Source organism: Carassius gibelio, chromosome A3, assembly GCF_023724105.1.
Source record: "Carassius gibelio isolate Cgi1373 ecotype wild population from Czech Republic chromosome A3, carGib1.2-hapl.c, whole genome shotgun sequence".
Classification (NCBI taxonomy): Eukaryota; Metazoa; Chordata; class Actinopteri; order Cypriniformes; family Cyprinidae; genus Carassius; species Carassius gibelio.
In genome coordinates, this window is record NC_068373.1 from 12,461,513 (window position 1) to 12,533,601 (window position 72,089).

General features: G+C 38.6%; 1 protein-coding gene across 1 annotated transcript; it reads right to left on the bottom strand.

The window, feature by feature from the left end:
- Positions 1-29,008: 29,008 nt before the first annotated feature.
- On the bottom strand, positions 29,009-51,768 carry LOC127947062 (neurexophilin-1). The gene is made up of 2 exons (XM_052543981.1): positions 51,254-51,768; positions 29,009-29,851 (listed from the first exon to the last, which is right to left on the bottom strand). Exons 1-2 carry the CDS (start codon positions 51,305-51,307, stop codon positions 29,054-29,056), a joined length of 852 nt encoding a protein of 283 aa, XP_052399941.1. The 5' UTR covers positions 51,308-51,768; the 3' UTR covers positions 29,009-29,053.
- Positions 51,769-72,089: the final 20,321 nt, after the last annotated feature.

Genomic DNA, 72,089 nt, shown 5'->3' on the forward strand with positions numbered 1-72,089 from the left:
AACCATGAATCTCCCCGTAGCAAGAGCTTGACTATCTGCTTCAGGGCCAAAACATTCTTGTCCCAGTAAGCCATGGCAAGAGTTATAATATGTGACAGAGAGGAGGGGAGAATGGTATTAAGCATTGAATATTTTGGCAGGTCATCTAGCGGTGGAATGGATGATTCTGCTCATGTACATTTCTCTCTCTTATCCCTCACTCCAAGCCTCATTCCTACCCTTTGCAGTCTCACCCTGGCCTGTCCATCACCATGTTGCTGTGGCGATGGGTGGTGATAAACATTTTTGGGTTTCTTCCATGCTCAGGCAATAAAACAACATTAAAATATTACATCTTTTCATCAATCCCCCTCATAAATAAACCCATAAATTACCACTCGTCTCATAAATGAAGGAGAGACAGAAGATAGAGGTTTATGGGGAGGTGGTGCCGATGTGGCAGTTTCACACTCTGATGGCCATCATTCCTTTCTACATATCCTTTTTATTTCTCCAGCGACACTTGGCAGACAAGATGCTAATGTGTGAAGGTCATAGTGCTCTGTTGTATGCATTATTAACAGTCTGTGCTTGTTTTAACTGTGGCTGTATGATCTATTTGATTTGCTGTTCTATAAACATTGTTGTTCTCAATTAGATATTTTTTTGTTTTACACCGTTGTAAAATTTAAACGATTCTTCTGTCATCTCTAGTGCAACCAATTCAAATGGGAAGACATAGAAATTGTTAAATTGGTGTATGTTGTGGATTGAAACCTATTGGGATGGTTCTAGTATAAAGGAAAAATCTGGATGATCCAGCTTCTGTTCAGTCAATATTATGGCATAGAAGTAAAATGAAAGCTTCAAGCAACACAGTGAAAAAATGTACTGTAAATAAAAATATTTTATTTAATCCATAATTAAGACATGAAAAGAGTGCAGCACAGCTGTAAATAGTGTTGTGAGGGTAGAAATTAAAATGAGTTTGGAAGTACTGGAGGGAAACCTGATATCCTTGGGTAAAGAACAGCGTCTGTTCAACCCGTGGTATCGTCTAATAGCCAAGCTCACTCATCCCTGCCACATTGCCGTAGTGATCAGAAGCAGGAATGAAGAGGTAGGATGAGAAGAGCTTTGCCCATGATTAACACACCTCGGTGTGCAAATCGGGGAAAAAAGGCAGCCTGCTGCCATCCACCAGAATGAGGAGGAGCAGGGAACGTGGGGACTCCTGTCGGCTGCCCAAACACGGAGGAGCTGTCGCGTCCACCGGGCGGCGGAGGGGTGTCGTGCCATCCACTGTGGGCCATCCAGTGCTGCCACCAGGCGGAGTTTATGATTATGAAGTGCCAACTGTTCTGTCTACACAGCCATAATGCTCGTTGCTCTATATATTCCTCCCAGCTCTTTAACAGGAACTAGGAACTAAATGAACTGTACAAGCACATCAGTGAGCAGCAGACAGCCCACCCTGATGCTTTTCTTATCCTATTTGTGGGATTTCAACCACTCAGACTTAAAGCGTGTGTTCCCAAAAATACACCAACACATTGACTTTCCAACACGGGGGAACAACACTCTGGACTTTGTTTACACTAGGGCTGTCACCTTTAGTTCGAAAATCGTTTGCACAATCGATCGGACTGTAACAAGGTTCAATGATCAAAGAGGAAGGAGACTGGGATCGGCGTTCTGAGGCTCGTGGGTATTTATTGAATAATTTAAAAAGAAACAGAAAATAAAGTCACGCCACATGCGCACACGTTTAACGTCTTTTCACTCTATGTGACTGCTGTCTGCTTTGAGGCTTCTCCAGCTCGCCTCTGCTCGGATTCCCCACGAGTCCTCAGCTCTCTCGCTCTTTTCTGGATGTCGTGCGGCTTAAATACCGGTTCCCCATGCCAATCACTGCAATGAGATCCAGCTGTTAATCGTTTCTCACCTGAACCACTTACCACCGCTCGTCTCTTCATTTGCTCTCCCGTTGCAGACTTCGCTAAACCACGCCTCTGCCGCCACATACCCCCACTGCCCAACTCAGGCCGGGGAGCCATCTGGCCTGCAGCCCCCACCCCCCCATCAAATTTAGATTGCATTCACCGTGCGATAGTCTACACAAAACCGCACCGAGCCGTCCGTTTTAGGTACCAAAACTATCGGGCTCGCCCAATCACTGTGTGACTCCTCGATTACTCCCATCCCCAGCATGGCCTCTAATTCAGTCTGAACTACTTTTTTATTGTGTTCAGGTAACCTATATGGCCGGCTGCGAACTATGACACCCGGCTCTGTCTCAATGTGGTGCTGAATCAGGTCAGACCGACCCGTTAGGGGCAAAAACACGTGCGCAAATTCTACCTGCAAACGCGCAATGTCAGTGAGCTGCGAGGGCAAGAGGTGATCTCCCCCTAGGGCCAGTGCGAGGGATTTCTTTTTAGTAACCGCCTCTGGTCCGAGATCCTCCTCCCCACTCACTGCTAATAGCCACTTGTCTAATAATTTGGAGCTAGAGGTTGGCAGTAATATGAGCACTTTATCTCCCGGTGCAAATTCTCGCAGCTTAGTCCCCCGGTTATACAGCTGGTTTTGTCTGTCCTGGGCCTGAAGCAAATTCTCCATAGATAGCCGCCCCAGTGTATGGAGTTTTGCTCGCAGGTCTAGGACGTATTGAATTTCATTTTTGCTATCCGAGCGTCCGTCCTCCCAAGTTTCATTCAGGACGTCCAACACCCCCCGGGCTGACGTCCGTAAAGAAGCTCGAAGGAGGAAACCCCGTGGAGGCTTGGGGGATTAAGCGAAACAGGGCGTCCGCCACATTCTTCGCCGAGATGTTGCGGAGCGCCACTGCTTCAGGATATCGTGTCGCGTAATCCACTAAGACCAACACGAAACGATGTCCCCTTGCCGATCGTTCTAACGGCCCGATGAGGTCCATACCAATTTGTTCGAAGGGGACCTGCACTAGCAGAATAGGGCGCAATGGCACTTTTGGGGTGGCCGGTGGGTTTACCAGCTGACATTCCCGACAAGTCGCGCACCACCTGCGCACGTTCTCATGAATGCCCAGCCAAAAGAGTCAGGTCGTTAGACGATTTAGTGTCGCCGTTACTCCTAAGTGCCCTGCCATAGGATTACAGTGCGCCGTCTGGAAAAGCATTTCCCGACGGCTCCGAGGTACTAACAATTGGGTTGTATCTTCTTTTGTCTGTACGTCGCGGGTCACTCGATACAACCGATCTTTGATAATGGCAAAATACGGATGGGCTAGCGGATGCTCAGGATGGAGGACCTGCCCATCGATAGAACGGACCTGCTCGAACGCATGTTTGAGAGAGTCTCGTCTTGGGATTGTTCCAGGGGAAAGTCATCGCGACTGGAAAGGTTTAGCCTCACCACGCCGCTCGGATCCCCTGAGACCACCCCGCTAGGTCCTGGTACAGATTCTCCCACCTGAGCGCTCGCCCTGCCCCCCAGCCGGTTCTTCCCCCCCAACGGCATCCACTGTTAAACACCCCAATAATTGCTGAAACGCTGGCCAATTAGTTCCCAAGATTAACGGATTATGCTTTTGGCCCCTAAATTTAATGGCTATGGCCTTTACGGGGTATTCCACTATATCCCCGTGCACACACCTTACCTTAACCATGCAGCCCGTATCCAATGCCCCAGATTGTATCAGGCTTTGATGGATGGAGGTTTGGTTACAACCTGAATCCACCAGAGCCTGATAGGAACCCCCCTTAATACTCACAGGTATTTGGTATAGCCCGGCTTGATCGGGGGCAGCCTGCGGGTCGTCCAGAATCCGGACCAGCGTCCCCACCTCCATGACCGGGCACCTATCCACAAAGTGGCCCGGATCCCAGGCCTCCCCGCCGCCCTAGTGGCCAGAAGTGGGTCGGGGAATTGGCGTGGGGAAGCAGCAGAGGGCTCCTCCGTCACCCTTCGTTGGGGCGTGGCCATCGTGCCCCGGCTGTGGGCTCCATCTCCAGCCTCCAGCGGGTGCCGGACCTCGGTGGCCCCACCCAATGGGACCTAGGTAGAGGGACAGATTTCGGGGTGGGGGGGAGGGGGAGACAGGGGAAGAGAGAGAGGGAGAGAGAGACAGCAGGAAGGGCCTCGCCGACCCCGGAACACACTGCCAGCTGGTCTTCTGCCAGTTGGATGGCCAGATCCAACGACGCCGGGCGGTGGCACTGGACCCACTGGGCGGTCTTCTTTGGAAGGCGGGAGATGAACTGCTCCAGCACCACCGCGTTGATGATGGACTCGGCGTCGCTGCCTCCGGCCAACAGCCACTTGCGGCACGAGTCCCAGAGCTGCTGTGCCAATACAAAGGACCGGCCCGCTTCGCTCAGCTCCAGCGACCTGAAGCGCTGCCTGTGTTGTTCGGGGCTGAGGCCGACCCTCTGGAGGATGGCTCTTTTCAGGTTGGCATAGACCAGGAGGTTCGGGACGGGCAGTTGTTGTGCTGCCTTCTGGGCCTCCCCCGACAGCAGTGGGATCACCCGGACTGGCCAGCTGTCCATCGGCCACCCACATGCCTCGGCCATCCTCTCAAATAGGTCCAGGAATGCCTCTGGGTCATCTGTGGGCCTCATTTTCGCGAGCGCCATGTGGGGGGCGGGGCCAGCGCTGGGGGAGGCCACACCCATCCGACCCTCCTGGGCCAGCAAGCTCCGGAACAGATCGCGGTCCTCCTGTTGGACCTGCATCATGGCCTGGAAGCAATGGTCATGGTCGGCTCGCAGATCCAGCAGGGCCTGATTATGTTCCTGTTGCAGGCCCGCGAGCGATGTTATAATGTCCGCAAATGGCGTAGGCGATGGTCCTGACGGAGACTGCATGGTGGGAGTGTTCTCCTTCCTCCCGGGTTTCGGCACCAGTGTAACAAGGTTCAATGATCAAAGAGGAAGGAGACCGGGATCGGCGTTCTGAGGCTCGTGGGTATTTATTGAATAATTAAAAAAAAACAGAAAATAAAGTTGCGCCACATGCACACAAGTTTAACGTGTTTTCACTCTATGAGACTGCTGTCTGCTTTGAGGCTTCTCCAGCTCGCCTCCGCTCGGATTCCCCACGAGTCCTCAGCTCTCTCGCTCTTCTCGGGATGTCGTGCAGCTTAAATACCAGTTCCCCACGCCAATCACTGCAATGAGATCCAGCTGTTAATCGTTTCTCACCTGAACCACTTACCACCGCTCGTCTCTTCATTTGCTCTCCTGTTGCAGACTTTGCTAAACCACGCCTCCGCCGCCACACGGACCAACCAAAAAAAGTTTCAAAAATGAAAATAGGGAATTGATTTTAACCAAATATGTACTCTATTAATTTTGAAATAATAAAAAATATAGATGCAACAAAACTCACAAACAAGCAGAAAAAGAAAACAAAGAATTCCGAAAGTGCGAAAAAGTGCTTGCGAAAGCTAGTCAGAAAATACCAGCAATTTTAAGCGCCTATAAGACCCAGTGATGTCGAAAGTGACCTTTTATGCTGTGTTCACAGCAAATGCGAATGATTAAGTCAATGTAAAACGCGTTTACGCGCATTTGGAGGTCTCACAGTGTGGGGGACGCGAATTCGCCTCATTTGCGCATCTAGTTACAGGAGATAGGCTGCGGGTTTCGTATGAGATCTTGAAAGACAGCTTGTTTAAATATCAAAAAAATGTAAAAATGGAAAAGTCAAGTTATTTCTCAAATGTCATCGCAAATAATTCTCATAAACCTTGTGTTCTGTTCAACAGAACAGTTAATTAATTCTGTTTTAAATACATCTCAACAAACGAGTTTGGAATTTTCCAAAGAAACATGTGAAAACTTTTTGCAGTTTTTTAATGACAAGATTGTGACTGTTAGAGCCAATATTGTTCACCCTTCTTCTTTCTCTGTGTGCTCCTTTGTATTCAATCAGTTTGAGCCAGTGTCTCTTGCTTGTTTAAAAGACATCACTGACAAAATTAATCCATCTGTTTGTCCCACAGACATTATTTCCCCAGATTTCCGAAAAAAGGTTTTTGAAACCCTTGGCCCTAAAATACTAATGGTTGTAAATAGTAGTCTCATTCATGGAGTTGTACCCCTACATTTTAAACACACAATAGTGGAACCACTGATGAAAAAACCCAACCTGGATTAATCAGTTCTTGCTAATTTTAGGCCCATTTCGAAACTCCTGTTTCTTTCCAAAATATTGGAAAAAGTTGTTTTTAAATTAATTACTTTCCTTTCTAGACTTGCATCATTTGCAAGAAATTTATCAATCTGGTTTTAAATCACTTCACAGCACAGAAACGGCCCTGTTAAAAGTTAATAATGATTTATTATTGGCCACTGACACAGGTAACTATGCTGTTCTTATGCTGTTAGATCTTAATGCTGCTTTTGACACCATAGATCACAATATACTGATCTCTCGTCTTGAGCATTGTGTTGGTGTAAAGGGTGCCGCGTTACAATGGTTTAGATCTTATCTGGGTGAAAGAACTTTCTTGGTACCTCTTGGGGAATTTGTGTCTTCTACTGCATCTCTTGTATGTGGAGTCCCTTAGGGTTCCATTCTTGGACCCATTTTATTTTCTTTATATATATATTACCTTAAGGGTCCATATTTAGGAAACATGGCATCTCGTTTCACTGTAATGCAGATGACTCGCAACTCTATCTGCCTTTGAAACGTAACAATGCAAACTCTATAACTCCTTTGTTGAGATGTCTTTGGGATATTAAAGCCTGGATGGACTCCAATTTCTTAAAGTTCAATGAAGATAAAACTGAAATCATTTTGTTTCAACCTGGTGGTACCATCAATACCCCTGATGTAGATCTTGGCGACCTAAAGTCATATGTGAAGCCCGTTGTAAAAAACCTAGGTGTTTTAATGGACGGTGACTTTAAACTAGATAAACAGATTAATTTGGTGGTTAAATCATGTTTTTATCAGTTAAGACAATTATCTAAAGTCAAGTCATTTGTATCTTTTACTGATTTTGAGAAGGTCATCCATGCTTTTATATCATCCCGTCTGGACTATTGTAATAGTCCCTATGTTGGCATTGGTAAGGCATCTTTAACACGTTTGCAGAGGGTACAAAACGCGGCTGCACGTTTATTAACAGGGACACGCGAACAAGACCACATTACACCTATATTAGCTTCCCTTCACTGGTTGCCAGTTCGTTTTAGAATTGATTTCAAGATTTTACTTTTAGTTTTTAAATCATTAAATAACACTGCTCCTAAATACCTCTCAGATCTATTACAGCCATATGCTCCATCCAGAGCACTTAGGTCTGCTGGGTAACTGCTTTTAGTCTCCCCCAATGCAAGATTAAAGAGCAGAGGTGACCGTGCCTTTGCAGTAGCGGCCCGAAACCGAATAATTTACCTTTGTACATTAGGCAGGCACCTTCACTTGCTGTTTTTAAATTACATTTAAAAACATATTTATATAGTACTGCATATAACACAGTATGAGAGTTACCTGTTAGTAGTTCTTTTTAAGTGTTTGTTATAAATCATTATTGTATGTATTGCATATTTTATTGTGTTTTTATTTATTTTATTTTTATTCTTTTTAGTTTTACTGTTTATTTTATATTGTATATACAGCACTTTGGTTAACACCTGCTGTTTTAAAAAGGTGCTCTATAAATAAAATTTGTATTGAACTTTGAATTGAATTGAGATTCTGAGTTATGAAAAGGACCATTGCAAGCTGACAGCCTTTGTGATGGAAAATTAGCAGTAATATCCCCACCTTGCGCAGCTGTACGTGAGTGTCCCTGGAACATCAGTGCTGTTGAAGCACATCTTCTCAACAGCTGGACATAAGTTGAATTTTTTTGAACAGTTGTGTGAAATGGATTGAATCATTATTTAAAATAATCTTGGAGATTTTTGAATTGCCTAAATCATAAATGCAGCCGGGTTGAAGCCTGCAGTGATGTTTTTCTTTTGTTATGGCAGCCGTCCTCTCTGCATATATATTTTTTCGAGAAAGTTGCACTCCTGTTGCTGTTTGTTATTCTGCACGAAACTTCATGCCAATAAATAAGAAATATTGCTGATTTGTGCGTTTCCAGCACTCTCTTTACGTTCTTCATTTATTTGACGTTGAAAAAGGAAACATCTTTTTGTACTTTTTTTTTTTTACAATCGAGTCAATGAACACTTATGTCTTAAAAATCGAAAATGATTTTTTTCACAAAAGTGACAGCCCTAGTTTACACCACACAGAAAGCAGCCTACAAAGCCCTCCCCCACCTTGGTACCTAAGACCACATCACTGTTATGCTAATGCCTCCATCCAGACCGCTCATTAAAGTCACCAAACCAGTCCACAAACAAATACAAGGAAGGGTCGTCAGAGGCTCTTCGAAGCTGCTTTGACACCACTGACTGAAATATGTTTAAGCAGGCTGCCACATACAATAACACCACAGACCTCCAAGAGTACTCTGAGACTGTCACTGCCTACATGTGTATTGATGATGTAACAGTCACAAAGACCATCACTGTCCGGACCAACCAGAAGCCGTGGATGACAGGGGAGGTCTACAGACTCCTGAAGGCTCTGAATGCTGCCTTACTACACAGAAGACTCCACCTCCTCCCAGTGACCAGGTGATGACACTTGTCCCCAGACAACGTGAGGAGATCCCGCAGCAGGATCAAAGCTGAAAAAGCTCCGGGTCCTGACAAAATTCCTGGGCGTGTACTGAGAGACTTCACAGACATTTTCTACATCTTGCTGAGTCAGGCATGTTGTCCCCACATGCTTCAAAGCTACCACCATCATGCCAGACCGGAAGAAGCCATCACCATCCATCCATCCACCATCCAGCTTCAATGACTACCATCCAGTTGCACTTACTCCTACTCTCATGAAGTGCTTTGAGTGGCTAGTCAGGCACCATATCAGGTCATCCCCCCCATCCCTGCCATCCACTCAGCACTCACACATCTAGAGAAAAAAGACTCATGTCAGAATGCTGTTCATAGACTTCAGTCAGCATCCAACACAATCATCCCTCAACAGCTCATTCACAAACTGGTCCAACTGGGGCTCAACACTTTGCTCTGCAACTGGCTGTTGGACTTTCTGACTGGAAGACCTCAGGCAGTATGAATTGGCAGTAACACATCCAGCACCATCACTCTGAACTCCAGGCCAGGACCAGCTGAACTCCCTCCAAACCTTGCCTCTCCTCCACTCTTTTGCCCCAGTCACCACTGAACTCTGAACCCCACCCCAGCTCCCACATTCCCAGGTCCTTCCACACCAACAAACTCTGACATGCACCGATCACTTTGTGCAGCATTGGTCTGCTCACTACCTCATTCAACTACCTCTTCATTTTAGTTTAAATAAAGAACTGCTCTCTGAGCTTTTTGTCACTTTATATCACTCTGAATAAGCTCTTTGCGCAACAATCATTTTATATGCACTGTTTGTTTACTTCACTGCTTTGCACTCTATCTGCCATGTGCCTTGTGCTGCTTTATTTAACTGTATTGTATTTTTATTATTATTTTTTGAACATGACCTTATTTGTATAGTTGTATTTTATGCTCTGCTGTTAGTGTTATCTGTATGTACCAAGGGTCTGAGAGTAACGCAATTTAAATTCTCTGTATGTATGTATGTGCTGTACATGTGGAAGAATTGACAATAAAAGCAGGCTTGACTTGACTTGATTTTACCTTATCATCATCTCGGATGTCTTTATTTGTCATTGACCCTCAGCTGAAATATTCACTCCCCCCGACACCATCAGCATTTCTGCAAAGGCGACAGCGCAAACACACACACACACACACACACACACACACACACACACACGCACACACACACACGCACACACACACACACACTGTCTGTTTAGTATGCTTGATAGTCTGCCATTGGTGAAAGTGTCTTGTTCCTATGAGACCAGCGGAGGGTGGCAGCCCCTCTAAATCTTCCCGTCCACTGGTGCTCCTGTCATTTTTCTCCTTCTCTTTCTGTTTCATCTCTCCTTCGAATTACTTGCTCCCCAGCCTGCATCTTTCCTTCCCTCTCCCACTGACGATCTGTCCATCCTATCTCTCTCTCTTTGGTTAATTAGAATAGGGGGCAGAGGCACACTTGAGTAAGCTCACTATCAGATGATTAATTGCTGGGGATAAAGGGATGGAGCAGAGGGACTCAGTGCTGAAGAGAACACAAGGTTACTTATTCACGATCTCCCTCTCTTTTTCCCTCTCTCTGTCTCTCGCTCAATGAGTCTTTTTCAATGCATTTCATTATAGATTTATTTGTGGAGTTGTCGACATAACAGCATTCGCAAAACAATTAACAAGAGAGGTGTGCACGTGAATAATAAGCTCAAGAAAATGAACTGATAAATTTGCACTTGTTTTGTTGCTGTTGTAAAAGTTGAAGAATTCAAATATCATTTTCCTGTTATTGTGTGTTTTGTTTCTTCCTGCTGATTTCTCCCCAGTAACAGTCAGTTTTTGCTCTATCATCTTCATGTTGTTCCTGTTGTGTTGAATGTCATGAGGCCCAGTAATGCATTTTGCTGCCGATGTTTATGTTATGATTTATGACATTTAAAGTTGCACTAAGCAAATTTGCCAAACAGTGTTAATATTTGAAGGAAAAAAACAACAACAGGACATCAACCCCCTATTTTGATAACTCCGCCCCACATTTACATGCTTGGAGGAATCTGCTATGCCTGCCGGCTGAGGGTATGTTGTCATCCATCAAGGGAAGTGATGTGTGTTTCAATGGTAATTCAGGTTGAATGTGTTTGGTAGTAGTGTGTGCTGAATGATTTAGCTCCGTTTCATGTGGAAAATTTCCATTCATCATTTCATTATTTACGCGGGTCCTACCTCTTGCCTGATCGTAACCCTTCATTTTAATGTTTTGTTTCTCCAAAATTTTCCTCTTTTTTTTTTAAATTTGCCATATCTCGCTATCTATAGTTGATCTACTAATATCCATTCTGTGTAATATACAACAAGTGGTGTGAATTTTGGGCAATTCTACCTGTTTTAAGTAGTGGCAAATGGGTGTGTTTGAAACTTTGAAAATGGTCATTATTTTGCAGTTATTCAAGTTGCCTCTAGTTGTGGAAAAAGTATACACTACCATTTAAAAGTTTGGGGGTCCCTTATGCTCACCAAGGCTGACTTTTTCATAATAATACAGTAAAAAATATTGATATATTGAGAAATATTATTAGAATTTAAGATAACTGTATTCTGTTTGTCACATGATCCTTCAGAAATGACTTTAATATGCTTATTTGTTTCTCGAGAAACATTTATCATAAGTGAAAATAGTTGTGCAGTATTTTCTTTTTTTTTTTTTGGAAACCATTATACATTTTTTCAGAATGCTTTGATGAATAGCAAGTTCAAAAGAACAACATTTATTTGAAATGTGTGTGTTTGTGTGTAACAAAATATTCACTGTCATTTCCAAGAATGTAATGCATCCTTGCTGAATAAAGATTTTTTTTTTAATGAAGAAAAAAAGGTCATGTTGTGATAAGTATTTTTGTTTACCTTTGGCATGTCTCATTGCAATCCCACAATAACAGTTAGCAACAAAATATCCTTCTTTCATATTCCATATTAGCATTTCTCTGCCCATCTGCTTTTTTCTTTTCCGAAAAGTAGATTGGTGTTATTTGTCCTTGACATTTCAGGCTAATTTTGTTGTCCGTCTCTTTGTGGCATTCGCTATGCCTCAGTTTCTCCTTGTTTGGAGAGTGTTTTGACCGCTTTTTGGTCATTCATTTTCACAGAACTCAGCCACACTGCTTTTATATATATATGTATATAAAAATGTCTGTTTGCAAACATGCTCAAAATTTGTTTTGACAACCTGAAAAACACAAGTGAACAAACTTTTGTCTGTTATTGCTCCTCATTTTTACTCTGTAGTGCTGTTAATTTTATTCATTCCCACTTGTCCTTTTTGTTATATTTCTGTTCTGTAATTTTTCACCAATCTTTTATTTGTGCAGGACTCTCCTGTCCCTCTCTCCTTCGCCTGTCACCCCTCTCCCCATCGCTCTCGCTTTATTATTTGATGGATGATCTGTGTGTAGGAGGACATTCTGGCTGTAATAGACAGACACGGACAGCTAAATGTTAAGGGCCTCATAAAATGTGCTTGGCCTCCCCAATGTTCTCCATCCTTTAACCTGCTCCTAGCGTCCCTCCATAACTCGTTTTCTCAATTTCACGTCCCCTATTCCTCCTCGTCATCTCTCTTTTGCTTGTCCATTCTTTTGCAACCTTATTTTTGGATGTGAGTGTTCATTGCAGATGATATTGATTGTCATTGATTTCAGGAATTACAACTACATTAGAATATGGGAATGAATCCCCTAAATTATCGCACTAAAAGGTGAATTGACAACCGAATTTCGCCGCATGAGAAAAAATGCTTTGTTTTGGATTTTTAGTATAAATTAAAATGTACCACAATATTTGTTGTTACAAATTGCAGTATATCATAAGTACAACAGAGTGACAAGCTGTACTGAAAAATAAACACCAATTTCAGAAAATCCTGCAATTTAGTTTTGTCTCTCTTTTGCTTAAGAATCCATAAACTCTATAAGTTTGTGTAAAATCTGATGATTTGATGTTCTAAGAGCAGCTTAAGCTTCAGTCGAAGCAATAATATTGGACTTTTTCAAATATTCAGTCATTTTATTCAAGACAGAGCCTTGAAGAATATGAAGAATTGTAAACAATATGCGTATTATACCATATAATATTACACACATACCGGTATACATGTTATATTAATAAATATAGATTTTATAGCATTATTTTTTAGGGTTTGTTCTGGGATTTTTAACTTTCAATGTAACATTTATATGCAAAAGTGACACAGTAATGCAAAATATATGGTAGGTGTGTGCTTTCAAAGTGTTTGTGTGTGTTTGTGTGTGTATGTGTACATATACTGTATAAATGCTTTTATAGCCGGTGGGGACTTGTTGCTTTTCTATCTCATGACTTGTGTCACCTTTAAATTGAGGTCCTCATGGAGAAACAAGCTTATAATTCATACAGAATGGGTTTTTTTAAAATGTAAAAATACCTGTAGTTTGTGTGAGAGGAAGGTTGGTTTAGGGTTAGTGTAAAGGGATAGAAAATACAGTTTATAAAGTATAAAAACTATTACGTCTATGGAGAGTCCCTAAGGATAGTGAACCAAACATGTGTGTGTTTGCATGTACTGTGAAGAAGTGTATTATTTGATGTGAATCAGTGATCTCACTATTAATCCCTCAAACTGGAGCGTTTCTGTTTCAGATCACCAGTCTGTGGAGTGTATGAGGGATTTATAATGTAAATGTGTGTATGCTTCATATCACTGTGAATACAATTACACTCAACCCTTCTTCACTTATTTTACTCTGCCCCTGTTGCATTTCTCTCTAATGTCTTCAGTTACCTTTGGTTCGTTTCGATTTTCAAATCGTTTTAGACCTGTATTTTTATTTCTATGGGATTCATTTTTTCCCTTATTGGCTAGAGGAAGAGCTGTCAGTCTAGAACTAGTGGACCAATGATGATGCTTAAGCCCATATATATATATATGTATGTATATATATATATATATATATATATATATATATATATATATATATATATATATATATATATATATATATATATATACAGAAAAGAACAAGGACATTTTTACTTTGTGTGTGAGTCGGATAAGTTTGCATTAATATTTCATTTTTGTGCAATATGATTTTAAATGTTTAAATGATTCATGCTTATTATTTTGAATGTGTTATTAAATGTGTACATAACAATTAAATAATAATGACTGCATGCTAAAGCCTGATGCCGATAAGAGCTATGACTTATGGGATTGTGTGCAGTGAGGACGATGGAATGGAGGCATGAACCAGGTTTATTTTAGTGAATCATAAAAAATGATTGTGGTGTTGTGCATTAGGGGTATTATATGACTAGTATCTCCCTCTCTGTGTTGTCTTTGGGTTTTTAACATACTTCATCATTATTCTGACAAAATTCTATGGTTTAGTGATAATTCAAACCAGGAACAAAACAGATGCCATGCAACAACACTCATTAAAACATTCTAATCTGAAGAAAAGATCTCAACCATTTGCTCAACTGTCCCTTCACCTGCCCCTTCCATCCTGGGGTGCTATTATGCTTTTTCACTTTTCAACATTAGTTAGTCTTTATTGTTTCTGTTTGAGCATAAAAAATATCTGCAAAGTTGCAAAGCTCAAAACCCAATTCAAAAGAAATCAGAAATCACTTTCCAAAAACTACAACGCACGGCTCGTTTGCACTACAATGTATATTTTCCGGGATTTGTAATATCACAAATACTGATGAATGGGATGAAGCTGCATGAAGACAATGAGTGTTATCACTATGTCAAAAAAAGAATCAAGAATCAATAGAAACAGAAGAGCATAATGAGAAGAATTGGTGTAGCTGCTGTTCATAGATTTTCAGGAAAAATATGATGTGTATTTGGTTTAATTTCATCAGATATAAATACAGTACAAGTTCATGAGAATCATTATCTATTATCTATAAAGACTTTAGCATCTCGTCGTCTCTGTGTCAGGGGTGTGAGTCAACATTGCCTGAGTTAATATAAAACATTAACACTCAATTTCTCGCAAGCATCTCTCAGAGCTCGAAAGAAAGCGAGCGACAGTGTGAAAAAACCTTTAATGTGCTCTTTGATTCTTTTCTGCTGTGCCAAATGTTCTCTGTTTCTCTCTATTATTCACACGCATCTCTCCTCGTCCATGGGATTTCACACCTTCACATGAAGCCTATGACAACTCACCTTATTCTCAAAATGAGTCATGTCACTTTCAGACTGTCAAGACATCTTGAACCACGCTGACAACACAGAGCTCAGCGTGTGCTGCAGTTTTTTGTGGCTGTCACAGGTGGTGACATTTGTGCAGACGGGCAGGTTGGTGGTTTCTTACGGCTTCATTAGAAGTTACAAGGATACATAAGACTGTCATGAGCATTTTACTTGTACATATCTTTTGTATGTATTTTCATATCCTTCCTTCTTTTCTCATTCTTGCACAGCACTTTGTTATTAAGACGGAGCTGGCCCTGCACCCCAAGGTGCCATGTGAGATTCTGTTTATTAGGAAAGAGGACCAATGGAGGGAATTGATGGGGAAAGACTAGAGAGATAAGACGAGGAGTGTTTTACTTGAGGGATTTTGACGGTCACCCATTAAAGAGAAGGAAAGATGGTGAGGGAGGATGGGATGTGCAGAGTGAGAGAAAATGAAGATTGATTGAGGGATGTAGAAGGAGGAGGGGAGAGAAACACACAGTGGATGCTGAGTTGGCATATCGAAGCAGCTATGAAGGAAATAACTGAGGTACTATTGTGTGCAGGAATAATAAAATAAACACAAACATTTTCTTGAGTCATAAAAAAGCACAAAAAGACACTTTTTCATTTCTTTATGCCTTCCTTTCTATTTTTGTTTTGTCCTGACGTTTTTGCTCTGCTCCTAAACTACAGAGGCAGCATTATAAGGTATCATGGGCATGTCCCTGACGTGATGGCTACGAGGCACGCAACTTAATTATTTTAGACAAATTCTATGTCAGCGCTGCTGCATCATTAGTGGACAAGCTGTTGAAAAATAAGTCCAAAATGAAGGATGAGGCGAGAGAAATCTCAATTATAAATGAACTTGCATTTCATTCAATTCTTTAAGGTATTGATGAACAAACAGTCCAGTGTAATTAAAAATTGATTATTTCACCCAATATGTGTGTGATATATTTTATGCTTATTGGAGAATTGTGCTGTAGGCTTAACAAGGTGTTAAAATCAGGTGCTTGTGAGGTTATGGTGCTGCCTGTGTAGTATGGTTTGGAACAATGCCTGTTTTCCTGCCTCAGTAGTTCTTGTAGGCAACATTTATACACACATTTTTATATACAGTAGTTGGATATACAGTACCTTGTATACAAGGTACAATATTGATGTGTTAACAGCATCAAAAACTTAAAAGCATGTGTATAGAAATCTTTTAATTATGTAGTTGTTTTGTTTTTGAGGCGCTGAGGCTCTAAACCTGATCACATCTCAACAATATAACAATATAATAGAAAGATAAATTTTTTTGTTAAACAATAATGTTATATGTCTGTTTAAATAATTATCATTCCTTAAATACAATAAATTCATCATATTCGTTCAATTTTCTATAAGCTTTAACACAGTTATAAACATTTTTTAAGTTGCTCAGATGTAAAATACGTATTATTTAGAAGCTAAAGTTGATCAGAAGAGACAGTAAAGACATTTATAATGTTGAGTAAGATTTTTTTTCCTAATAAATGCTGTTCTTTTGATCTTTCTATTCATCAAGGAATTCTAAAAAATTAATTGCAAAAAATATTAAGCAGCACAACTGTTATCAGCACTGATAATTATAAGAAAAATGCAGCAAATAAGCATATTAGAATGAATTCTGAAGGACCATGTGACGCTGAAGACTGGAGTTTATGATGCTGAAAATTTCTGTGACAACTTTGCTATCACAGGAAAAAAATACATTAAAATAGAAAACAGTTAATTTCATTTGTAATAATATTTCACAGCATTAGTGTTTTCTGATGTATTTTTGATTAAATAAACGCAGCCTGTGTGAGCATAAAAGAAAATAGAGAAAGAAAATTTTGACCACAAACTTTTGAATGTAAATGTATATGTACGTACTATACAGGGTATATTTATCTGACCTCTGACTTTACAGTACATACACAGTCAGTGTGTTCATACAGTATCAGTCGTAGTTGTATACTGTATATCACTACACACATATACAGTTGAGAAAGACAGCATGAGGAGCTAGAGAGAGACATGTGTGGAGGAAGTGGTGCCCTGAGGAACTGTCACGTGTGTGTCTGAAGCACGGCTTCCCAATAAATGTCACTTCCCATCAGGCAGTAGGGCTGTCACTGTTTCTGACTACTACTGAAACTATGCCACTTTATTTCATAAAAGAGAGAGAGAAATGAACTAAAGAGAGGTAAATAAAAAAGGGGTGTCCTGAGGAGGGTGGGGAGAAAAATAGCACAAAAGAAAACGAACGTGACTGACAGATAGAAGAGGATGAGAGAAAGAAAGAAGGGCCACTGTAAATGTGTGGTCATTCAGCAGATGTTTATTCAAAGAGACAGTGAGCTTACAAGATGGAGAGATGGATGGATTGATGATAAAAACGGGATGAGGAGGCAGATATTGTCTGACTTCAGGTATAGACTTTCTCTGTCTTCTGTATCTTTCCCTTAAAAAAAAAAAATATTTTTTTTCTGTATAGTGAATCATTTGTCTTTCATGTTCTTGACCTCTTCCTTCATCCTTGTGTCCTCCATACCTTCCTTCCTTCCCTACTTCCTCTCTTCCTTCCATTCACATTCCTTCCTTTTTTTGTTTAGCTCTGATCTCTAACACTCATTCTTTCTCTTTCCTTAGTGGATGTGTAGAGAGTTCCTAATGGGCCGGGACTCAAATGTAAAAAAAGGGCATATAAGTCCCTAGCATGTTTTTGAGCTTGAACTGCTTCCACTTCACATAATAGACCTGTTGATTGGTGGCATCTGTTAATCAACTATAGTTAGTTTTGAGCCATTCATTACTGTTTTCTACACACATTGTCATAATAATTATAATTCAAATGCATTTTGAGTTCACTCTTCATTCGCTCGCTATTAAATTGTTCTTCGCAAGTTTAGGGACAGTAAGGCTTTTTTTAACAATTCATACTCTTAATTTATCAAGGATGCATTAAATTAATTAAAATTGACAGTAAAGACATTTAGAAACATTTAGAAACATATTATAATGATTTCTGAAGGATCCTGTGACATCACTAAAATAAATTACATTGTAAAGTATATTAAAATAGAAAAATATAGGTTCTTTAAAATGTTTTAAATATTTCCCAATATTACTTTTTTTCTATATATTTTATAAAATAAATGCAGCCTTAGTGAGCATGAGAGCTTCTTTCAAAATATAAAAAAAATCTTCCTGAGCTCAAACGTCTTTTTATTTTTATAGTATGTTACAACATACTGTATACTGCAGAGGCTTCACAAACATTCATTAATTATGGAGCACTATATACTCACCTCTGCCTATAAACAAGCACACCCATAAACAAGTGCATACTCAAAAGAAATCCCATCCCTCAGATACAAAATTCATAGTATGTCTCTTTCCACGCACTCGCTCACGCACCTAGGCTTCTTTAGTCGAGTGAATAATTACTTTGCCAAAGGGCACAGCTATGATCCCCGGCTGGCATTTAAAGTCCTGTCAGTGCATTTAAATCACTTCCTCTGATTCACAGCACCTCACTCTGAAGTGGAGATGTCCTTTACAACTGTCCCACTGAGAGAGAGAAAGAGATCTGTACTGTTGTCACAATGATTGACTCACGATGCCTGTTTTAGCTTTGTATGTCTGGAGGCATGTAGGTGTGGGGTGCGAGATTGCAGCGCTGTCATAGGTTCTGTCTGACGCAATGTAAAGCTTGTCCAGGTGAGTATAAAGACGGGTTGCTTTAAAACGGATAATTCAATGTCAGGAGACACACTTAAAAATTGATCATTCCATTTCCGCAAAATCTACTTTAATTTACAACTTTCTATGTTGTAAAATCTTTTTTTTTTTTTTTTTTTTGGACTAACCTACATCTTTCAGCCAATATAATGCTAATAAATACATAATACAATCAAATTAGAATATTATTAAACACACTATTTCCTCAATGCATAAAAAATAATTTAACGTTAAAAATATTTAATTAATAAGGATGTTGGAAGAAATTATTATGTGCTGCTCTGAACCATCTGTTAAAATACTCGTGCCTTTTTAGGTTTAAAAAGGTTTCAGATCTTTTGACGGCAAGATTAAACTCTTCATTATTACAATTTAATTCATCCCATTATGTCCATTGATAGTTCGAGTTTTCAGAGCAATGGAATATTGCACTTGTACTGTATAATCCAGCCATTAATTTAATTTAGCAAGGTCTGTGGGAGATTTTTCTAATTAAATTAGAATGATTAGTTTATTCATGTCATCTTATTCTGGCCTCTGGAACTATTTCTCTTCCTTTATTCCTAACAGCCTCGCAGATGCTCTTTTATTTTGTTTTCTCACACCAGATCTCTCTCTCTCTCTCTCGGGCTCTCATATTTTTTCATTTAGTTTGTGGTCTTCCTCTCCATCCATTCCACTTTCTGGCCAACTAAAACATAGTGCTGTGCTTTCTCTCTCTCTCTCTCTCTCTCTCTCTCTCTATCTTCTGGTGTGTGTTTGAGTAAATATTGAGTATTGAGAAAGGGCTTCAAGTAGCAGTTGGATTCAGTGCTGGTGACTTTATCTTTGTAAGCCCAGGCTGTGCTAATCTCTGTTGTTGACGTCACAGTCACCTATCCCTGTTTTGACACTTTTCTGGCGTCATGTCGATCTGGAGAATCTATTAAAATGCCCATACATGGAAACCCTTCTGAAATGTTTGTGCTCAACGTTTTGTTTTCTGCTCACAATATTATTACTGATAGAACAAGAGAGAAAACAAATATTCACACATATTTGAATTTGATGAGCAGAGCTATGCTAATGACTAGCCTCTGGACTATTTTGGTTTCCAGGTAACTGTTCTCATAATTGGTTTCCATTGGCATGGAGGTCTTCGTCTTCCTACTCATTTTGCTCAGTCTCTCTTTCTTTCTTTTTTTTGGAATTGGACTGCTTTTCGTTTGATGCCTTTTTTCTTTGAGAATTTGTGAACCTTTTTGTGGATCCTTCAAGTTGGATCATAAACTAGAGAGAGCACATCAATATTGATGATTCGTTATGAAAATCAGGCCAACAACTCATTGCAAAGGAAAAATAGCACACACCACCAGATTCTGCGTTTTTATCATCTCTATTCCTGCAGGTCAAAATTCATAACAGACTAGACTAGTCTTTAGTTTCCATCTGAATACTTACAAATAATAACAATTATTAGCATCTTCTGCCATGGTCTTATATTAATGGGATAGTTTACCCTAATATCATTTCTTTTCTTTCTGCTGATGAATCTGTTTCTATTGTGTGCCCTGCTGTTTGAGTTTGGATCCCTTGGATCTTTGCAAGAGATTATTGGTCAAATGAAACCATCTTCTTGTAGCCTGGACATTATTCCTCCTTGGAAAAAAAAAAAAGCTTTTGAAACCAATTGGATTCAAAATTCAAACTTTTTTTAATAGTAGTCTTGCTTCGGGAGTGGTACCTCGTTTAAACATGCAGTTGTGGAACCAGTGATCAAAAACATAATTTGGATTCATTGGCCCTTGCTAAGTTTAGGGCCATTTTAAAACTTCTGTTTCTTCTCAAGATACTGGAGAAAGTTGTATTTACACAACTGTACTCATTTTTTAATTTACAAGGTCTCCATGATGTATTTCAGTCTGGTTTTAAATCCCTACACAGTACAGAGACAGCCCTATTGAAAGTTTTTAATGATCTGACTCGGGTGACTATGCTGTTCTTATGCTCTTAGATCTCACCGCTGCATTTAACACTGTAGACCATAACATCTCGTATGGAATACTGAGTCAACATTAAGGGTACTGTGTTAAAATGGTTTCGATCATATTTGTCTGGCAGAAGCTATTCTGTTCGCCTTGGGGATTTTATGTCCTGTTCTGTGTGTTTCTCCTGTGGGGTCCCCCATGGCTCCATTTTGGGGCCTGTTCTATTTTCTTTATATATACTTCCTCTAGGATCCATTCTCTGGAAGTATAATATTTTGTTTCATTGTTATGCAGATGATACACAATTATATCTGCCACTGAAACAAAAACATCCAAATTCTATTGCGCCACTTTTGTGTTGCCTTGAGGAAATTAAAGCCTAGATTTTTTAAAATGTTATGAGGAAAAGACGGAAGTTATATTGTTTACTTCAGGGGGTGTTTGTGGGTCTCCTGACCTGGATCTAGGTGTTTTAAAATAATTTGTGAAGCACTATGTAAAAAACTTGGGTGTTTCAATGGATAGTGCTTTTAAACTTGATAAATAGATTAATGGGGTAATTAAATCTAGTTTTTTTTTCTAGCTGAGGCAACTTTCTAAGCTTAATATTTTCTGAGTTTCAAAGATTTTGAAAGAATTATACACATTTTTATTTCATCCCGTCTTGACTACTGTAATGGACTTTATGTAGGCATTAGTCAGGCCTTTCTCACCAGACTGCAGATGGTTCAGAATGCTGCAGCTCGTTTGCTAACGGGAACACGAACGCAGGAACATATTACTCCAATACTGGCCTCTCTTCATTTGATTCCTGTGCATTTTAGAATTGATTTTAAGATTTTAATCTTAGTTTTTAAATCATTGAATGGTCTGGCACAAACATATCGCTCAGACTTAATACAGCCATATACTCAGTCGAGAGGACTTAGGTCCACTGACCCTTCATTGTTGGTTGTGCCTCATGCAAGGCTGAAGAGCAGGGGTGACGGTGCGTTTGCAGTGGTGGGCCCTAGACATTTGGAATAATTTGCCTTTACATGTTAGAAAAGCCCAAACACTTACTGTTTTTAAGTCTAGCTTAAAAACCTACAGTACTTTTATAATATGGCATTTAACACTGTGTGAGAGCTGCTATTTTATTTTATTTTATTCTATATTATTTTATTATTTTCTATAATATACAATTTTTTTTATTTTGGTATTCTATTTGTCAAAAAAAAAGTGCTTTATAAATAAACTTGATTTGAAAATGAAAATTCTGTGATCGTTTACTCACCCTCAAGTTGCCAAAAACATGTATGAGGTTTCACATGCATCCATTTAAAGTAATGTTCTGGATTGAATATAAGTTGGTTTTAAGCAACAGCATTTGTACCATAATGTCTATACCACAAGACATATTTTTAACATGTTCCAGATTGTAGACAGATCCGTACAGGCCAAAAAATTCTTACAATGAAAATGAACTGAGCCAGTGGTTCTAGAAGGTTTGAAAGGAGAAATGTGAAGCCCATATATTGGTACATCCTTCAGTGAATTATTCATTAAAACCAGTTTATTGTTTGAATTTATTTTTTCAGTCAAGCTTCTTTAGTTGGCAGCACTTTACACTTTTTGAGGTGGAATGAAAAATGTGGTTATGCATAGTGAAGATTTCATAGAGTTCTGCACATTCAAGGTCACAAAGCAATTCTGTTTCGTGCCAATGTGCATAATATTAATCTAGTGTTTATATTTTTCAAACTGTGTATTTATTGTTTATTGGTCTGTATACTTCCAAGTGACTTTAATTGTAATTTAACCATTCAGACCAGGGACAATAGCTATTTAGACAACAACAATGATAACTATTAACGTCCAAAATAATGCATGATAACATGCTGCTTATGATAAGTATACACTGACGTTTTGTCATCTGTCACTTTAAATGCTCAAGCTCTTTAAAGCACGATGAATTCTGATTAGCTGTCAATGTATTTTATCGTTCCTCAGCTAATATATATATATAAAGTTTCTGTGATTTAGTGGATGTAACAACCATTATCATCAGCCTGTGTAGTACCATCCAACAGATTTGTGCATAATAATGTGTACTAATGTTTTAGTTTACTGAGCATCTTTCTTATGATCGTCTGAAAGTGCTTCTCACAGATGCTTCAAGGCCTGCCTGTAATTGTTGTTGCGGGCTTCCTCTCGATGCGCTCTGCAGGATGTAGTGTTATTCCTGATTTCACACCTTTTTTTTTTGCTTCATGCTTTATGGACAGGTTTTATACTTTGTGAAATATATATTTATATGTCAAAGTTGTTAATGCTTTTAGATGAACTTCATAATTATAACCAGTTTATTAAATGCCTGGTACATTTCTCCAGTGGCACAGCTGACAGCTTTTTTTAAAATTGTAAAATATATGCATTATTATTATTTTATCTTTTTTTTCTTGTAATGTCAATGTAAAAAAAGATGTTTCTTGTGATCAGAATTGTATCATGATTTTCTTGATTTTCTTTAATTGACGCCTCAGTCTCTTGAGTTGACTAACAGTAAAACTCACCACTTGTTCAGGGTGCCTGTAGTGTCTACAATGGTAACGTTAAATTTGAAGTGGTTTATCACTTACAGACATGAGGCAGATTTTATATTACACTTAGTAATGGCTTTTGTGACCTCCAGAACAAGAGAAAACAAAATAGTAAGGAATAAAACTTATATAAAGGCATATTTCACTCAAAAATTTAGATTCTGTCATGTATTACTCACCCTCATGTCATTCCAAACCTGTAAGACCTTTGTTCGTCTTATTAAGACAAATTAAGATATTTTTATGAAATCCAAGAGCTTTCTGATCCTACATGAAGCTCTTAAATTTCATAAAACATATCTTAATTTGTGTTAAAAGGTCTTAAAGGTTTGGAATTACATTTTTGGTTGAACTAGGCTGAATCCAATTTTGCTTAGATCTGGGAAAAAAAGTATGTTATCTTACTTGTTTTTGAATCACTAAAAAATGAATAATAAGACCATAATAAATAATAAGAAACATCTCTGCATTATGAATTGTGTATGGCTGCTTTTAAACTTGAATGGTTGATGAATGATTGTATTCTTAAAACATACTGTAACATCTTATTGATCATGTTTCTTCAATAAATGTATATGAATGATGTCTGTCCCCAATTGGAAGTGACCAGAAACAAAATTGTATTACATCAAATTCAGTTTCTGAAGGCTGCTCATTTGTACAGTTGCTCTCTTATCATCAGATTGCTTCCAGATTCATTTAATGATCGTAGGCCTTGTCGTAAAACTGCTGGATTATGCAAAGGCAATAACCCAAAGTGGCAGTCTGATATTCTGTTATTTATTGATTGTGTAGATCTTTAAGAAATATTTCAACTATGTTCAATAGCCCACTGTCTTTCTTTGCTCACCTCCTGTATTTGTTGTACTCCTTCCCCTTTTAAACTTGTTTATCTCCCTCTTATCTTGTACTATTTTGTCAGTCTTTCTTCATCTGTTTTGTTCTTGCTTGCTTTGTGATGTGCTGTGGGGCGCCACTGCTGCTTTGTTTTGAATTATGTTATTAACGTTGGGTTGAGCGGGAACACACAGCCCAAATTAGAGCAGTTTCATCACTCTCTCCAAGGTTATCCTTAGGCAGGCTGTGCAAGAGACCGGATTGGGAGATGAGAGGAAAGATGAGAGACGAGAGAGCGGAGGACGTTTAGGGACATAACAACAAAACAACATATACAGTATAAAGACATAATGAACAGAAGGGGGAGCTGAAGCTGTTGTCATGTTGTAATGGATCTGCTTTACGACAACATTATTTAAGGTCATTTTCATGCTATGGAATGTCAAGTTTAATTGTGATCCTGGACACATTTGAAGCCAATTATGTCCAAGAACTAAAAGAAAGTAAGAAACTTTGTAGCAGTAGATGATTTGGGTTCATGGTGACACTAAGTGTAATTTTAGTTTCATTGTTTCAGTATTTCTGTCATCTCTTTTTCTCTCATTCCATCTCTTTCTCCATGTCCCTGTGGACTGTTGCCTCCTGTTTTCCCCGCTTCTTGCCATAGGCACTGAATACAAGTCATGCACATGACATCCCCTTTGTCAAACAGCAGTCAAAACAAGACGAGACCTGAGACGACAGTCACTTTAGCACTCTGAGCTCGGGAGCCAAACTCAGTGCTTTCCTTCTAATTTATTCTTTTTCTCTTTCTTTTTTTTTTGTCAGATGTCAGAAAACCACAATAAATGCCACCATTGTCATCCATACACTATATCAACATGACACGCACGTAAAATAAACAATGTAAAAATATAGAAATAAACTGTAAACCTCAAATGAACCAGAGAAAAGTCCACTGTATGTCTGACATGAAATACAGCTTCATCCAGTTCCAGGGAGTTAGATTATTGTATACATCTGTATTCATATATATAAATATTTCATATGTATATTTATAAATATTCATTTATTTATATATTTATGCGCAGTATATGTCTGTTCAGTATGTTGTACTGCATTTCATTATACAATTTGTTGCTTACAGAGGCTGCTAGCTCAGTTCTGGTTCTCCGGATTGACCAGGTGTCCGATGCTCCATCCAAACCCGACAGGCCAGCCAAAGATCCTGTCGCTATGACAACTGAAGAGTTCTTCCACTTCAACTTTTATCCTTGCCTTGGCAACGCCCAGCAGTGCGTGACAGTGTAGTCTCCTTATCCCTCTTCTGCAGTCAGAGGGAGATTCTGAGTTGTTTTGGAGACATTTTCCCAGGATATAATGGTATCTGTTCCTGTAGGGGACTGTGGTGTGTGTGGGTATTGACAGATTTGCAGCCAGCTTTGTGGGTAAGTAGCATTCAAAGTGCTACCAATTATACCTGAAAGCAATTATAGAAGCAAATTAGAATTGATTTCCAAACTGTACAGTTTAGTGCAGCCCTCTTGTGCTAATGTTCAGTGGTTTAATATAGACGCACAATAGTCAGCAAACTCTTGTATGAAATCACCACAGGAACACTTAATGTTATGTTGTTAGCTGAGTGTGAGAGCAGTATAGAGGAGGGCTCCAAAACATCCTGCGACCATGAGAAGAGTGAAGGGAACCACTAGGGGTTTGCTGAAGATGTTACTTGAGGATCAGACAGAAAGAGAGAGAGAGAAAGAGAAAGAGAGACAATGTGAATGGGAAAAAGAGAAAGAAGCAAATGAATGAGTGAATGAAGGAAATTGAAAAATGGAAGGAATGAAAGAAGAAGAATGACACAGAGAAAAAAGAACAAAATGTTAGCTCAGAAGAAACTGCAACAGGAAGTAAACAAAAAAAATATAAAGATTGAGCAAAAAAAGAAATTTTCTTTATATTTTAAATAGAAAAAGGGAGAGAAGGAAGGAAGGTTGAACTGAAGAAAGTGAAAGAAGGAAAGAGAAAAATGAAGGAAGATCAAATGATAGAAAAATTAATTTGAAGGGAAAAAAACAAATTTAAGTGAACAAATGAAAAGATACGAATGCAAAAGAAAGTGAATGAACAAACAAGAGAGAGGAAGAATAAACGTTAAAAGTCAACAAGTAAAATGACTGAAATAATGAACTAATGAATGAGAAACAATGGATTAAATGAAACTGAACAGACAAACAAAAATTTAAAAAAAGAGAATTATCAAAGGAAAGAATGAGGGAAAATGAGTTACACTGTTGAACGACTGAAAGAATACGAACAAAATGGAACCATTAAAAAAAGAATGAAAGATTCCTGCAAGTTGAGCAATTACACCATTATGCGTGTGTGTGTGTGTGTGTGTGTGTGCACTTGTGTGCAGGCAGTAGTGTAGTTAAGCTGCAGGAGATTAGGAAGCTCAGTCCAGACCAGCACCTGAGGGAGAAGAGAGCAGAGAGCTGTGAGCCCCAGCACTCAGTTCACCAGCAGGGCAGACGGGACATGCTGAACTGAGCAAAGCCTGGAGCACTGACAGACGGCTTTTATTTTCATGTGTCTGGCTGAGAATTAGACTGAGGCAAATTTGATATGTCCAGTCTGGCCAAACATTTCTAAACGGTTTAGGAAGCAACAGAGACAGATCAGAGCATCAAAGTGTGGATCAAACGTTCAGTTACACAGATCAGACGCAGACCTGTTAGGGCAGTCACAGGTGACTCTTCTTCTACCTTCTTTAGCGATTACAGGATACAAACACTGAGTCAGACTGTCAGAATGTTAGTCAGATATAAGTGATTTAAAATCAAATCATCTACTAAGCTGAATGGTGATAATGACTTTTCATCATCATACATGTAACTGTTTTATTTTTATTTATTGCTGTTTTACCAAGAGATGGAAACCAGCTTATATATGATACTCCAAGTTTCCAGATGACCTGCTGGTGATACTGTCGGGTAATTTTGCCCTTGTTATTAGAGTAAGGACCCTACACACAATGACAGTGGTACACAGGATATTGTCAAGGTATTGTGCAGCTTCGCCTGCATGTAAAACAATATATTTTAGGTCAGAGGGAGATGAAAACATGGATAAACTGATCTATCCAGAATGATATTTCTCTCTAAATTACGTGGAAACCCACAGGGACATTCACTATACTGAATTTAACTTCAGACAAAGATTTTTTTTTTTTACCTTACCTTTGTGGGTTCATAAACAACCCCCCCCCCCCCCCCTCCCCGCACCGAACTCTCTCAGTGAGTCAACACTTTGATGTTCCCTATTGTGCTTTTATGTTACTCTATTTAGCATCCTGAGTTTGTTTTTCAGTCTTTTCTATGATTCTCTCCTCTTCCTCTCCCCTGTACTCATTCTTCCCTTTCTCATCTGTTTGTTCCCAGGCCAAGGCCCCATATCCTCATTCATTCTCCTCTTCACTCTGTCTTGTTCACCTGCTCATCACTGCAGACGTCATAACTCCCACTGCTGTCTTTTACATTCCATCCTTCCTCTCTGTCTTTGCTCTTCCGTCATTTCTCCTCTGAACTCGGTCTTGATTTGGCTGGTAACATAAAAGGTTTGCCCATGTTTGATCTAAATCCACTTGAATTTTATATTACTGATTTCCCTTCACAATAATTATCAATAAACAGTGTCTTCAGTGAAGGTCAGGTTGAATGCTGTTCATCTAATGTGGTAAATTTTACATCCAGAGAAGTTATTAGCCAGGTAAATCTCAGAATGTTATGCAAGCTTTCCCAGTGTAGTATGAGTAAATTATGCAAAATTAACATAATTATATTTTTCTTTTTTCTCAATGATAAACCGGCTGACTGTTAGGGAATGTTCAAACAAGGATGAAGCAATTGTGCATTCAGCAGAACAGTTATCACAGCACAAAGTCAGGAATCCTGACCAAACAAAACATCTTTTCTGCTCTTCCCTAACAGTCAGAACAATAGAGAGATTGGGCTCAATGCAGACTCAACATCTCTTTTTTGGAGCTGTACTTTTAATTAAAGTGCTTTCTGTCCTGTTACATTCTTTCTCATTTATATTAGGGAGGGAAGGCTTTTATCTTTTTGTGAAATCTGGTAATTTTGCTCTTAGACTTTTGCATTTTGCATTTACAGCACTGGCTTTTTTGTGTCATCCTTTTTCTTTTTTTGTGCGTAATATACAAAGGTGAAAAAAAATGTCATCGAGGCATGCTGCTTTAATTTAGTGTGTTAGCTATTTGTTTTTGGAAAAACAAGCTACACTCTTAAAAGTAAAGGTTCATAAGGGGATTTGTAGCAATGCCATAGATCAACAGTTTTTGGTTCATCAAAGAACCTTCAAGTGATTTGTTCTTTTTTCTTTAATAATTTAAAGAACCCTTTTCCACTCTAAAGAACCAGTGCAATGGAAACGTTCATTGGATATTAAAGAACCACTGATGCCATAGAACCACAGGTGCTTAAAAAAATAACCATTATTTTTTAAGAGTGTACACCAAATCAGCAAGCTCTTCCACCTCTGCATAACAGCCTGTGGTGACCACCATATTTTCTTGTTCCAATGTGTTAATTAGAAGACCATAACACTGGCCACTGATAAGCACAGCCAATCAGGTACTCAGACTGATGTAGCCAACACTCCCACCCTGAGCACCTGGGCCTGACCATTTGGTTTTGCATAATTATGTTTTTGCAGGTCACATTTGCCAGGTTGCTTAAGAGGTTCTTCCAGACATCAACTGCAGCACATCGAATACTGTACATTCACCTTTTAGAGAACCAACTTTGATGTTCAGGTCATGAGGGGGGTGTTCCATATCAGCTCAATGATAAGTTTCTGAAGAGTCTTTAGTTAAGGACTTCTGCATCCTTCAAAAAAAAAACTCCTAAATCAGCATTTCGCATTCATCTTCACATCCATTATATATCTGTTCCTTTGTATACCACCCCCCCCCCCCCTCCCCCAACCAATCCTCCTTGCCCCAGTCCATTGCTCCACAAAGCTCTAGCCTGAGGGCAGGTAGGGCAACTCATTGTGGTAATTATAGTCTGGACAGACCTTCTGCACCAGACGGTAGTCTGTGCTGTAGAAGGAAATGTAGATACAAATGACCTTAAAGGGTTTGGAGCAGATCCAGGACACGTGGCTCTGTGTCTGCTCCTGGAAGCAGGTCTTGGAGGGGTCATAGTTGCAGAGCGATGTGCGTTTGCTACGGTCCACCTTCTCGTAGTCAACGCGGCAGTTGAAGATCTTTGAGTCTTTAGGATAGACCACACTCTGGCGCTCCAAGTCAAACTCCACTGCCTTCACTGGAGGTACCAGGCTCACTGAAATGTTCCCCTGACCGGTGGAATTGTGACGGAAGTAGACGCTGAAGGTGCCATTCCCGTGATCCACTATCTTACCCGTGATAAGCAGGTTGAGGCGCACCGTTTTGATGTTGGAGTAGAAGTCACCCCAGCCAAACATTTTCTTAAATTTGCCAGTTTTGACGATTGGTGGGTGCCGCTTGACACGCGGGTTCCCTGATGCATCCGTGTCAGATTTCAGGAGATCGCTGCCTAGCATTTCCCAAAATTCCTGTTTGGAAAAGGGCTCCGGCGATCGATAGGGGAGCTCCATTGTGGAAGTGTTGGCGGCACGGCTGCGGCTGTGCATCACCCAGCGACTCAGGGGTGAAATCGAGCCCTGAGATCCCAGAACCCCCAGAGTTTTTGAGGAGTCTGCTGAGGAGGAGGACTTAGACGTAGACGAGGAGAAGGTAGAAGATAACGAGTGGGTATCTTCCTGTCCTAGAGCCAACTGGAGGATAGAAAAACAGGAGCAAGAGTGAGCTGGTGACTGAAAGTATAATAGAGAAGATGAAAAATGTGACATTTAAAGAGAGAGGAGGTTACACAGACAGGAATTTGAATAGGATCTAGATTTGCATTTCCTAAAGGAAATACTGGTGTTTGCATAGCAGCAAAAGAAGAGTGTTTCCATTTAAATATAGGCTTAGGTTTTAGACTTTGTTTCTGCATAACTTTGATGTTGTCATGATGTTCAGCCTCTGCCTTGTTTTCTGTTGACTGGTTCAAGCTGAATTGATAGAATAAAATTGTAGAGAAATTTTAGAAAAATGTGTTTGAGGAATAGCAGTACAGGTCTGCCTTGTCATCACTACAATTAAAAGAAGACGAATATTAATTCAGTGCTCGCCTTGCGATACAGCATAATTTGAAGGACTAACTTAAAAGAGAAAAGAGAACAGCGATACATCCTCAGCACTTGAATCAACATTCATCCATGGCGAAGCATCATTGACACCTCACTAAATTGTCCAGGCCACATTAGACTGCCGTCAACAGGAATGAATCTCCATGGTCTGACCGGTACTCTACATTCATTGGTTTATGATATTGCTCTAGATATTGCATGGAAATTATTTGATCCCTTTATGGCTTATCTATCTTTTACAGGAGATCTCTAGGACTCCCAGAGCTAATCTAACTAAGTGAGAGTGAGAGAGATTGTGAGATTTGAACTCCTTCATTATCAAGAAACACATAAATCTTGTATTCAAATTAGCACTAATAAATTAATTTTAATGTATTTTAACAGTTTATTTATTAAGGACCTGCTAGACATAAACATACACAGAAAACATACAATAGAGAGAGGAAGAGCTCTGGAGTTGAATGGAGGTAGTGCAGAAAGCATGTAGTATGTTGTTAGATGATATAGTGTGTGTTTGTCTCATTGTTTGTACAGTATATATAGAGAGCTGTGGAGGTGGATGAGATGCCTCTCTACGTGGGCTCATGGATGGGCGAAGAGCCCCAGAGTAGGTGTAACTGGTAATTACTAAATGGTAATGATATATTTGAAACACCTCATACACAGATGATCCAACAAGAGCTCTTATACCTTGGATCAAACTGTTGGATGTGACTCTTCACAGGTTTGGTTTGTGTGTGTGTGTGTGTGTGTGTTGCAGAGTGTCAGAGAACAATGCTTTGATGTATTGTTTATTATCTGATGAGCTCTAAATTCTGTTTGGTCTGTTTCTCTGAGCCATGGGCCTGAGCTGCATTGTATCCGCACTGTCAGTTTCAAAGCTGAAACTCCCCCAAAAGACACATTCAATTCTAGGAAACCAGAGACAGAGACAGAACTCACTTCCTGGTTTATGGATTGCAGAGACCTTGCGTGTTGTGGTGGCCTGGACCACAACCAAGAAAATTAATTCCCACTTTCAATGGTATCCTAGTCAACTGATGCCATCTCACATAACCTATAGTCATGTGACCTTTCGTCTTCACCTCCATCTGTTCCAGGAAATAAAAATATAACTTAGACTTGCCTCTGGAGTGTGAAGTGTCTCTGAACCTGAGGTAGGTTCAAAGAGAGGACACAGATTTAGTAAGCCATTTTTATTTTATTTCTTTTGGATTCTCTAAGGTGAATTTGTTTTATGATGTTGACAAGTTTGATTCATTTTAGCAAAGCAATTTGTTTAGATGGTGAGTTTCAGTTGCTGAAAAATTATTCATCTATTTTACTGTCATTACTTGCTTTACATGCTTTTTTTTTTTTTTGTATTGAAAATAGTTAAAGGGGGGGTGAAATGCTATTTCATGCATACTGAGTTTTTTACACTGTTAAAGAGTTGGATTCCCATGCTAAACATGGACAAAGTTTCAAAAATTAAGTTGTATGTTTGAAGGAGTATTTCTGTTCCAAAAATACTCCTTCCGGTTTGTCACAAGTTTCGGAAAGTTTTTTTCGAGTATGGCTCTGTGTGACGTTAGATGGAGCGGAATTTCCTTATATGGGTCCTAAGGGCACTTCTCCCGGAAGAGCGCGCGCTCCAGTATAGTAGAGCAGTTTAACGCAGTAGGCCCAGTTTAACGCTGGATTTGCGTATCGTTTATTTCTTAAGGATGATGCAGTCCCAACGAAAAAGGGTCACGATCGTGTGTTGGAACCGCAGGCGGTGAGTAAAACTGCTTAAAATATCTCTGCCTCCTTGTTAGTGCGTCCCCTCCCATGCCGGAGACCCGGGTTCGAGCCCCGCTCGGAGCGAGTCGTTGCTGCTGCTGCTCTCGTTCAGTTTCAGCTTCTGGATCATAAATAAACGTCTGAATCTGACTGTTAGCCATGGTTTGTTTTGGATGATGGTTTTTTTCCTCACGGTAATGTCACAGCTTCCAAACGCTCTCAACGCAAAAGCCTACTGGCGCTCGTGATTCTTTAGCTCCGCCCACACGTCACGCCTCTAGACTATCTTTCTCTTATGAATATAATAAAACTAAAGACTTTTTGGAGTTATGAAGGATGCAGTACTACTCTATAGGTACTCAAGATTAACAGGAGATTAAGTGAAAACGACCATTTCACCCCCCTTTAAGTGCCAAAAGACTAAATTAGAATTTATGTTTTTAAAAAAGTTACATAATTTGTGTGAAGTGTTGTTTACGGTTCCATCAGGTCATACTGCAAAAATCCATAAGAAATTCACATGTTTACTTCTATTTTGAATTACACATTGCATTGTGTTGCCTTTTAGTTATCAGGGTTAGGGTTACAAAAATGTCTGTAAACTTTTCCTGTAATGGTGTGGAGGATGTTTTCTTGGCACACTTGTTGGCCATTGTTTAATTTCCACGGCCTACCTGAGCATTGTTTCTGACCATGTCCATCCCTTTATGACCACCATGTACCCATCCTCTGATGGCTACTTCCAGCAGGATAATGCACCACGTCACAAAGCTCGATCATTTCAAATTGGTTTCTTGAACATGACAATGAGTTCACTGTACTAAAATGGCCCCCACAGTCACCAGATCTCAACCCATTAGAGCATCTTTGGGATGTGGTGGAACGGGAGCTTTGTGCTCTGGATGTGCATCCCACAAATCTCCATCAACTGCAAGATGCTATCATATCAATATGAGCCAACATTTCTAAAGACTGAAAGCCAAAGGGGGTCAAACACAGTATTAGTATGGTGTTCCTAATAATCCTTTAGGTGAGTGTATATATATATATATATATATTGTTAATATTAATAATAATCCACATTGATCTATCATTGCTCACAAGACATAGGCATGAATGAGAACATTGATATATAGTGAGAGAGTGTAGAGCTGTAAAACTGTTGTGGGTAGCATACCTGGTTTGGTAAAACTTTGATGTGAAATGTTCATTTCAATTGCATTCTTTTAGCGAAACTGAGCACAGTTTGAGACATTGTTGAGATCCCTAGAGAAATTACTGGTGTGTTTTTCTCAGGTCTAATGTGTTATTACTATTATGCCCCCCCAGTTATTCTTGTTGTTTACTAAACACAATTGAGATATTAAAGATATATTAAAGAGATGTGTGATTTTCCTTTTATATGTAGATATGTGGTATGTTGGTTTTTTAAGTGTAGAGTGTGAAAAGGAAAATCATAAAAGAAAGAAGAGAATAAGGTAGTGCGTTAAGATACCTTATTTGAAACCTGTCTTTATCTCTCAGCATGTTGGACTTATATTCCAACCAGAATATATGCCAGTCCACCCTCAAAGTAAATGTATGCAGTCATAGTCAGTTTTTGAGGATTCTTTGTGTGTGTGTGTGTGTGTGTGTGTGTGTGAGAGAGAGAGATATCCCTGCCAGACTATATAACCATGTATATTCAGACAGTGTGTACGTGTATGTTGTGTGTGTATGTGTGTGTGTATGAGAGAGAGAGATCGCTGCCAGACTATATAAACATGTATATTCAGACAGTGTGTAAGTGTATGTTGTATGTGTGTGTGTATGAGAGAGAGAGATCGCTGCCAGACTATATAACCATGTATATTCAGACAGTGTGTAAGTGTATGTTGTGTGTGTGTGTGTGTGTGTGTATATGAGTCTGTTCTCACTGTCAGGACAGGCCTGATCCACTGAGCTTAAGAATCTCTCTCCTCCATAATGCATGCTGTCCTGTCTAAACCCTGATCTTTTAGCCCCCTCTGATGCTTCACGGCCATCTCATCTTGTCTTATGCAGGCTTATTCTGGCTTAATCAGGCTTACTCATGCCTGATACTCATTTTACTTTACTCTAAGTGCCTATCTCCAATCTTGGTAAGGCAGATTTTATACAGTGCGGATTAGCGCAACATGCTCTGGCTAATTCAGTCTTCCGTAGCCGTGCTCGTTTTGCTCTGGGCTCTCAGTCACTTTGCTTGGATCTTGTGTGGACTTCTTTGTGCCTCTATAAAAGAATGCGTGGATTAATAACTGTCCTTGACGAGCATACAACGCCTTTTCAGACTGAATAATTCTACATTAGCTCCGTTGCAGATCTGCTAATCTGCTCAGCAGCTATGCAGAGTGGGTCCTGCATGAATGTCATGCTGGCTAATTGGGAGTATAAATATTAAAATGCATTATTCTGCTTATAAATACCTGTCTCGACAAGCCTATCTATTTAGTGCACATACAGAATGGGCTAAAAGTTTGTCAAATTCTACCAAAACTTTACGAAAGAGTCTATCTTATTTATTTTCAATTTATTTTAGCACCTCCCAATTACACTGTCAGGGTTTATTTTGTTTTAATTTTAATTTATTTTAATGACCAGCTAACTGTACAGTTACTGTCAGTCTGAATTAAGGGTTTATGGTATTGATTGAATGCCATATGTGTGACTGCAGTGTGATGAGTCTATGTTACAGTCTATTTGGCAGCCTTCAGTTAATTTCAGATCTGTTTGTAAGAATTTCTTAAAAACACTCATTTCTTTTTATATCTAATATTGGGTTAAAAACAACTACTGCTTATAAATGGTTCACACACACACACACACGCACACACACACACACACACACACACACACGCTCTTTGCTGTATCCCTGTGCTGAATGACGCAATGTTGTTTTCACCAACTAAAAGCTTTGTTCTCCATCCCATCATCCTCTGAGGAGTAAACACTCTAGTCTGGATACACTATTCTGATCAGTCAAGTGTTGTCACTTTCTTCCAGAAGGCAGAAGTAATTCCATAATGTCCAGTAAGAGCAATTAATCAGTCAGTCCCAGTTCTTCATCTCTATGCATCCTTTTCTTTTTCTGTGCTTTTTTTCTTTTCTTTTTTCACTTGTTCTTCTAAAACCACCTTAAAAAAACGGCACACAGTAGGCCCAGCAAGTGAATCCCATTTCTCCCATATCTCCCTGGAGAAGCATCTCGGCCCCAGATTAATAAAGAACAAAAATCAAAAGCAGGTAGACATATTGATTTTAATCTATTCAGACTTCACTCTCATTTTTTTTCTCTCTTTTTTCCTCACAGAAGAGAGGATGAATGTGAGGCGGGTTCAAGAGAGGAAGGGTGAGGAGGACCAACCGTACCATTACCCCTTGTTCCTATAACCTGATCTCTGTCTCTCTCTCTCTCTTTCTATGTGTATGTCATTTACTCCCCATATGTTGAGCACTGCTAAATTTACTTATTCTCAAACTTACTGTATTTGCTGTACACAATGCTAGGTTTAGAAGATTAGATTAGTACACATGCTTGAGCAGAAAACATTTAATGCGAAAAAAACAAAAAACAAAGATAAGATTGTGTGGTTAATACTACACAAAAAAAGTGGTGCAACTGTTTAGTGAAGAGACAGGTGTAAAAAGTGCTTCCTGGGTCTTAAACAGAGACTTCCTTTTTCATTTTTGGTCACGGAAACTTTATTTCTAGGGCTCTGTTGACAAATTTCCAACCGTAAATAAATAACATGGAGGGGACTGAAGGGAATTGACAGGATATTATTATCCACACTATACTGTATATCAAGTAACCGAAGGAAAGCATCTCTGAATGAGATGAATTGGATTTTATAACTTCTTTGCCCTCCATGTGAAATTAATGACATGATTTATCCAGTCTTCTGCACCTCTTGACAGGGATGTTCCTCTGTCTTTCATTAATAAGATTTGTAACTACATCAACCATATCCTCTCCCTGCAGACTTGATGTGGTTTTAACTTCATTCCTTTCCTTGTACCATTTAAAGTTAATGGTGCATGGCAGCTGAGACATTCTAAACACTGCAGATAGAATAACACAGTATGTTTTTTGCCAAATGAAACACTCATGAGAGGGGAAGACCGCAGCTGGAGGCGTTGGTAGCATACACAGGACTGAAAGTGTAACGGCTGTCTAGACTGTCCAGCTCTCTAATCCTACACTCGACTTTCATGTGGATTATGGTGGGTCGAGAAAGAAAAAAATACTAGATGTGAAAAACAAAGGCAGGGAAAGACAAGACATCTTTAAATTATATCATACCGCTCATGTTAATACCGTTATAGATTTGTAAATGATAAAAAAAAAGATTAATATCATGATATCAATGTTATAGCGATGCAATGATGTATGGTGGATATACGTTCCCTAGCGCGCACAACAAAAACACCACAAACTCAATAGTGTGTTCGACTTGAAGCATCGCTTTGTTGTGCATGAAAACAAAGTATCGCGAGGGGGGTTCTAGAGTATATTTGAGCACACTCTTACCTTCACAAATAGGCGAGGAGCTTATATTTAGTAAAGCAGCGTGGAGAGAGGGGAGTTGGCCAATGACTTCAGCCGACTGCCTCAGGCCAGTGTTAAAAGACGGCCTGGCGCCATCACGAAAGCTTATCAATTGCACGTTTTAAGCTTTGCCAATTTAAATGTTCAAAACAAAATTCAAGAATTAAGAATTCAAACAGCAGACACGGAAAAACTCAACAGAGAGTTTGTTCCCCCGAGTTTGTTGTGCATACAGAGCGCCGCGCAAACACCAAACTGAGCTCTTCTTCGCTTCCTCACATGCCTGAATAAACGAATATACTTCGCCAGTTTAAACATACAACCACAACAAGACATGAAAAACTTAATTCAGCACCCGCGCGTTTTTCGGTGCGTACAGTGTTCATGCAGAGAGCTGCGGCTACAGCCATTAAACACCAAAATGTCTCTTCTTGCTCTTGAAATGACAAATACATACAAAATTGACAACTCGAAAGTAACCCGGAAAAAACAGTCAGTTATGTCTTGAGTGAAAGTAAACAGTTGCGAAAGAAATGGAATGTGTATAGACTATAAAATGCTATTTACATTGATTATTCAGTTTCTGTACCTGGACACCTATAAACTTGGAAAAACGTAAATGTTGTTTAAATTTTATATTTGTTTATTTGTGCTAGTTACACAATTTCAAACAGGACCACCGGTAAAACCTGTACCAGAGCCCCATAAACCCCAGCTACGGCCCTATACACTGATCAGTCTGCTTCAAGTCGAACACACAGCTGCTGCTGCCACCTTATGACAATAGATTTACACTTTAAATAAGGTAGTCTGTCATCGATGACAGTAGCTCATTGGGAAAGGATTGAACATACCCTTCATTTTGTTTGCACTAATACATGCTGCTGCCTGCCAGCTGCAATCACAAATAAAACATTGTTCCGTGTTTTTATGAAAAAAATGAAAATTTATTAAATTATGAAAATTTTGAGGCTATATCGCCCACCCCTACTTTAATATAACAACAATGTGTGGTAAAAGCACACTGTGCTGAGCGCAGTAAATCCCATTTATTCATAGAGTATTAATTTGTATGAGTTCTTTATGCACCAGTGACTTGCTTACGGGATCCCAAGTAAATTTGGACTTTAATGAGTATATGGCTATGATAGCTGGTTTGAGCTGCAGAACTTGTTTTCTAAGAACTTATGCACAAGAACTAATGGCACATACATTTTAACACAATTAGTCTTTTTTTTTTTTTGACACAATTTGTCTTTTTTTTTTCAGACAGGTAACGTTCTCCAGGTATATGCCAAACCCAGACTCAATTATACTGCTAAACAGACAAGCATGATTTGTCACTCCACAGAACAGGTTTCCACTTCTCCAGAGTCCAGTGTTAGCATGCTCTTTACGCAAACCTATTAAGAGGTGTGTCCAACTACTGTTGTCAATATAGTATAGATTGCAAAAGTACTGAAGAGGCAGTGATCGTGCAAAAGATAAAAGATTATAATGAATAAATGAAACTCACTTAAAGCGAGTAAATGAAACTGTGTTTATTAAGGGCTCCGGGTTTGGATGGTCAGCATGGTTCAATTAACCTCTGCTGGTACATTCTGTAACTACACCATAGTGTTTCTTTTGTGCTTTTAGCAATATAAGAGCCTCGCCAGTCTGTGTGTTTAAGGAGACCTAATGGATGATTCACTAGTTCACGCTTACATATAATTAGCTAAGGTGTGGTATGCGTGTTTGGCGTGCTGTCCGGGGAAGGGCTCTGAGCTCGGGAATGGCCCAAACCTAGAGTACCCCCCCTTTCCCATCTATTTATAAAGTGAACTCAAAGTGAGGAGATGGGGTGGAGGAGGGATGCTGATAAACTGTCAATGGATAGAGGTAAGTCAGCGATATTTATACTATGGGATTTATTACTTGATTATGGTCCACCTGTGTCGATTAGGCTAAGTATCTGACGCGCTCCTCCCGAATCTTGTTAATAAAAACATCATTTAGCAGGGTGATAAAACAAAAAAGGAAAAGAGCACCGCTTTAGGCAGCAGATGGCGAATAGCTGATCAGAAGAAGGAAAAAAAGAATGAAAGAAGGAACTTAGCAACTGAGTCATAGTGCTAAAGGTTGCATAAGGAAACATGGAGGGGGGGAAGAGAAGTAGAGAGTGAATACAAGCGCTTCTTTGGAGGTGAACTCATGTGGGCTTTGAGATTTGAAAAGATCTGCTATAATATTGACAAGTGCAAGGCTAGATCAGAACAGGTAACACCACAGAATCTCATTACACACAACAAATCCAAGCACAGTGCAGGATGTGATGTGTAACTTCAAAACAGAGGAAAAGATTAGACTTCACAAATCATTTACTTTTTTCATATATGCACTTTGTAGACACTTTTGTATACAAATAACAACTTAATTGCATTTAAAGTATGATTTTTTTAACCTCATACTCTGCTGTTTGAGCTACAGGAATGCTATATCTATATTAGTCTATGTCTATTAACAGTAAGGTCACTAACTGTATGTGGTACAGCGAAAAATAACTAGCCATAAATTACTGTAATAGAATGAGCATTTTTATTTGTCCCACTCCAAATTTCAGTTTCAATAGAAAATACATCTAGAAAGAAAAATGTAATTGTAAAGCAATTTTATGGGGCGTTTAGGGTACGCACAATACGAATAATCAAAAAACTGAGCCAGTTGGCTGAAAACGGGTTGTATTTTTGCCGTCTGGTGTGTATCGTGTGAGTCAGTCAGGATGGATGCAATGGGGGTGGGGGGTTATTGTGGTAATTGTGACTCATTTAGAGTTATTTACAACAAGCCTTAGGTGCTTCTCCAGGCGACAAAAAGAGAAGATGTTTTTTTATGGTTTCATACTTTGGATGCAGGGATGAAGGAGTTGTTGAAGGAAGTGAAGAACCAAAAAGATGATAAAGAGATTGGTATACAAAAGTATTGCACATTACAGTATGTACACTAGAGTTAAAAAATTGTGCCTGGTAAGTTTTTTTTTTACTCTTTTGAAATAAATTTCTTATGCTCACCAAGGCTGCATTTATTTGATAAAATACTGTAATTACGTGATTGGTTAAAAACAGCAAAAATAGTCATATTCTAAAATATCATTACAATTTTAAACAGCTGTTATGTATTTACAGCTCCAGAGGCAATCTATTGTAGGTTATTATTATTTTTTTTATTCCTGATGGCAAAGCTTAATGGATATTTGGTGATATTTTGGTGTTCATTTCTCTTCATTATCAATGTTGAATACATTGATAATGAAGAGAAATGAAAAATCACGAAAAATCACTTTTGTGAAAATCATGATATTTTTAAAAATGGAAATCTTTTTGTAACAATGGAAAAATCTTCACTGTCACTTATATAAATTGAACATATCTTTGCTCAATTCATTATTTGATCCCCTACCCCTCTAGCTTTCAGTTCCTAGGTTCTTCTGATAAAAAGTGGATGATTCTCTGTTGTATTTCCCATTTGTAAGTCACTCTGGATAAAAGCAGCTATTAAACAAATAAATGTACAATAAATGCAAATTTGAAAAAAATTCAACCAAAAATAATATAGTGCAGAAAAAGTAAGGCAATTGCAGTAGTGTACTCTACATTTATACTGCACAGTTTTCACATCAAAAAATGTGTATACTATGCACATACTGCAAAGACAGTATAGTGCGGCTTTCCAAACATAGCCAGAGGGAGTGAAAATAAAAAGTGGAGAGAAGGTGGGATGAGCTGGAGGTACAGCATCTCCGATAATGAAGAAGGCATCCGGAGAGCAGGCAGACGACATTCAAAGCCAGAATGAGACAGACAAGTGTAGAAGACAGAGTGGGAGCTGGGAGAAAGAGAACAATGCGAGCAGTTTACAGAAGAGTAGGGAGATGACCGGTGTGGCAATAAACAGGCATTTAAAGCGACAGATACACAGTTTCTACCCAGCCAATTAAAAACAGACTGGAACAACATTCTACCTGAGTCTCTTAAAGGGACAGCTACAGTGCTCTACTGAGGCCAATTAAAGAGACGACAGCACCATTTTACTCAGCAGAGCTCAAGTGACTGCATATGGGAATATATCACTGATTCTGCTGATTTATCCTTTAGGAGAATCTGTTACTGTTCTCAGTGCCATGAGGATCTGTATTCAATGGGCTCTTGTCTGAAAAGGTAGAATAACAGCTTTTCCGAATCACTTTACAATTGAGTAATGGGGTTTATTGTAGCTCTCTTATTGAATGTATGTCACAGATTAGGGTGTCATAAAAAAATACAAAAATAAAAATCAGATCAGCCATGAAAAAAGAAATTGTGTGTAAATTGCAGAAAAAAACTTAACTAAAATTAGTTTTTTGGTTAAACAGTTTCAAACGGTTTTTCATTAAATGTGTATGCTTATTTTCATATTGTTATGAGAAATGATTGTTTGAGAGGAAAAAACCCAGAGCATATCATAAATTGTCGTCTTTGAAATGAATTTTTCAATTTGTATATAAATAAGCCCCTATCAGAGGTAACCTTTTAAAACAGCAACCTTATGGCCTCAGAGGGCTGAAATATATTCCATAATAGTGTGTGAGAATGTGTAGCCAGCTCTGGCCCTTTGAATCACATCTCCCCTCGCAGAAGAACAGACAGATACACTATTACAGAGGTTCAGACTGATAGCACTGGAGAAAGAGGTGCATGTTTTTGCCTAGTCTTTTAAAGAAACAGGCACTGCAATTAATGTAAACCTTCCGGAAGGGAAGAGCCTGTGTCCACTGATTGAAATTTTGTTCTGAAACAAGGAATATGGTTGTTTGTTCCAATGTCCTATAAAGGAGTAGCTATTCAACTTTTGTTATATACTTTTTTTCAGGAGGCAACATGGAATCGAGGTTTTTTTGTAGAAATGTCTGTCTTACAGAGCACACTATACCAGAGTGTGTTATATTTCTCCTAATATAACCAGTGCTGGTGAAGAATAATACTGACCAGTAATTTCATAGCTTTCTTTTCACAAACCAGTCACCTAATTGATAAAGTCAAGGCTCACCCTGCATTTTTATTTAATCACCCTGGGACAATCTGATATTTATTTTGATAGTCCAAAGTGGAAATGAAGCCTAAAAAAATTCTGTTTAATTAAATAATGCATCACATTATGGAAATTCAATTTGTTGCAATTCCATTTTATAAAGTCAGTCGTCTTCTAACCCCCGGCCCCCTAGTGGTCCTACACTTTAGTATCTTTACCTGCAAACTTTTGAAAGGTAGTGTATTTAAAATTACAACACTTATTCATTCAAGTTTGTTAAACATACAGTAAAGCAAATGTGTTACTGTATATAAAAATTAGCATTGATAAATTAAGTAACACATATTAAGATTATTGTAAAGTCATACTATTTTGTCATATTGTGCCAAACTGCGAGCGTTTCTGGAAGTTGTGTTTTCCTAGATGTCCTCTATTGAATATAACTATTAAGTGTGTTGTTGTTTTTTTTAATACAGGTCCTTATTCCAGTGCATTTCTGTCAACCAGATAAAGTAAGTAACACCAGCCACTGCATATGAATCTTAGAAAAAAAGATATTGACAAGTAAGGCTCATGCTTTTTACAAATCTCCAAAGAGGAATGTAGAAAATAAATCAAGGTTACTGACAAGTATATGTCAATAAGTCTGACAATATGTCTTTAATTTAGTGCTAAGATTTGGATGAAAAAACTCCTCTGATCCTCTGAGTGTCAAGGTACTGCACACGAACACACACACACACACACAGTGTTATGTCCCAGCGGAAACACTGCACTGTTAACCTCAGTGTTAAATTAAGTTTGAATATTATGCAGAAAACAATATGTATGAGATGAGATTTTCATTTTCTAAATCACTCCATATAATTGAGGGAGAGGATGGAAGCTACCTCTCTCTCTCTCTCTCTCTCTCTCTCACTCTCACTCTCCGTCTCTCTCTCTCTCTCTCTCTCTCTCTCGCTCTCACTCTCCGTCTCTCTCGCTGTCTCTCAATAAGTGCCATGCACTCCTGTGTTTCCTCAGGCTGTTGGATTGAAATCTCCATCTCTAATATGACATCAATTTTTAATTAAAGGCCCCAGATCCCACTCAGATTCCTGAGTGTTCACCGACACATTTATTTCTCTCACTCTCTGCATCAGACCTCATCTGCTCACACTGGGAGATTTCTCCTTCTGTTACATGATTAAAATCTGCAGACGGCTCTGCCCTTAGAACTAATTATTCCACACCAAGACAAGAGGCGCAAGGGAGAAAGAGAACACAAAGGGGAGAGAAAGGTAATTTCACAAGAAACAAACCGTTTGACTCTTATTGAATTATTTATGCCGGCTTCAATAGGGTCACAAAAGCCCAATAAGCAGCACCTAACACCCACACACGACCTCAGCCCCGGGTACTGGACAAATATCAGTCTCTTCCTCCCTTCTCCTCAAGTGGGCCATCCCACTTGAATTGACCATCTGAAATGATTTGGATGGGTTCCGTTCAGTGATGCTTGTTGAGCGAGGGCTAATTCGGTATTCACAGTGAAATGGCGGCACCTGAATTGGCTATCAAATTTGTGCATTATGCCGTATTGACAGAGAGAGAATTGCATATGGGTGCAAATCAGCACAATCTGGTCTGTGATAGGTGAGGCCGGTATATATGAGCTCGGGAGGAGTGAGGTGGGCTGGGAATTGAGAAAGAGGGTGTGTTAGCACAGCCATAATTGTTCATAACATTTATTTGATTATGGGGCCGTTGGTGGATTGTCGTTTTGTAACCATGAACTTAGCAAAACAAATACAAAATGGAACCTGCAGTACTGTACAAGTTAAAAAAATCCTAATGAAATGTGTCATGTTTATAATATATAAACAAATATAACTGATTTTAACTGTGATAATAATAACTGTTTCTTGAACAACAAATAGGTAGATTAGAATGATTTCTGAAGGATCAGGTGACACTGAAGACTGGAGTAATGATGCTGAAATTTCAGCTTCGCCATCACACATTTTAAAATCTATTCAAACAGAAAGCCCTTATTTTAAATTGCAATAACCTTTCACAGTATTACTGTATTTACTGTTATATTTGATCAAATGAATACAGTCTTGGTGAGCAGAAGAAATGCCCTTCAAAAAACTTTTGAATGGTAATTTATAATTAACATTTAAAAGGCAGGGAAAAACACTTTCTACATATTTGTTTCTATATTTTATATATTTGTGTAACATAAAAACCATGAATAAAAAATATATTGTTTAAACTAAATGTGTATATTTTGAGCTACTCGTTATCATCTGCTGAGAGCATGAAAACAATCGAAACTGTAAAAATGATGTATAAATTGTCATATTTAGTCTGTCATGTTAATTTTGCACATTGTTGGGTCTGTTCTGTCTGATTCCTGAAGCAAAGCCAGTTGAGAGGCACTGTTCATTGTACCTACAAATATTTTGTCCCAGGCCCTTTGAATTTTTTTAGCGACTTCCCTGTAAGTTAAGAGAGGTGAAGGCTGGGGGATAAAGAGGGACACTGTAAGATCCAACAAGGCTATGTGTGGCAGCGGTGCAAGACAGTCTAATGGGAGAGGTTTGATTCTATGTCATAGACACAAACACCATCCTAAACTACATCTGTTCTCTTTCCCTTCCTGCACGGCTGAGAGCACAGCTGATGCCCAAATTAATGGGATTCTCCATAGCACTATAGGACAGGCTCTAACAGGCCATTTAGATCTCATGACCCCATTTGCACTTGTTAGGATCATTCATGGAATGCAATGAGAATCAGGAAGGGAGAGAGAGACACAGAGAGCAGGAGAAAAAGCAGGGTGTGGAATGAAATTGCTGAACTGACTCCTCTGATAAATTCTCTAATAGAAAACGTCATGTCTGGTATTGAGGGATGACTCTTAGAGTGATTCCATTTCAAAGGAAAAGTATAGTGAACTGGATAATTTTAGTGATGTTACACCAGTGTTTTACATCATTAAGGAAAGCCTCAGGAACACCAACCACTTTCATGTTCTCCTCATCTAATAGCAAAAATCATGGCTGAATTTAAAGTTTTCCCCCCGCTACAGTACGTTTGTTCAATATCCTACTTTAAGCTATTTCTGATTGGGAAACAGTGATGCGCGGGTTGATCCAAAATGAGCGGGTGCCTGCGGTCACCCCACGGTTACGAGTCATCCAAAATATTTTTTATGATATTCGGGTCACGATCGATCTGGTCGTTTGAAATAAAGATGCCAATTAAACCTCTGTAGTTTATTTAGTACTAGACACAATTTTGTAATACATAGGCCTACGCTTTATTGGCTGAATAACTGGCTAGAAGATGACGCACAAGATCTCAAAGCCTGTTTCAAACATACTCCGTCTGCAGTGCGTATGCAGTCCGTGTGTGTGTTACGTGTTTGTGGTTTAGAAGCAGCACGGACTCATTGTGCTTTCACACAGGACGCGTTTGAACTCCGCTACTGATCCGCGGATGTTTAGTCCACAAACACATTTGTTCATTTGCAAATACACAAATAGTAAGAGCAAAGTGTGAGAGGCATTTGCAGAAATAATGAATGAATGATGACCAAAGTGCTGGCTTTGTCATGGCCCAATGACGCTACGATGAGCATTTACTACTTTTAAAAAATGCGGGTCAGGAAGCGGGTATATATAATATATATATATATTTTTTTTTTTTTCGGTCCGAGTTGTGGGCGGGTTAGTTGAAAACGTCGGTCAGGTGCGGGTTTTTTAATACATTGACCTGCGCATCACTGTTGGGAAATAAATAAAAGTTTAAACTGAGTAATTTTGTGTACATCTTTTCTTGCAATTAATTCAGCCATCATACAGCGTACATTGCTGTCTAGACATCAGCTAATGAAAAGCCCCATACTAATCTTGATATTTTCAAAAAGTCTTTCTTAGAAGCCTCTGAGCTAATTCTTGAATTGACAGCTCACTTAGTAATTAAGGATTTTAGATTTCAAGAATTAAAACTACAATAGGGTACAATAGGAAAACGATAACCGTTTTCATCCAGCCTTTGCAGGCTTTACCAGCAGATGCCTATGTCACACCCTAATGATGTCAGCAGATGCCTTTGTCACACCCTGATGATGTCAGCAGATGCCTTTGTCACACCCTAATGATGTCAGCAGATGCCTTTGTCACACCCTGATGAGGTCACTGCAATGCTCTGCTAGTACTGTCTACTCTCACAGATGGAGACAGATGTCCATGCTTCAAATAAACTGGATGTAGCACTGCGTCCATGAAGAAACTCATCTTTGCCCCTCTCTACAGGTCTGTTTCTGATTGGGGAAACTATTCGAAGTGTAAAACCTCCTCCGACACAAATAAATCTGTCCTGCTTTCCAAGTCAGCTCATTTCTTTTAGATGAAAACTGATTGTTTTGTGTATTAATTAAAATCCACAATGTAGGTAAACCTTAAAGCATAATTTGTAGGTGTTTTATAAAGACTTATTTTATAAACTGTGTCAAGTTCATGTAGTTGAACACACAATGCTTTTACAGCGTTTATTAATCTTAGTTAATGGTCATTTTGTGCATGTAAAATATATTTTTAATATTAAAAGTTGTACATTAATTCTAGTTACCAAATTTTTAACTAATATCAACAATGAACAAAATGGTATAAATTAACATTTAATTTAAATATATAATTTAACTAATTTTATAAGTAAAATTCATAATTCACAAACGTTAAAAATGTTAATGTAAAGAACATTATGTAGTGTTATTGAATTTATTAATATTTGTATGTGTGCTGACACTTTTGTTGTCTTACTCTACCTGTCATAAACTGATATTTCTGTCTGGTTATGTTTATCTATGAGGAAACACATCAGATAGAAATTGTGAACTGTAAATGATTGTGATGTCAGTGATTTTACAATGCTAGCTATTTCAAGTAGATGGTTCTCTTTTAGGCCAGAAACATATCTGAGTACATAAACGCAGACGCTTCTTCCCACAAAAATTAGCAGGTATCAATGAATTTCAAAACAGTAATATTCATAATACAATACAAGTACATGTTGCTTCTTAGCTTTGTTGCATTGGCCGTAAATCAGGCGTTACCATAAAGGACCTGTTTCTATAGACAGATGCTATGTCAGGTCATCTACTGTCCTGATATGACTGTCTGCCTGAATAACAATACATCTGATTTAATGTCACAGACAAGACATGACAAAGGTAACTCTGTCGCCCCCTTGAGTACTGAGTTTTTTTTTTTTTTTAACAATAGTAATCCAAGGGCACATGCTCTTGCAATGCATTGTCTGTGTTATGTTTTTCTGGCTCAGGTCATAGCCCTAATTACAATGAAGAAAAACCACTGCAGAATCCACTTCTTTCCTTTTACGCTTAGTGTAATGCAGTTAGTTTCAATTAAGCAGTGCTTCAATGTTTATATAATAGCATTTAACTGAGATATAATTGGATGTTAAGAGTAGGAACTAATAATCTATGCATTAAAGCTGTGCTATTTTAGCTGTCCTGTGCTGTTCTCCAGCTTAACTTCAATGTGGAAATCCTGCAATGTCAATGATGCCCATTTCTGGGAAGGAGGCGGATGGGAAACCTACAGTACAATACATGGGCTCCTCCAGGGGACAGCCAGTCTGTGCTAATGAATCAAATTCTCAGTGTTTAACATCTGGGACACAGGTAGACCACAGTTTTTAAACATTATAAATGGACTTGGACTTCAACTGGACAATTAATTTGTCTGATTCTCGTTGGTGCGCAGAGGTGGTGTGCCCTTCTATGATGCTTTGTTACAGTATTTAATCCGGCCTGCCTGAACCCGTGGGCCTGCCTACCTGGCGGTGTTTGTGGTTTAGGTGCTGCAACTGGAGTGCCTGCGTTCCTGGCGGGAGTGTTTTGTGGCATGGTGAACTGCATTGCCGGGTTTTCCCAATTGCCATTTGGGGTCTGCTCTGCACTCCTTCGGGCTATGTGGAGGACGCCAAGTCATCGGGTGTTTCCTCTCAGGGTCCTGGAGTTTGCACTCCTTGTTGTGTTTATGTTTTGATTTTTAAAGCGCTTTGAGCTCCTGAAAAGCACTATATAAATAAAACATTATTGTAACATGCCCTTTTACTGTCTCAAGATGAACTGTGGGTCATTCTAGGGGAGAGTTTCAGAGTTTACTTGTACTGTTAATCTGACCAGACAAGGCAGCAGACCGTGAGGGACAGACGAGGGGAGTAGTTGAACACGTGAGTCATAGAATATTTGTCCATTAATGGCACGAAAACAAGATTTTTTAATAGCTTAAAATCAAGCAATAATGTTAAAGTAACATAGTCATATTCGAATCCCGAATGGATTTGGGTCTATTTTATTCTGGATTTTTTTGTGATTTAGGTTAAGAAGAATGACTGTCCAATCAGAAACATCTCTCTAAACTCAGTGCGTCTAAAAGCACAAACAATTTTCATCAATATTGATCACATGCAGTTAAAGGAAGGTATGTTTTTTTTTCACTAAATAGTCTGTTTTATTATTATTATTATTATTATTGTTTTATTTCTGTTTATGCCAGAAACAAAGTTTACTGCACACGCCCAGACAGATGGACTGGAGTTGTCTGATTTTAATGGTGTGTATTTTCCGTCATGACTGTGTAGAGAGTGGACAGCCTGCTCTGAAAAAATCACATCTTCTAACTGTATTAATTTAATGAGAATGATGCTGAGCCAATATCACTAGCATAAGCACGTTTAACGTGGTAAATGCCTGCAATAAGCTCTTAACTGCAATTACATTGTCCTGTGGAGAAATACTTAAATCATCACAAATCAGAAGAGAAAGAAGGTGAAAAAGATGACCATTGCATATTGTATGCATGTACTTTTTTATTTTATATTAAATTATTGCATAGTGTATATAGTTGTGTTGTATATTGTTAACATTTTATATGGCTAATATTTTGTATTGTTTATATCGGGGTTACTAATTGTTTTATATTGTGCGAACTGACGTGTGCGGTACAGATCTGCTCAGTTTACATTCAGCTTCAGAAAAAAATACTCCCTATCTGAATATAACTCTGCAATATGTATGCGACCAGGATTTGGATGTTTCTAACCTCATAAACATCGGTTGATCAGTGGGTTTTCTTAGATGCTAAATTCAGTCATCTCATGGCACAGGCCATAGATTTAATGAAAGCTCAAAGGCTGGAAGGCTTTATTTAAGGCCCTTAGTTTCAACAAAGCTGATGAAAATTAAGGTTGATTATTAATCTGCTCTACATGTCTATTAATAATAGTGGCATAATAGTGTTTAATATGGGATAATTCATGGATTGCTCTATAATTTATCACTGTCACACAGCAAATGAATTTCCCACGATGCCCAATTGAGGTGTGTGAATGCGTAAGCCATTTTCTTGCGTCTGACTCTCCCTAAGGTGGCAGATAAATGACCTAATGCCATAAGCTAAATTGGATAATTACATTATTAGTGATTTCCTGATTCAAAGAATGGTTATATATCTGAAAGTATGCAGAGACAGCATTCTGCAAGCCACACAAAGCAGACTGTGTATGGTATTGTAATAAAATTTCTTATAACCTTCACCTGTAATTTTATGAGTCTGCTCTTTTCAGCCTGTTTCTTTTCTTGGCTGTATCTTTTCATATAACTTAGAAATAGCTAGAAAGTGATATATATATCACTTTCATTTGGATATATTTCTTTAAGATTGTGTTTAATCTTTATTAAAATTTGTCAAGCCCAGAAGATTGGTGATGCCCTGGTATGTATGCTGTGTATTTCTCTCAGGACTGACCCCCCATCAAATCCAAATTTAAGACTTACAGACTGAAGGGAATGTGACCTTATTAAATTTCCTGGCAGCCCCTTCTCAGTAAATTACAAGTAGGTGTTTTGTAATTAATCTAGGGAAGATTTCTCATGGTTATTAGGTGTCCGCCCCCTTTCAAATGGACAAATGATAGTAGCCAAATGGGAGGCTTTACAGCAGGAAGCGGGGTTTGTACTAATGCAACATCCTACTGAAAGTTCCAGTATGTGGCATAATTAAACAGCAAATAAAGCAATGCTTGTTGTTTAGATTGCAAACTCCGATATGCTTCTCTTTGTTTGCCACATTAATGACAGCATTTTGTATCCCTGTAGAATAAAAGAGGATTAAAGCGTGTCAAAGAAGAAGTCATGAATTATTCCAGCTATACAGCAGATAATTGTAACACGGAGACTGCTAGAGGGGGATTAAACGTAGACTGCTATAACACCCTCAGCAGGTGCATAAAAAACAGGCAGCCGTTTACAAACCTTTGCTCTAAAGTTAAACTAAGGATACCCTGGCATACTTTACCCATTAAAATCAGTACACCAAAGGCAGTGTAAGGCTTTGTACAGTGTGCCAAGATAAAAACTGACTCTTAAACACAGAGGACATATTCATTATAGTTATTGTTGTTATCAAATCGATTTTCCTATTGTTAAATCGAGTCACATCTCCCTCAAAAATAAATTCTGTTAATTTATAATACGACTGTAAAATCTTATTTCTAGAAATGTAAACGTTTTCTCTTTTGCTTTGACTTATTTAAAATTGTAGGTTATAGGTTGAGCATATTAACTTTTGTCTCCTTGCACTGTGAACAATTATATAATTATTTTACTCTTTTTAACTTCAGGCTTATATCAGATTGTCACACCACTTGTCTGTGGTTGTGTCTTTGCGGACTAGAATATGTGAGTGGTGCGGATTTAAGTTCTTATAAGAGCAATTTTCCAGAGTGTTTATTTTCCTCCTCGTTCCATCATCGTTTGAAGCCACAGAATGGAAAACCAGTGGAGTGTCTACAAGCTCTCAGGTGCTCTGTTCCACTCACACACACTCTTCCACGCCAGCTTTCAATGTGTGATTTGCTTAGTGATAGAAGCTTAACTTCTTATGGTCTTTTGTTCTGAAACTCAAGTTTCATGATATGAGTTACTTGTATTAAAACTAGTGTATAATAGCACATAACACTCAGAGCTGTGCTGTAAAAATAACTATCAGCACTACCTCATGTGATACTGTTAAAATGTTTTCTACAAGTTTTAACATTGTTACATTGTGTGTTTGGATTAGAGTCTCTCTCTCTCTCTGTCTGTTTGTCCTGGTCCACCTACCTTGGGCACCAGGTGAGCAGTCACTGGTGCCCCCTTGAAAAATTAGGATCGTGACTCCTCTGAATTTTTTTTTTTTTTCTCACTGTATCGATCATTTTCCCCTCTCTTTCCATCACACACTCACACAAAAAACACAGAATAGGCATGGGACCCCTTGCGCGCGAAGCGAACCGTGGCGTTCAAGAGACAATCAATAAACGCTCGAGCGCGCGGAACCATCCAGAGCTCGCGCCCTAAACTCTCGCCCTCAAGTGTGAAGCGCGAGCGCACGGCGGGAAGACGTTAACGGTCACCCCTTGACGCGCAAGTGACGGCCACTTGAAGCGCACAACTCAACTGTTGACAGAGACCCCGTTCGGTTCAGTAAACGCAATGCTTAAACTTAATATCACCCCTTAGACCTCAAATCACCCCCCTAGCCGCTCACCAAGCAAGCTGTCCCGTTGAGGAGCAGCAGAATGAAGCCGTGGTCGGAGCGCATCTCGTCGATGTCCTGTCTGTCGACAGCTCTCCGTTCAAGAAGACGCGGTTCCTCTGGTACCGTATCCAAAACAGTCGAGACCCGGTCCCATGTCCAACATAAAGTCAAGCACGAGCTCTCCTCTGAGTGGAATCCCACCTGCTGTCTGTCACGGTAAACTCCGCTACTTGGAGAGTGTCACATCCAAAGGTGTCTGGAAACTGACAGGATACTTCTTCGCTGCCATCTGCGTACACTTAGCTCCGATTCGTGTTGCTGTGTGAGGGGAATCATCACCGTTATCCGCGCTTTTATGTGCTGGTGACAGTTAGGATCCCAGTGCGCGAGCCTGACCAGTGCACAAACTCCTCGAGGGTCGCACATATCAGTACATGCAGACTGGCAGCAGGGCTCCTACACGCGCTGACGTTTTAAACCCCCCTCTCTCTTTCTCTCTCCATCCTCAGAGCCCCCAATCTTCCTTTTGCACTCTTTCCCTCACTTTCCCATACTCTCTCTCTCTCTCTCTCTCTCTCTCTCTGTGTGTGTTTAGGCGCATGCGCGAGCGTGGTAGTTGGAAAGCAGGTGTGCAAACTGAGTCTCTTTCAGTCCCTTTTCTTTGTTTTCTCTTCTGGTGGCTTTGTATTAACTATAATATCAACAAGCTTTGTTGCTCGTTTCCCTTAAGCCATTTGCGTCGTTTTGTTGCACGCCAGTATTGCGACTAATGACGCAACTAATGCTGCGTAATGAGTGCAGGTTAGTGGCACCAGCAACTAAAATATATAAAATGTGCCAACTTTCGTCTCAAATGACGCTATTGTTCGAGTTAACTCGATATGGTAAAATTGCAAGTCCGTTCAGAACGATAATTTTGGCTTATAAAAACACATCACCTAAAGGGTTAGTTCACCCAAAAATGAAAATTAAAGGCATGAATGACTCACCCTGAAGTCATCCTGGGTGTATATGACTTTCATCTTTCAGAAGAATCCAGTTGGAGTTATAAAAAAAAAGAAAAAAAGTCTTTGATCTCTCAAGCTGTTTGAGGGTTCTTGAGAGAAGTTTAATAAAAAGCGCATCCATTGAAAAAAATAGTGTCTGACCAGGCTCTGGGGGTGAACAAAAGGCCTCCTGTAGTGAATTGATGTGTTTTTGTAAGAAAAATATCCATGTTCAAAACATAATAATCATTGAAATCTAACTTACGCTTACAGTTGTAAACAAAGCAGTTCTGGGGGGAACTATATAAATATTTTACTGCGTTTTGAATATGGATAATTTTCTTATAAAAAACACATTGATTCACTACAGAAGGCCTTTGTTCACCCCCCGGAGCCGTGTGAGATACTTTTTAATGGATGCACTTTTTATTAAACTTCCCATGATGCGATGCAGTGCAACACTCTCTGAGTGGCAACAAACAGCTTGAAAGAACAAAGACCATTTTTAAAATAACTCCCGACTGAATTCACATGAAAGAAGAAAAACATATACACCTAGGATGATTTCAGGGTGAGTAATTTATGGGCTAATTTTCAACTAATTTTAAAACTAAGCTTTTAAACATACGTTATGTTTTAGAAGGCAGGTACTGATTGGATGTTTTTTTATGGTGCCCAGGGAGGGACGTGGTTGGTTCACTTAGTTTTGTCGTGGCCATGACATAATAACTCGTGGGAACATTATAATATGATGTGACCACAAGATATTAATTTGTGGGAACATCATATTAACTTTTGGAAACGTCATATTATGTTGTGACCATGAGATAATTTGGTCAAGTTAACGACATCCTTATGTTGTGGCCTTGCTATGTTGAGGGAATTATAACTTCAGTTATTATAAAGACACATTAATTTCCACACCCTATAAGTCTGGAGCCTCCACTGTCTGTTTCAAGCGTCAGCTCCCATAGTGTTTCCGAAAAGTAAGATAATGTTTAATACAGCAGATTCAGCCATAATCGTTTCCTGGGTTGCATATGTATGTGTGGGGCAGAGCTATCAAAATAGGGATGATACCCTTTTGGGTTAGGGGCGTGCTTGTTTTGGTGATTTGAAATATCATCACTAGCTACCAGAAATCACCTACCCCACCTTTGGAGGGGTCTAGACAGATGGTAAATATTTAAAAATATGAAAAACACAGTGTACGTACAAACATTGTCCCTACACCATTTACTGACCAGAAGCTTATAACTGTTTACTGTACATTGACCTCCAAAAGAAGTAGTAATGTTTTAATTTAAAACTGCTACAGAACAAACATTTTTGTTAAAGTTTTAAAGTTGAAACTTTTTTGGCAAACATGGAAAAGTGAGAAAAATAGATAGGGAGACATACTTTGCTGTGAAATAGGTAAGGTACATATAAAAGTGTTTTGTCAGCAGTATGCATTGGCATCCCATTCAAAGTTGTGTTCGAAAAGCACTTTGGAGTGGCTCCAAAAAGAAACCCTTGTCATTGAAAAGAACATGTTGGATGGAGATCTTTCTGCTTATTTACATAAGTGGACTGAAAAGAAATTAAAATTGAGCTTTGTTTTAAATGAGAAGGTTAAAGGTGCTCTTGTAAGAAGCAAGTTTTTATTATTGAAAAATATGGATGGACCTTTCTTTTTTCTGTCTCTTTTTTAACTTGGAACGCAAAAGTGTACAAGAACAACAAATGTACAGTTTGAAAACGAGTGATGGCCATGAAACAAGCGATCCTGCAGAAAATGCGCAGATTAACTGTGGACTTTTATTCTCACTTATACTCTGCTGACAAGACCGATACTCAGAGCCTGGATGAACTTTTAAAGAACCTACACTGTTTAACTGTTGAAGATAAGAATAATTTAGAATGTTGAGGTGCCTTTGAATAATTAAATACTGCAGTTATGGGACTTTCTTCAGGACATACCCCAGATAAAGATGGACTTTCTGATTAATTTTATAAACAGGTTTGGTTTATAATTGGAGCTGCTCTATTTGAAGTGCTACAGGAATGCATTCGTACAGGTTCCCTGTCTAAGAGTTGCCAATGGGCAATTTTAACACTACTCTCAAAGAAAAGTGATCTAACCTCACTTAAGAACTGGAGACCAGTGGCAATTCTTTGCACTCTGTCTAGCCATCATTTTAAACAAAATATTGTGTAAAATAATACATAATGATCAATCCTATTGTATAAAAGAGATGCATTACTGAAAATCTGCATTTATTATGTCATTGATTATGTTATGAAAAATAACATCAATCTAGGATTGTTATCACTTGATCTAGAAAAAGCTTTCGATCGAGTTGATCAATGTCTTTTTAAAGTTTTAAAGACTATTGGTTTGGGGACAATTTAATCAATGATAAAATTGCTATATAATAATGCCACATGTATGATAAAGATGGCAGGTGGTCTTAGTGTCGCTGTCAAGATAAAGAGGGGAATAAGACAAGGGTGCCCTTTTCAGGTCAGCTTTATAGTTTGGTCATTGAACCTCTCTTCTGTAAGTTAACTGCAAATGAATGGTTCTACAGGTTAATAATATCTCTTCAGATGAATGTGTGAAAATTCCAGCAGATGCTGATAATATCACTGTTGTTTTAAGAAATGAAAACAATGTTAAAGCCTTGGAAAATATTTTGGAGAGTTATGGGAAAGCCTCAACTGTTATTTTTGCAAAAAGTGATGCTCTGTGGTGTTGTGTCGATAACAAAAGTCCAGTACTTCCAGGAGATTTACTGTGGGGAAGAGCTGGTTTAAAGTGTTTTTATTTTTTTATTTTATTTTTTTTTTTTATGAAGAGAGGAATATAGGAGAAAGAAATGGGAAGGCCTGAAGGAGAAAGTGTGTGCTCTCTTATCTCGAAGGCAAAGCCTGCTACCCCAGCTTCATACAGGGGAAGAGTTTCAGTTTGCAACAACCTTGTAGGCTCTTCGTTGTGGCGCAAAATGATTATCCTGGAACCTCCTTATGAACTGGTGGAAAAAAAATCAAAAATGTTTGGTAGACTTCTTTTGGTCTGGTCAACACTGGCTAAAAGCATCTGCATAATTTTTTACCCAGAAACGAAAGTGGTCAAGGATTGGTGGATTTTAAAGGTCCCCTTCTTCGTGATCCCATGTTTTAAACTTTAGTTAGTGTGTAATATTGTTGTTAGAGTATAAATAATATCTGTAAAATTCTAAAGCTCAAAGTTCAATGCCAAGGGAGATATATTTTTTTTAAATAATTCGCCTACAAAAAATGACCCGTTTGGACTACATCCCTCTAGTTCCTGCAGTAATGACATCACTAAAACAGTGTTTTGACTAACCTCCGCCCACATGAATTCACAAACAGGGGGGCGAGGTCTTGTCGCGCTCCGACAGAGAAGAAGGAAGAGGTGCATTTGTGTTTGCCATGTCTTTGAAACGCTGTTATTTTCATCTCTGAGTCCAATCATCTTTGTTTGGGCTTCCCAGGGACGCTGTACTTGGAGATTAATGGTTACAATGTATGTTTAACTCGGTTCCTGAAAATTATAATCCACATGTAAAACTATGTTCATTTTGCTGAGGACAACTTCCTCAATCTCAATCAGTTTAATGCCGGATTCGCACAAAGATTATTCTTGAAAGATGGAGCAGTTCCCTCTTTGTCTGGAGAAGGCATTGTTTATGGACCACAACCGGTAAGTGTATTTTATTATTTAAGTTGGTGCGTTTAACAGTTTCTGTAACTTATTACACAAAGGGCAAAGCTGTTTAGCTTTGTTAACTAGATGTTAGGGCTGTGCAAAAAAACGAATGCGATTTTCATGCGCATCTCGTCAGTAAAAACGCTCCTGTGATTATAAGTACATCTGCAGCACGTGCGTTCAAGCCCAATTATGTTAGCAGGAGGGTAGTGCGCGCTCAGCTGCTGTCGAATCACAACACAGGAACCGCTGGCCCATTTTTTTACACGCGAAACATGAACACATGTTATATTGTACACTGTAAACACAATCAAAGCTTCAAAAAAGTGCGAATAATGGGACCTTTAAAAGCAGATTAATGACTTTTAGATTTCAGACAGTGAAAAGGCTTCTTTATGGAGAGGATGTATGTTGGTCTGGCGTGGCTAGAGCAGGAGGGATGGGGATAGATCGATATATTTGTACTTATGGACATTCAAAATTGTTGACTCGTTTGGACTTACTTCATTTTATCTTTCGATGTTTAAAGCCTGGAGAATTTTGAATATCCCAAGGAATCTTAGGGGCGGGTGAGACCTTTTAGTTAGAGAGGAACCCCTACTGCATAATCATGTTGTGGTTTCAGAAATTTTAAAGTCATTATCTCTGAGAAATTTGTTACAAAATGTGGACATTTAAAAACAACGGAAGGATAGATGTCTGCTGAAATGCTGTCCGCTGAACTTGGCGTTAGGTCAGTTCGCCTGACACAGAGACTGTTACATATTTTTTTAATGTTTACCCAAGATTTTTAAACATGTTTTGGAAACAGCTCATGAGGATACTGTTGTCCGTTTCCCAGAGTTTGGTATTTTACCTGGTGTGGGTTTTTTTAAGAGAAGAAGAGGGCCTTACTTACCTTCAGGACACCAGAATTTAAAATTTTTAGTGAAACGGGCTAAAGGGCAATTTACATAACATGTGTCAAAGTTTTTTTAGAAGGACATCTAATCCAAATGGCAGGAGAATCTCGGTTCAGAAACCTTCCCTAAGGGGTGCTCAAGGACCTTGTACAAACCTCCAATTAAGAAAAGGTCTGGAGACCTTCAATATAGCCACAAGTCTTTTTGTGCATAGTTTAATAGCTACAAACAGATACAGAGCACACCTTGATCCACAGGTCGGGAGTGGTGTCCTTTTTGTGTTATTGCAGAAACTGTTTTTCAATAAAAAAATTTGTGGCTGTATTGGCTCAAGTAAAAGAATGGTGCACAGTCTTATTCTCACCCATGCTTATTATCTATGGTCCCAAGTATAATAAAAGCAAAAAAGATATTCATGTTTTGCTAAATGTTTTATTTGGCCAAGAAAAGATGGCGATATGTTTATCATGTAAAGGTAGATTTAATGGTGTGGGCTCAATTGATGCAATGTTAATTTTAATGGGTTGCTCAAGTCAAGAGCAATGGTGGAATATGCCTACTATCAAATGGTTTAACTTTTTATTATTTTTGAGGAGTGAACCAGTGTTTGTGTGAAATTGATATTGATGGCTCTTTGCAATTGTATGTGGGTTTTTACTTAGACTTATTACTTTTTTAATTAATTAATTTTTATTTTATTATTTATTTATTTTGCTTATAAGTTGAGATTTAATGGTTGTTAATCCTTTTTTTTAAATAATAAATTGTTATAGAGTCTCTAAAAGTCTCTCTCTCTCAAAAAAATAAATAAATAAATAAAAAAATAAAAAAAGTATTTTTTGTAACAACATTCCTGTTGACCAATCAGTGGCCATTAATTTTAGGGTTATAGTTAAAAGGATGGTTCACCCCCAAAAGCTTAAATTCTGTTTTTGGTGTCCTCATATAATTTCACACCTGCTTTCTTTCACCCTCTGTCTCCATTTGCTTTCATTGCCTCTTTTTCCCCCGCACTGAGAGTCAACTGAGTAAACTGTGAGTAAATTGTTATTTTGAATGTTTTTGGATAACCTGTATCTGTACATTTATGATTGGTTTATTAAGTGACTGAAATGCATGCTGTTCCAGGAACATGTCCTTCTCACACTGTGCTGACAGCAGGAACATCACCGGTTATTAAACCTGATGCCAGCGGCACCTTTCCACAAGGTACAGGTTATTCTTATTGGTTTGTCTGCATCGATGCACCTCTGTTATCTGTTTTGGGTTAATGGTCTCTCTCTTTTTTCTTTTTCTTTTTCGTCACCAAAGATACTTTCCCCTCCACCTAACTGGTAATTGGCCCCAGGAGAGACCTACTGTGCGTATTGCGATGTGATTTGTTTAACTTTATTGAATTGAAACAGCCTGGTATCCTCTGCTTTACTCTGTGAGTGTAATATGAAATCAGATCACCTGCACTAGAGCCAACTGAGAGCACTTGATCGGTTGTCACATGTTTGTCAGGAGTCATAATTTAATTTCTTGTCTTTTTTTGGGAGGGGGGGGGGGGGGGGGGTGGACTCAGGGGTGGTAATTTCCCTCTTAATAAGCATCAAGTCTCCCTCTTTTTTGTCTTTTTTCCTGTTTCTATAAATCTATTTATTTTTCTTCGTTTTTTTTTTCTTTTTTTGCTTTTTAATCCTCAAATTTTATGACCCAGACTCCGGGGTTTTCAATCAGAGAATTTTGCTGCAAAATTAAAAAGAAAACATACTTCTACATAATCATTCACGTACACACTGCTTTAATGCCCAATATTAATATCTGACAGGGGATGTGAAGTGACTTTAGAGGGTCAAAGGTCACTTTCCTGTTGTTTCTAAGCATGCCCACACACAGAAGGTTAAAAACTTAAGCCACTTTCCCCCAAATAAGGCGTTCACAAACATAATGCTTAATTTATAAAACATACACTATTTATTGCTATTTGCTGTGAGATTTTTTTTTTGTGTTACTGTCAAAAAACCTGTCAAAAAAAAAAAAAAAAATGTCCAGGTTATGTTTGGCCTTTCAATTTTGCCTTTAATATGTGCTGATTTAAGAACACTTTCACATTCAGGCTATTGAAAATTGGAATAACTAAAAGAAAGAAATCAAAAATATATTTACGTCAAACATTTAAATGCATTAATGTAATGAGAATTTAAAGGGGAAAATATCTGTAATTTTCCTGAAGAGTTCACATTTTCTATACGCTTATTGGTCATAAAACGTGTTTAATTTTGATATGCAATATGTTTACATATATTTGTATATTAATATAATTTTCCTTTTTTTTCTTTTGGAAGGAACTGTGAACCTTTTTTATTTTTTATGTGACTCATTCTTCTGTGTCACCAAATAAACCTCCTCTGCAGTATTCAGAAGTATAATGATAGTAATTATGCATAAGGATGATGTTACAAGTGTTGCAGAGTTTGTGTATATGTGTATCAGTGATTGAAAGAGATAGTGTCTCTGTTTGTGTATGTCTGTGATCCTGCATTAGTGTAGGGATCAGGACCGAGGGCGTTAGTGGCTTTATCTTGTTTCACATTGCTAATGTCATTTGAGTGAGCTGTGTAGGAGACAACGGATAATTCAATGAGGAGACACTGCATGCCAGTAATGAACAGGTTACTGTAGAAAGGTCATTATCTCCATCTTGTGTTGAGTTTAGTTACTACAACCATTCTGGAGAAAATTGTCCAGTTGATTTTCAATGGATGTGTTTGAAATGACTAACAGCTGTTTTACTGCTTCGCTGCTCAGCACCCTTTTAAGGTTTGAGACTGTTCTAAAGAGCTAGTGAGCTTTAGAGATGACACAAGTAAATATTTTATTAATACTATGCTTATAACTATATATATATATATATATATATATATATATATATATATATATATATATATATATATATATATATATATATAATTTTTATTTTATTTTATTATTATTATTATTATTATTATTATTTATCGGATGGCATTTTCATAGTTTCACCCAAAAGTTCACTCAGAATTGTGTAATATAAAGCAGTGAATGTCTTTGCTGCCTTCAAACAGCATCCAGATGAAGGTATCTTCATAGACATAGAGGCACAGCTGAATGTAATGTTCACATAACATCCTGTCTGTCTTCCATATACTTTCAGAGAAGCCAGCATTTTCTTTCTCAGGTTTGGTTGATGTTTTTATTTTAGTAAAGTAATGAGTATATTTATATGTGCATTCATGGCATCCTGGCTTTATTTCAGCAGAGATATATCTCAAGTTTTTGAAAAAGAAGGTGTGTTTTACCTATAGCAACTGAAGAGGGCACCATTGCTTTAAGGAAAATATATCAGCTTGTAATTCATATTCTCCATATCACTACAAAGTAGCTTGGAAGTTCAGTTTAATTCCATTCTCAGCAGCTGACACAGCATGGGCTTTTTTAAAGGTGGTTTGACATCAAACTGTAAGTGACATTTGCTCAGTTATTCCAGCTCAAATGATCCTCACCAGGGAATTATGAATGATATGATTTCATTCCACTGATTTGTCCCCCGTGGATTACATATCCCCCATGCAAAAGAAAGCAGAGAGAAACAGGATATAAATGAGAAGGGCAACCTGTTTGGGAGAATGAGGGTGGCCGAACCACCATCAGTTCCAGAAACATAATCACAGCTGCCTCTCACTGTTCAGGCAAGTTCAATTGGACATCATCCCTAAATCCACAGTGATTAACACTCATTATGAATGTAAACAATTTTGGATGAGGAAAAGAAAAATGTAGATCTCAAATGTAAACGTAATCAGCAAGAAAAAAAATGCATATGATTGGTGTTTGTTTTGAGCTGTTACAATTTGTGCAGAAATATACAACACAATCCCCAAACCTCCAATTCTCCACATGACCAGCATTTACTCAGCTTGGGTACTGTTTAAAAATGGTCAAAATTAAGCTTGTGACTTCAGAGAAATGTAGGATAAAATAGATAACATCAAGAAAAGGAACAGATGGGACGAAAAACATACAAATCAAACCCTCATTAAAAAAATACCATTTGAAGATGAAGGATGAAAGCAGTGCAGTGTCAGTAGAGAGCAGGGAAGAGAGCTGGCCTGCAAAGGTCGAGTTCACTTCTCTTTATGTTCTAGAGGATCAGGCTTATTCATCAGGGCCTTATTCATGCTTCTTTTCTTAGTTTCATCTGATGCCCCTTTTCTGAACGATGGCACGGAATCAAAAGAAATGCAAGCATCCAGTTTTTCTCTTTTTCATAAATAGTTTCATTGAGATTGATCCATTTGGATAGGCAGGCTCGTTATAGTGATGTGTGAGAGCTGATTGTCAGACGGTAATGATTGAAGGAATGGTTTATCCTGGTTTGAGTCCACCTACATTTAATCAATGAAATCTGATCTTTTGACAAACACTACTGTTGAAACGTTTGGGGTCATTCATATATTTTAAAGAAAATTCTGCAAGACTGCATTAAATTTGTCAAAAGTGAAAATTAAAGATTAAAGACTTACATTATTAATATATATAATGCTTTGAATATATTTTAATTATCTATTTGTTCATATTAGTACATAGTAGTATTTGTTGGTATTAACTTGAACTAAGATTAATGAGTGTTTTAGAAATATTTTTAATTGTTGATTTATGTTAACTAAACAAATAGAACATTACTGTAAAGTGATACCAAAATGTTTCTTGAGCAGCAAATCAATGTATTAAAATGATTTTAAGTATCATGTGACACTGAAGACTGGAGTAATGATGCTGAAAACTCAGCTTTGCATCACAGGAATTAATTATAATTAAAAAATAGACAACAGTTATTTTATAATGTAAAAATATAAAACATTTCACAACATTACACTGTATATTTGATCAAATAAATGCAGTGTTGTTCAGCATAACATACTTCTTTCAAAAACAAAATCTTATAGACACATTTTTTAACAGTACTTATATCTATTTTCTGTTCACATTTCCTTAAAACACAGTAGAATACATTAGTCCATGATTAAGATGCGTTTGGTATTGACAGATATCCTTTTATTAGTAACCCACATGTTTTTCTTTAACATACAGAATATCAGACGCCTCACCAGCCTAATCAGCGAAGGCCACAGGGGACCAGCCTGGAATCGGTGTGTATTTTGTCTTCCTCCATTGCTTTCATTTTGAAGCAATTGTTTCCAGAATTCATCAAAGCCAAGCCCACAACTCAGCAGTGTCCTCATCTTTTCACTTCCACCAAATTATCTTTCTCTCATTCTCTTGTTGTCTCTTCTTCAACAATACCCTTCTTTTAGTATTTCTGGTGGCTGCCATTTAAAGAGCAAGAAACAAATGAATAAATATGACCACGAGCCATTAGACTCCAGCATTTATTCCAATGACTGTCTGTTGGTTGAGTCTGAATCCAGCTGTGGATTTGATAATCTGATGAGGCTAGAGGGGCAAGCAGGTCTATCCTCTATGCCCTCCATTGATCGGAGCCTTTATAAGCAATCTCTGTGGCATATATATATATATATATATATATATATATATATATATATATATATATATATAAGGTCCCATTGATTGTAATCTCATATTAGTGTTCTCTTTTGTGTTCTGCGGAGGAAAGTAAGCCATTCGCTTTGGAACAACATTAAGGTCAGTAAATATTTGTTATCTTTTTATATGTGTTATCCCTTCAAGTTAAAACTGTTTTACTAGCATTTTATTCTGTTATCATTTCTTAACAAAAGTAATAGGATCTCACAGGAACGAGGCAGACCACAGGTGTTTTGATATGCTGACAGAGACGCACACATGATGAGTAGCCATTAGACATGCTTCATTCTGTTGAAAGAAGATGAGAATCCTTTGATAAAGTTGAATGTGGAGCCTATTGAAATAGTTCTGACCACTGCCACAGATAGACACACACAGACTCTCGGCCTCGTGGAGGTGTAATTTGAGAGGTCTCTATGTATGTGTGTACTGGTCCCGCATTGCCCTTTTGCCATGATCAGGTTGAGACAGGAAGCAGCCATGACCTTCTAAAAAAGGGTTAGATGCAACCTAAAATGCTAACAATTGAATTAGTGTTTTCATATGTCTAGGGGAAAGCAGAAACCCCAGTGCTTGTGATGGTTTGGTTACATAATTAATTTTCCCTGGAAATTTTAAGAAGATCCTTTAAACATGAAGGTCATCTCTGTTGTTCATTTTCCGACTCAGTTATACTGTCAAAGATGTGGAACCAGACACAGTAGTCCTCATTAATGCTGCAGTGATTCATTTTTAATGTCTGTCGATGAGGATAAATGGCTTTTAGAGACTTTGGTTAAAAGCGAGTGAATACACTTCATATAAAAATCAATAATCCCAGCTACTTATCTCCATCTGATGTGACTATTCTGGTGTTATCTCTAAATGCAGTTTGTTTATTTATATAAAGATGGATGCTTTGGACAGGACCATCTTCACTGCACATATGGTTGCTCTATTATTAAAAAGCTTTTTTTTTTGTATTTAATGTATTTCTTTAACTCTTTTAAGTATATTTATGTAGTTGTGTGTTTCGGATTGGTTAGTATTCACAGTTGGGTTAACAGTGCATATGATATGGGTGTAGAGGGTGGGGAAAGACTGAGATAGAGAGACTAATGGAATTCATAATTAAAAAAAAGCTTTTAGTGCAAGGAGGACCTCTGAGGTTGAATGATCAGGGCAAAGCAGTTTCACACACACTCACTTGCTCACTCATCCAGACAGTGGATGTAAGCATCCAATCCTTGAATAAATGCGGGTCTAATCAGAATCTGCATGCAGAACTTCTTGTCTGTTCACGTATTCAGGTTTTTAAGTAATTGATAGGGCTGGGTAAAAAAAAAAAAAAAAAAAAAACCAAAACGATTTCTTGATTTAAATTGATTCTTATTTTTATGAAACTATATTGATTCATAAATCCCAAGAATCAATTATTTAGTCTGTCAAATAGTGAACATAACATTGTAGCACATCTCCCATCCTATAAATTGGAATAATCTTTGTGATTTGTTATTTCTGATATGAAACAACTCAATATGTATAACTCCACTACTTAAGAAACCCAACCTCAACCCATCTCTTTTAGAGAACTACAGACCAGTTTCCCTTCTTCCTTTCATTGCAAAAACACTTGAACGAGCTGTGTTCAACCAAGTCTTTACATTTCTCACACACAACAACCTCCTTGGCAACCTCCGCAACCAATCTGGCTTCAGAAGTGGACATTCAACTGAGACTGTCTTGCTCTCAGTTGTTGAAGCTCTAAGACTGGCAAGAGCGGAATCCAAATCTTCAGTACTTATCCTGCTTGATCTGTCCACTGATTTTTGACATGGTTAACCACCAGATCCTCCTCTCAACCCTACTGGCAAAGGGCATCTCAGGAACCACACTTCAATGGTTTGAGTCTTACCTATCAGATAGGTCCTTCAAAGTATCTTGGAGAGGTGAGGTGTCCAAGTCACAACATCTAACTACTGGGGTGCCTCAGGGCTCAGTTCTTGGACCACTTCTCTTCTCTGTCTACATGGCATTATTAGGCTCTGTCATTCAGAAACATGGCTTTTCATACCACTGCTATGCTGATGACACTCAACTCTACCTCTCATTCCATCCTGATAATCTGATGGTAGTTATTCGCATCTCAGCTTGTCTAACAGACATTTCTTCCTGGATGATGGACCATCACCTTCAACTCAACCTTACTAAGACAGAACTGCTTGTGATTACAGCAAACCCATCGTTTCATCACAATTTCACCATCAAGTTAGGTACATCAACCATAACTACTTCAAAAACAGCTAGAAGCCTTGGAGTTATGATTGATGATCAGCTGACTTTCTCAGACCACATTGCTAAAACTGTCCGATCCTGCAGATTTGCTTTATTCAACATCAAGAAGATCAAGCGCTTTCTTTCGGAACATGCTGCACAACTCCTTGTTCAAGCTCTTGTTCTGTCCAGGCTGGACTATTGCAATGCTCTTTTGGCAGGTCTTGCAGTCAGTTTTATCAAACCTTTACAACTAATCGAGAACGCAGCACCAAGATTCACTTTTAATCTTTTTAGCCAAAAAGAATACACGTCACACCTCTGTTTATCAATTTACACTGGCTACCAATAGCTGCTTGCATAAAATTCAAAGCATTGATGTTTGCCTACAAAACTACCACTGGCTCTGCACCCATTTACCTCAATTTGTTACTTCAGACTTATGTGCCCTCTAGAAGCTTGCGATCTGCAAGTGAACGTCGCTTGATTGTGCCATCCCAAAGAAGCACAAAGTCACTTACGGACTTTTAAATTAAATGTTCCCTCCTGGTGGAATGACTTCCCCAACTCAATCCGAGCAGCTGAGTCCTCTTCAAGAATCAGCTTAAAACCCATCTCTTCCATCTTTATTTGACCATCTAACTTTAACACTCACTATTCTAATTCTATTCTTAAACAAAATCTAACTACCTTTCTAATCTTTTTGTATTCTATATATATTTTATTTATTTATTATGCAATTGTGTGTGTGTGTGCATGCATGTGTGCGTGTGTGTGTGTGTGTGTGTGTGTGTGTGTAAAGACCTCTAATGATAGCTTGCTCTATTCTTTTTCTATTCTGTCGGTTTTCTTTTTATTTATTATATTATTTAAAAGCCCATGCTATGTGTACTGTTAACCTAACTGAGTCTTGTTATAGCACTAATGTATTATTGCTCTTTTTGTTGTTTTTGATTGCTTCCACTGTCCTCATTTGTAAGTCGCTTTGGATAAAAGTGTCTGCCAAATGAATAAATGTAAATGTTAATGTAAATGTAACTGAAACAAAGTCTCAAATTTCTAATTCTGTCCATGTTATTAAAATATTAAATGCCGTTTTGGAGCCGTTTAATGTGGAGTGACGGATGACTGTGAACCGATCATCTCCACTTTAATAGCAGTTACAGCTTGAAATAAACATGAATGTACATCCAAAGGTATGTTAAAAGAAAGAGAACAACTTGCCTGCAAAAAAGTTTACAGATTTGTCCATGTCTGTTATGGACTTAAATAGAGCAACCAAATTAGTGGCAATTTTGGTTTTTCTAGCTACAAAATGATGATGGTGTAACGGAAGTCCACTGAAGGCTACCATAGCAAGAACGCAAGTGCAGTTTATTTACAGAAGTGAAATCCAAACAAGATACAGAATACTAGTACAGACTTGACTAGAACAGACTTAACGAAGCATGAACAGACTTGACGTGGCATGAACAGACTAGACTCACCAACAGCAGGTTACAACATAAATACATGACAGGGAACAAGGCAATGACATGGCTACTTATAACAGACAATGAGGGGTCACATGACATGAACAAACCAATCAGAACATGACACACTGAACAAGAGGAACTAATAGCATAAAGACCTAAAACAATAACAGAATAAAATACATGAATGCAAGAACATGAAACAAAACCCCAAACTACAATTCAGTTGTCTTAAAGGTACACTTCATAAGGTTTTGTTTACACTGCACTGACTTTTATTCATCCTAGTAGTCTTGGACTTTACACTTGTCAATATAAATACATTTTAAATAATTCCTGTCTCTCATTTTTTCAGTTTGTGTATTTTTATGTTTGGCTGTTGTTCAGAGCATTTTGGGGTGTGGTAGATATAGTCATTCATTTGACCTTCCACGTAGGAGCTGCGTGTCGATGTGTTCATACAAAACTAAAATGACTATTTTGTCTATTACTGTAGTCTGTAATTTCAGCATTCAATGTTGGCCATGAACTGTTTATAACGAGTAAAGAACATCATTTCCATATGCACAATGCAGTTCTTAGAGAGAGTTGCTCTAGCTTTTTGTTATGTCTACTCTGCGACTGCAAACACAGGCTCTGGATAATGTAAATATTTAGCATGTTGTTGTGTGTGCTTGTGCCTGTTGTTATTTTGTAACCAGATGCCTGGTGGACTGCTTTAAAATTGCCAAGTAAGCCTTTTCCAGTGAAAGGTACCACATAAAGTCAACAGCCCCAGCAGCTCATTTCCCTGCTAAAGCAAAAATGTATGATGCCATTGTTGTCAGTTATTACTGATTTGAAATATGCTATTGAAACAGAATTGTGACTCTCCATTTTGGAGATTTTGGTCTTTCCCCATTAGTGTAGGAGGAGGTTGTACTCAAAGGCACAACTATTGATTTGTTAAAGGGTAGGCAAACATTGTTTGTTAATCTTTGATGATGAAAAAAAAAACTTGAAACAATACATCAGTAATACTTTGCAAATGACTAGGCTTGTGTCTTGGAGTTTGCAATGAATGCATGAATAAATGAATGAATAGGAATCCACAGTTTATAGTTTATGGTATGCATGTTCACTCCTTTTTTGTAACAAAGGTTGTACATGCATGTATGCCTCTTACCTACTGTACATAAAATATAGTATGTCTGGATGGTTTCCAATAAATTCCTGAGTGAACTGACTTGTCTTAAAGGGACTTTTGCTATTGCTGACCACTGGGAGATTGTGTATCCTAGTGTTTTACTGGGGGCTCTTCTGTCTTTTAATGACTAATAAAACATGAAAGCAAAGATATAAGAGCTTGTGTTCATCCAATGTAAATTTTTTTTTCCACTGAAGCTGTGCCTGAACATGGTTTCTATGACAATCACTGAAGGGACAAACACACTGACAGCGTAACATTATTCCATGAATTTGCATGCCAAAACAGGGTGCTACATGACAGAGAGAGAATGTCAAAAAGATTCCTTCAATCTGTCATCCCTCCTCTTTTATTAATTGGTAAGTGTGACAGACCTCCGCTGAAAGTTTTTGAGTAAACTAGTAGGATGCTGCCTTATATTAAAGGGGGGGTGAAATGCTCATTTTCACTCAATCTCCTGTTAATCTTGAGTACCTATAGAGTAGTACTGCATCCTTCATATCTCCAAAAAGTCTTTAGTTTTATAATATTTATAAGAGAAAGATAGTCTGTGCCGGTTTTTTTCGGAAAAACACGAGCGGCTGGAGGCGTGACGTGTGGGCGGTGCTAAAGAATCACGAGCACGAGAAAGCTTTTGCGTTGAGAGCGTCTAGAAGCTATGACATTACCGTGAGGAAAAAACCATCATCCAAAACAAACCATGGCTAACAGTCAGATTCAGCGTATATTTATGATCCAGAATCAGATCCCGAGGCTGAAATTGAACGAGAGCAGCAGCAGCAACGACTACAGCAGGACGTCTCTATGTGGTATGTATTGAAACTGTAAGTATATATTTGCTTAGCGGTTTTGGAAAATGACTAAGTTCCTCTTTATGTCGTCTTTTTTTTTTCTTTTTTTTTTCTTTTAAGGTGTACATGTGGGAAGTGCAGTTTGATGCCAACATCGCATGTTGTTTACTTGATGTGCTTACGCGCCGATAGCTAAGTTAACAACACGAAGCAGTTTTACTCACCGCCTGCGGTTCCAACACACGATCGTAACTCTTTTTCGTTGGGACTGCATTATCCTTAAGAAATAAACGATACGCAAATCCGGCGTCAAACCGGACCTTGTTTGTAAAACAAACATCTTCGAAATGCAGGGAACAAAGAAAAACACTTGCACAACTCCGTTGATGCTCTTTAAAAATAAACTCCATCCACTGGTCCCTTAATGCTGTTTTTTTTTTTTGGTAATCTGTGCAGGGTTGTCTTGCCCTGGCAACCAAAAACACACTTCTTTTGTGACATTTCGGTCTCTCGCTCTGATCAGTGAATTGCTCTGCTATACGGGAGCGCACGCTCTTCCGGGAGAAGTGCCCTTAGGACCCATATAAGGAAATTCCGCTCCATCTAACGTCACACAGAGCCATACTCGAAAAAAACTTTCCGAAACTTGTGACAAACCGGAAGGAGTATTTTTGGAACAAAAATACTCCTTCAAACGTACAACTTAATTTTTGAAACTTTGTCCATGTTTAGCATGGGAATCCAACTCTTTAACAGTGTAAAAAACTCAGTATGCATGAAATAGCATTTCACCCCCCCTTTAAGTTAAGATAATGATTTTCAATACCTTGACCAAAAGTAAATGTTGTGGAATTACTGCTTTATCTTCTTCAGAGTTTTGACACTGGTGCAAACTCTTTGACATCAGACTTGTTAGAGTGCCTTAACCTTGTACGTGTTTCAACGATTAGTTGTTCTTACACATAGAGTACCATGAAAGTTCTAGCAGTGTAAAGCAGCCTATAGGCTTTCTTTTCCCCTTCTGTGCTGCTGATGATGGTTATATTCTTCTCTCTAGCAATGCAAGGAGCACATTTGCTGGACCTGTCTTCTTTGATGGCTGCTCCCTGTAGACTGTTATGGGAGTTTCATGTATTCCTGTGCTGGAATATCTGCTTTACACTATCCTTTCCTCCAACATCTCTTTGCACTTATTCTGCATTGCGCTTAGTTTGGATTAATTATGTTTTTGCAAGCAACCGTTTTTTTAGTTTCTAGAAAAATGGATTGAAAGTGGAACACAAGAGTATGAACTGAATCAGCAAAATTTGACCACTTTAAATTGGATAAATCTATAAAGCAGCAATGGCCACAGGAAGAACATGTTGGTGCACCCTGAATTCAATTTCATATAAAGTATGGTCTTTTGAACTTTGTGTTCATCAAAAAATCCTGATAAGCGCAACATGGTTTTCACAAACACATTAAGCTGCAAAACTGTTTTCAGTATTAATAATAAGAATTTTTTCTTGATCAGCAAATCATCATATCGGAATGATTTCTGAAGGATCACGTGACACTGAATACTGGAGTAAAGATGCTGAAACATTACAGAAATCTAATATATTTTAAAGGGGGGGTGGGGGTGAAATGCTATTTCATGCATACTGAGTTTTTTACACTGTTAAAGAGTTGGATTCCGATGCTAAACATGGACAAAGTTTCAAAAATTAAGTTGTACATTTGAAGGAGTATTTTCGTTCCCAAAAAACTCCTTCCGGTTTGTCTCAAGTTTCGGAAAGTTTTTTTCGAGTATGGCTCTGTGTGACGTTAGATGGAGCGGAATTTCCTTATATGGGTCCTGACGCACTTCTGCCGGAAAAGCGCGCGCTCCCATATAGCGCTGAGCAGCACTTACATTTCACTGATCAGAGCGAGAGCGTTGTGAAAAGTCACAAAGAGAGGTGTGTTTTTGGTTGCCAGGGCAAGACAACCCTGCACAGATTACCAAAAAAAAAAACAGCATTAAGGGACCAGTGGATGGAGTTTATTTTTACAGAGCATCAACGGAGCTCTGTTTTTGTTTGTTCCCTGCATTTCGAAGATGCTTGTTCACAAGGTCCAGTTTGACGACGGATTTGCGTATCGTTTATTTCTTAAGGATGATGCAATCCCAAGGAAAAAGGGTCACGATCGTGTGTTGGAACCGCAGGCGGTGAGTAAAACTGCTTCAAATATCTCTGCCTCCTTGTTAGTGCGTCCCTTCCCATGCCGGAGACCCGGGTTCGAGCCCCGCTCGGAGCGAGTTGTTGCTGCTGCTGCTTTCGTTCAGTTTCAGCCTCTGGATCTGATTCTGGATCATAAATAAACGGCTGAATCTGACTGTAAGCCATGGTTTGTTTTGGATGTTGGTTTTTCCCTCACGGTAATGTCACAGCTTCCACATGCTCTCAACGCAAAAGCCTATTCGCGCTCGTGATTCTTTAGCTCCGCCCACAGGTCACGCCGCCAGTCGGTCGTGTTTTTCCGGGAAAAATCGGTACAGACTATCTTTCTCTTATGAATATAATAAAACTAAAGACTTTTTGGATTTATGAAGGATGCAGTACTACTCTATATGTACTCAAGATTAACAGGATATTGAGTGAAAACGAGCATTTCACCCCCCCTTTAAAAATATATTAAAATAGAAAATGTTTAAAACTTAGAACGTGGTAGTGTAAATAAAAACTTACATCGATGCAGTTCTAGTTTATAATTATTTGTAATCTTATCTTATTGTAGCTAAATGTATCTACCATGCATAATTTGAGATTTTACATGTGGTTTTATTAACAAAGTTCGGGAGAAGCACGATCAGATAATCATCCAATTTGGTACAGGTGCATCTCGTTTAGCTAATCATCTTATAGCACGCACGCGTATATATATCCAGTCTTCCTACCTCCTGTCCCACGACAGTTTTTCGGCATAGACCGTCTGTCAGCATTCGGTTCGCTCTGTCAGCATTCGGTTCGCGCTGTCCGTCATCTTATCACAGGCCCAATCTTCCTTCCGACGAAGATATCTATCCGCCGAACACCAACAAGCGTCATCGGTCAGCTGCTCTTCTCGCCAAGCCACACGTTGTGGCCAAAAGCTCGTGCAAATCCTTGAGCTCGCCTCACTCGGCAACACGATTTTCTCGCCAGGACCGGGCTCTATTATAATGCTGGATCGCAGCCGTGCTCCAGTTCTCCCCGCAGTAAACCTCTCTCGCTTTTTCTGCCGTGTCGCAGTTCGATGCTGCCTCCACTAGCGGCGAAGACCGTGCGTTGTTGTAGTGGCATGTCGTTCGTGAAAGAATCGTTTTTTTGAATGAATCTTCTAGGCGAACGAATCGTTCTCGGTTTACACTCATTCATGAAGAATTTTTCAGAGTTGTCATCCACAATGAGCGAGTTTCATATGAGTCTCAGAGATCGAGAGCTCTCATTCGTGAACGAAAGGACTAAACCGGTATACATGTCGAGTTGATTAAACAGATACATGTCGTTCGTAAACGCAAGGAACTCTTATCAATTTTGTTAAGATGAGAATAAACCGGGTCAGTTAGCCATTTAGCATGTCAATCTTGCAAAATGTAAAGCGCAGTTATAGGTACTGTGCACATATTGTTTACATATTTAGCATACAAAAGATAAATTCCACGTTTAATCCCCGATTTATGAACGTGAATATATAGATCAATATATGAACCGTCTGACCAAACAATTAAAATGCTAATCATGCAAGAAAACCTCGTGATTTGCTCATCTGAACAATTTAAATAGACGTTATATATAGAATGCGCTTATGAAGACGCCAAAATTTGTTAAACGGCGTTATGACTTAACTCTGTCCGATGACGATGCCACTTTTTAACCACGAAGCAAAGGCTTTTTGCAGAGTTGTCATCCACACCGAAATGTCTAAAGACATTACATTTGCTTTACT

Coding starts and splice junctions, on each gene's coding strand:
- LOC127947062 (XM_052543981.1), bottom strand. CDS start 51,307: ATGCGCTCCGACCACGGCTTCATTCTGCTGCTCCTCAACGGGACAGCT. Junction 29,852..51,253: donor TCAACGGGACAGCTTGCTTG/GTGAGCGGCTAG, acceptor TCTATCCTCCAG/TTGGCTCTAGGACAGGAAGA.